General features: G+C 38.4%; 1 protein-coding gene across 3 annotated transcripts; it reads left to right on the forward strand.

Moving 5' to 3' along the window:
* The first annotated feature begins 13,346 nt into the window (after window positions 1–13,346).
* Window positions 13,347–38,097, forward strand: ist1 (IST1 factor associated with ESCRT-III). 3 transcript variants are annotated; one of them, XM_052028297.1, is made up of 10 exons: window positions 13,347–13,453; window positions 16,834–16,947; window positions 17,216–17,396; window positions 25,745–25,832; window positions 27,743–27,826; window positions 28,785–28,895; window positions 29,792–29,965; window positions 33,098–33,211; window positions 35,671–35,722; window positions 35,834–38,097. In XM_052028297.1, the coding sequence occupies exons 2-10, from the start codon at window positions 16,860–16,862 to the stop codon at window positions 36,055–36,057; spliced, it is 1,116 nt and encodes a 371-aa protein (XP_051884257.1). In that variant the 5' UTR covers window positions 13,347–13,453; window positions 16,834–16,859; the 3' UTR covers window positions 36,058–38,097. The 3 variants fall into 3 exon arrangements, with proteins under 3 accessions (XP_051884257.1, XP_051884258.1, XP_051884259.1); XM_052028298.1 differs by lacking the exon at window positions 25,745–25,832 and adding an exon at window positions 25,896–25,983; XM_052028299.1 differs by lacking the exon at window positions 13,347–13,453 and adding an exon at window positions 13,591–13,751.
* The last annotated feature ends 33,992 nt before the right edge of the window (window positions 38,098–72,089 follow it).

Consider the following 72,089-nt stretch of genomic DNA (forward strand, 5'->3'; position numbering starts at 1 on the left):
CTCTTCCCACTAACTTTCTCCTTCTTTGTTTAAAATCTGTTGTTCCTACTCTTTTCCAGTGTTGATAAAAAGTCAATGACATGTAACATCTCCCTGTTATATTGCCAAAGGTGTTGCCAGAGTTTACTGAGCATTTCCAGAATGTTCAGTTTAAAGCCTTGCAGACAGAACTTTTCTTTTGAAAAAATCTCTATGAATCTATGAAACATAGTTTGGAGCTATAGATTCTGAAGGTTTTTTGTTTCATACTCCAGAAACTTTGTCATTACCATTAAGTCTCCATATTTAAGGAAGGATCTATTTGGTTTGGAGGCAATGCAGAGAAGAATTCACAAGGTTGACCCCAGAGTTGTTGTGCGAAGAAAGGTTGAGCAGATTGGGCCAATGCTCATGGGTCCACAGAGGAAAGAGAGGTGATTGCATTTAAATATGAGGTAAATATAAAATATAAGTTTCAGAGGAGGATTGACAGGCTGGATCCTAAGAGGATGCTTTCCCTAGTGGGAGTATCTAGAACTAGGGGGCATAGTTTCAGAATAAGGGACTGCCCACTTTAGACAGGGGGAACAAGGAATTTCTTCTTGTATGAATCTTTTGATTTCTCTGTCCCAGAGAGCTGAGGAGGCAGAGTCATTGAATACATTCAAGGCTGAGATTGACAGGCATTTAAACTACAAGGGAGTGAAGGGTTTGGGTGAGATTGGGAGAGTGGAGTTGAGATCAAGGTTGGATGACCATGATCTTATTGAGTGGTGAACTGGGCGTGAGGTCCAGGCATAAGTAACAAAAGTTACTTATGTTCTTGTATCTTTTTTTTCCTCTCAGTCACTCAAGTGCAGCTAATCTTTAAGAAATAACTAAGAGTGTATAGATTAGGTATTGCAAAAAGCAACATGTCTTGTAATATGATGTACCACCATGGCTTTTGTCAGTAAGACATGAGAGTAGAAGCAAAATCTCAGCAAGCTAAAGCTGAAGTGTCATCATACAGCAAACAGTTTTTTAAAATTTTGATCATGGGGATTGGAGAAAACTGTCTGCTACTAACAAACACACCATAATAATCCAATTTAAAACAAATTAGACAATCAGTTTAAGGTCACCATGAATTAGGTAGCCAATTTACACAGGATGTTGTAAGGATTTCTGCGATGTTGGAACCATTTCTCGGCAGGTGGGATTGCTACAAGTTGGATGGGTTACACCTCAATAGGGAAGGGTGGAGGTGGTGCTGGTGCTTGTGGAGAAGGTCTAAACTAGCTTGGCGGAAGAATGGAAACCTGAGAGGAGAGTCAGGAGAAGGAGAATTAAAGCTGAAACAGGAAGTTTAAAATGTAGTAGGCAAAATAAATAGGCAGGTAGTACATATGGACATATTGTGTTAAAAGGCCAAATTTAAAAGTACTTTATCTAAATGCATGCCGCATGTGCAACAAGACTGATGAAGTAGCGTCACATTTGTCATAAATGTGCTTGATCTTACTGCCATTACAGAAATGTGGCAACAGGGCAACTGAAGCCAGGACCTAAATATTCCTGGGTATTAGAAAGGATGGGCAAAGAGGGAAGGAGGTGGTGTAACATTGTTAATAAGTGGTGACATCAGTACAGTAGTTAGAAATGATCTTACCATGGCAGATCATGGTATAGAATTCTAATATTTGGGTGGAGCTAAGAAGCAGCAGCTGGGGACAGAAAACATGAGTAGGAGTTATTTGTAGACCTCTGAACAGTAGGCGTGATGCAGGGCACAGTGATAACAAGGAGATAAGAGGTTTATGTAACAGCTGGGCAGTAATCTTCGGGGACGTTAACTACATATACACAATTTAAACAAAGGGAACAACAAAGGTATGAGGAGTAGGTTGGTGTGGTAGATTGGGAAATTCCATTTATGGTTATAATGGTGGACAAAGAATGGTTATTATTTAAAGAAATGATTCATGATTGGCAATGAATATATATTCCTTTAAGGCTCAAAAAAGCAACAGAAAAAATGATCCCATCTAGAATGCAGGTGAAATTAAAAATAGTATTAAATCTAAGGAAAAGGCTTATAAAATTGCCTGAAGAGCAATAAGCCTGAAGATTCAGAGCAATTTATAATTCAGCAGAAGATGACCAAGAAATTAATAAAGAAAGAAAATAGACTACGAGAGTAAGCTGGCGAGAAACATAAGGATAGACTTTGAGATCTTCTTTAGCTATGCAAAAAGGAAAAGACTAGTAAGGACTAAAGATGGTAGAATCTATAATGGGGAATAAGGAAATGGTAGAGGAATTAAACAAATACTTTGTATCTAGCTTCATGGAAGAAGGCAAAAATCCTTACTGAAGTGTCCAGTGCACATGAGAAAATAAAAGAAATTCTCAATAGTTGAAAAAAAATACCAAGGAGATCGATGAGCCTGAAAACTGATATATCCCAAGGACACAACAATTTACATCCCAGAGTTTGGTAGAGATGGCAGTGGAGATACTGAATGCTCTGGTTATTGTCTTCCAAAATTCTAAAGATTCTGGAATGGTTCTTGCAGATTAGAAGGCAGCAAACATATGCCCACTTTTTCAAAAGAAGAGAAGCAACATGTTAGCCTACATTGGTAGTTGGGAAAATGCTAGAATCTTTCATAAAGGATGTGATATCAAGACACTTTGAAACTAATAATGATTGAGCAGAGTCACCATGGCTGCATGAAAGGGAAAACCAAAACCGATGAAGTTTGGTGAAAATATATCTAGTAGACTACATGAGAAGGAACAAGGTGATAGAATGTATTTAAATTTTTAGAAGGCCTTCAATGAGGTCTCATTGCAAGAGGTTCATACTCAGAGTCATGGTCACAGTATATTTCTTCATCCAGCAGTTGGTGAATCTTTGGAATTCTGTATCCCGGTGGCTGTGGGAACTCAGTGATCAATTACATTCAAAACAGATATAAATAGGTTTCTGGATATTAAAGGAAGAGAAGGGATGTGGGGATAGGGCAAGAAAATTGTGCTGAGATAGAGAATCAGCCATGGCAAAGCAGCCTCGAGGTGCTGAATGGCCCAACCCTGCTTTCATTTCAAATGTTCTCATACAGTATTATGATCTGATAGCAGGGAAAACAGAAGACTTTTGAAAAAGCATTGTATTGTACCAAGAATCATAAATATCTGAGTAAATCTAGCCAAAGTGTGCAATTTGAATGTAAAACAGGAGATAATGCCAAATACTTGGTTTTAAGTTTCTTAGTGTGCTTAAATTTAACCTCTAGAGAAATGTCATTTATGTGTAAGATTTCCAGCTTCTGTGTGCAGCCTAGTGAAGGTATGTTTCACTGCTCCTTCTTAGTCTACGTAAAATATTAGCAATCATATTTGTGAATCTGATTGCCAATATTTTACGTAGACTAAGAATCATAAACTGGTTCAAACACTGAATGTTGAAATGACATTATAACTCAAATTACATATGTATTTTACTCTTTCAATTTTATGAAATCAGACTGTGGTTGAGAGAGATGATGGTATTTATGTCTCTCAAGGTCCTAAGGAATGCAGTGAATAACTTATTGGGTCTTCTGCTTTTTGCAACCTCAGGGGAATGTTCAAATAAGAGCTGCTTTTTCTTGTCATTTAAACAGTTCTGAAACATTTCCTGTTTTTGAAGTATTCATATATTTCAGGAGTCTTGGTTCCTCAAGAGATCATGGGCTTCTCGTCATTTTCACAGTGTTTCCTTATATGGCTGAGGGTCAGCTATGATTGATAAATTTCCTGTGAAATGGGGATATTTTGCTATGTTAAAGGCACCATGTAAACCCAAGTTGTGGTAGTTAATAATGATGTATAATTAAAGGAATAGTTCTATAAAACTTCTAATCAATTGTAAACAGTGCACCAAATGATATTGTATTACTTAAGTTGATAACCTAATGTAGTCCACAAGATGTGTTGGAGATATAACCTTTCATTCAAAACGTTAAAACAAAATTCTGTTTGGCTATTTAAGTGCATGTTAAATATCACAGAGAACTGTGGGGAGATTTTCAGTATTCAGGCCAACATTCCATCCTGAATACCAAAACTCCATCCCCCTACTCCGTGGTTGGCAAACATACTTCCATATATGTTTAGCCCAAGTGACCAAACATCAATTTCTCCTCTATAGGTATCTGACAAAACCAAACATCACATTGCTTAAAATTTAATTCTGTAATCCTTCTGAACGTGGATAGATTCAGTGACAATGGTCTGCTATTCTGTTTTTCTCTGATTTCAGCTGGTACACAACATCCCGCAAATTTGGCAAAGACCTATCCATGAGGAAGCTTCCATAAGAGAAGGTTCAAAGAAAAGCGTCCAAGATGCAGAACACTGAAAAACCCAAAGGAAAGAATGAATTTAAGGAGCTGGACCCTCAGTCTGGCCCCCATCTCAGACACAGATCTGGATTTCTTTTTTAGGACTTTGGGAAGCAAATAGATGGTACAAACTAATTTACACCATTGAAGTAACATTGTTAACTGTGCAATCTGTTTATATCAATGTGGCTCCCTTGTAGTACACAAATATTCCAGCAGTAATGCTGTAGTGTACAGGGTGTAACTGAACGTTGAAGGGATGGTTTAATTTATGCTGTGGCTGATGAATCATGTGTTCTTGAGATTGATCTTGCTTATTTCACACAATTAGGCTGAATTTGCTTTTCCTTCATAACTTATTTGCATTATTTCAAATACTGATACGTTGTTTCTTATAATATATAGAAATATATATTAAAACATTTTTACTACATAATGTAAAATGTATTTTCACATCACTCTAATTTTTTATGTTCTTTATGGAGCTGACCGGTTTCCGTTTCGGTACAAAACAAAATACTGTAAGTCCTTTTGCTGAAGGGAAAAATTGTCCTATGTGTCAAGCACTAAAAAGAAAAAAAGATGAATTTATATAGTGCCTTTTGTAACCTTGGGTTGTTCCAAATACTTTTGAAGGACGGTCGTTGCTGTGATATAGGAAATGTGCAAACCAACAAATTCCCATGGATCCCACAAACAGATGGGTTTTAATATCCATATATTCTGGACCACCAGTGTGGTTGGTGTAGCACCAACTTAACAAAAGTTTACTGTTTAGTTTCCATTTGAGCAAATGTCATAAATAATATAAGCACACCATGGACTTCTGCAGCACCAATAATTAATGGATGTGTTGAATTTTTAATACTGGAATGTTAAATGTTTAATAATGTTACAAAATGACAACACAGAAGTAAATTACTTGCTATAACGGTTGCCTTCTGGGAAAAGAGATTTTCTGCTTTCTTCAACAGTATTAGCATTTGCACTGTGTAACTGATGTACTATCCCAGCATACCAGTAATTTAATCAAAGAGCAAACAAGATTATAGAATAATGTTTAACAAAAGCACAAAAATTTCTGCAATGCCAGTTTCAATTGAGAATTACACATACAGTAATACAAGTGGTGCTTGAAGCTGGAAGAATATTTTTAATGCCAGATAAGGAAAAAATGTAGCAGTATGATTTTAGAGCACTCCTATAGATGTGAACAGGATATAGCAGCCCAAAAAAGTAAGAGTGCAGTTCTTACCATCCCATCTTTCCAAGGGCAGCCATCTTCCTGAGGGTATCCATGTGGTTGGCCTGGTTCCCAATTGCTAACCTGTTTCAGACAGAAAACTTGTTCAAAAATACAACTCAGGATATTACATACAAAAATCCTTTATGGCCCAATGAGTTGTAACTTTTCATTTGTTAGTACCTAATTGGAGTGTTGCGAGAGCATCAGTGGAGCTCATCATATTTAAGCAAATGAAGGGCTGCTCTTAATATGACTGAGACCTCTCTCCTGGGATTTGATTGGTCTGTGTAAGAGTTGCTACTGTTAAGCATTAAAATCCATCTACAGCTAAAATCCAGGGGCTTCATGGTACCATGATTCACTGTGTGGTGCACGTCATTTGCAGCACTTCATTCACTGGAGTTTGGATGGGGTAATATTGTGGATCAAACTATTTTTTTTATTAAAGCCATCCTGGTTTGAATATCATTCCATATGAGATTTTCCTAACATTGAATTTTTGTGATAATGTTCCCGCTATAACTTGTTTCCAATAAGTTTCCTGCTCAATGTATGATCTCCAATGTTAGTCCTTCGTATGATACACCATTAAAAATAAGTGTAGACATTAAGTTACAGGACTGATTCAGCTTTAATAATTTATTACATCCTCTTAACCATAATGTTACCATTGCAAGTTCATAGCCATTAAATATTACATAATTTATAAATAAGATAGAATCAATATTGAGAAGGTATTATTACCCCTAAATCCATTCTCAACAATATGTGCATTGGATAATGGGCATATTATTAATGGGAAGAATTACTTTTGTATCTGTTGAGGACTCAAGCAAGGTGTTTTCCACATGAACAAATAAATAAGAAAAAGTTTTCTCTCAGTTAAGAATGTTTGCACTTTAAATGTAGGAAAATTATGAATTTACAATTAAGATTTAAAATTAAGAAATAGAAGCAAGAGAAGGCCATAGGGCCCTTCAAATCTCCTCTGCCATTCAATAAGATAACAGCTGATCTGATCTTGGGCTCAACCACATTTTGCTCCCTGTTCCCCATGACCCTGTGAATCAAAATTCTCTGTCTCAACGTTAAATATATTCAATGACTCAGCCACCACAGCTCCCTGGTGTAGAAAATTCCAAAGATTCATAATTCTCTGAAGAAATTCATTCGTCTTTCCATCTTAGATCATTGATCCTTTATTTTTCAACAATGCTTCTTTGTTTTAGATTCTGCCATGGGGACAACATCCTCTCCATCTCTCCCCAGAACTTTATGTTTTCTACTCTTTTTATTAAAGTGGATAGCAGTTAGCGTAATGCTATTACAGTGCCAGCGATCTGGGTTCAATTCCAGCCATTGTCTGTAAGGAGTTTGTACGTTCTCCCCATGTGCCTGCGTGGGTTTCCTCCGGGTGTTCCGGTTTCCTCCCACATTCCAAAAACATACGGATTAGAAAGTCGTGGGCATGCTATGTTGGCTCTGGAAACATGGCGACACTTGCGGGCTGCCCCCAGAACACTCTACGCAAAAGATGCATTTCACTGTGTGTTTTGATGTACATGTGAATAATAAAGAAATCTTATCTCATTTCCCCACATTATACCCCATCTGCCAAATTTTTGCCCACTCACTTAATCTGTCTATATTCTTTTGCAGACTCCTTATTGTCCTCCTCACAACCTGCTTTCCCATTTCTCTTTGTATTATCAGCAAATAAAGATACAATACACAATCTCCTTGGCTTTCATTATATACTGGATAGATGAGGCCCTAGTACTGTGGCATCCCACCAATTACAGTTTCCCAACCTGAAAGTGATCCATTTAACATTAGTCTGTTTCCTGTTATTCTGCCAATCATCCATCCATGCTAACATACTACCCCAAATGTCATGAGCCTTAGGGGTCTAATGTCTGCTAAAATTAGTTACTATGAACTAGGCATTGGTTGGATGCACCTTTCAGTTTTCACCCACAGTGAAGGTGCACCCAACTTTGCATTTTTACTACTCTTTGAACTGTTCAGAAGGAAAATTGATTCTCCATCATTCCAGAACTGCTTGCATATTACACTGGCAGCCTAGATTACATCCCAGATTGGCATTTGAATCCATGATCCTTGAGGAATGTTTTGACCAATTTGTACTAACCAAGTTAGTGCAGTTATTATCAAACAAACAAACAAACAAACTCTAATTGGATGAAAAACACGATGATGCTGGAGGAACTCAGCAGGCCAGGCAGCAACTGTGGGAAAAAGCAGGCGGTCAACAATTCGGGTCAGGGCTGAAGAAAGGAAAAAGGAAAGCCCAATATATAGGAGGGAAAAGCAGAGCAGTGGTAGGTGGACAAAAGAGGGGAGGTGGCGTGGGCACAAGGTGGTGATAGGTAGATGCGGGTAAGAGATAGTGATAGGCAGGTGCGGGGGAGAAGGGGAGAGCAGATCCACCAGGGGATGTCAAAGGTAAGAAGAGAAAAAAAAAGATAGAAAAAAAGAGGGTAGGAATGGGAAGAAGGGAAGAAGCATGATGGGGGGGGGGCGGTTGTGGGGAAGAGAGGGGGTGGTCATTCAACCTTGCAAGGTCCTCCTCACAAACATCTGGGCACTGTATCTAAATTGAGTGACGTATTCCCAGACTGGTTCAGAAGAGCTCGACATTGTCCAACTCACAGAAGTCTCATCAGGTCAAACACAGACAAGGAGACTTCCTCCTAATTACACATAGAGTCCTCCCTCAGCTGATCAATTAATCCTTCAACATGTTAAACAACATTTGCAGGAAGCACTGATACCAACAAAGGCATAATGTATTTGTGATGAGGGACCTCAATGTCCATCACCAGGAATGGCTTGGTAACACCATGACAGATCAAACTGGCCATTTCCTGAAGGATCTAGCTGTCAGACTGAGTTTGTACAGGTAGTGAGTGAACCAACAGACACCTACTTAGTCTCAACCTCACGAATCAACCCATGGCAAATGTGTTTGTCCATGATAGCATCGGCAGAAGTGAACACACTGAAGGCACACTCTGTTGTACTGTGTGGCACTACAGACATGCTAAATGGGACAGATTGAGAACAGATTTGTCAATTCAAAACTGTGCATGAGGTTCTGTGGATCATGATTGGCAGCAGAAAAGTACACTCTCACAATCTGTAACCTCATGCCCCTGCATAGCCCTTATCCTGTCCTTACAATCAAGCCAGGGAATCAATCCTTCTTCAACAGTAATGCAGAAAGGCATGCCAGGATCTGCAGCAGGCATACTTAAAACAATGAACTGCCAGCCTAGTGAAGTTGCAATACAGGTCTATTGAGTGATAAATAGTAAAAGCACCATGCATAGGCAGAGCTAAGTGATCTCAAAATTATTGATCAAAACTCTGCAGTCCTATTACAACTAGGTGTGAATGGTAGTGGACAATTAAACAGATAACGGAAGGAGAAGAGTACAAGAGCATTTCCATCCTCAATGATAGTGGGGATCAGCAATGTAAATGCTGGAGACTGAAGTATTCACAACCATGTTCATCCAGAAGTGTTAAAGACATTATCCAATTTAACTTCTTCCTGAGATCCCCATCAGCACATCCAATTTAATTTACTCCATGTGATATCAAAACATGGCTGACAGCACTGGATACAGCAAAGGACCAGACAACATCATAACTGTACTACTGAAGAATTGGACTCCAGAACAAACTAAGTCTATAGCAAAGTTGATTCCAGTACAATTAACAAACTGGATCTATCCACAATGTGGAAAATTTCCCAGGTATGTCCTGTTCACAAAAAAGCAAGACACATCCAGTGCAGTGAATCAGTCTACTCTCAATCATCTGCCAAATGATGGAAGCTATCATTTAAAGTCCCATCAACTGGCACTTCCTTAGCAATAACCTATTCACTGACACTTATTTTGGGTTTTGCTAAACCACTTGGTTCCAGAACTCATCACCATCTTGTTCCAAACAAGAGCTGACATGAGAATGACTGACCTTGACATAAGCACAACATTTGACTGAGTATGGCATCTAATGCCCTGGTAAAACTTGTCAATGGACATTAAAGGAAAAACACTCCAGTGGTTGGAGTCATCCTTTACACAAAGATAAATAAGGGTTAAGCCAGTTCTAGAACATTACTGCAGGAGCTGCCCAAGGCAGTGTTTTAGGCCTAACCATCTTCAGCTGCTTCATTAATGATGTTCATTCCATCATAAGGTCAAAAGTGCAGATATTTGCTGATGAATGCACAATTTTCAATTCCGTTTGTATTGCCTCAGCAAATGAAGCAGCCCCTACCTGCATACAACAAGAACTTAACAACATTCAGTCATGGGCTGATAAGTGCCAAATAATATTTGTTCCAGAAAGGTTGCAGGTAATGACCATGACATTACCATCACTGGGTCTCCCAAAATCAATATCCTCAACTGGATCAATCACATGGTTGCAAGAGCAGGTTAGAGACTGGGAATCCTGCTATCAGTGACCTACCTCCGGAACCCCAAGACCTTTAGATAATCTACATGGCACAAGTTGGGACCTGATTGAATACTCCCCCACTTGCCTAGTTGAGTACAGCAGCAATAACTTGCAAGAAGTTCAACATTATGTACAGCGAAGCAACCTGCTTGATTGTCATCCCATGAACCACCTAAACATCCATTCTCTATATGACTGGAGCACAGAGGCTGCAGTGTGTACCATCTACAAAATGCATTGCAATTACTCACCCAGGCTACATGAACAGCACCTCCAAAACTTGCCACCTCTACCACCAAGGACAGAAGGTGCATGGGAACACCATCACTTTCAGGTCCTCTCCAAGTTTAACTTGACTTAGAAATCTATTGTCCACCTGCTTCCTAACCTCCAATAATGTCAACTGAATTGATAAAGATCACACTGAAATGTAATTTGTGATATTTCTGGAATATATTCTCTACAGTTTAGCTGCCAGTGTTGTGAAATTTAAACTGAATTAGATTAAATTTTAATTAGATTTGACAATATAGTCATGTCCTTCTCAATTTAGTTTTTTAAAATTGCAGTCATGAACTAACAAATTTATTTTATACTAAAATATTAATGGTACCTCAAACTTCATTTACACAAAATAGTCTATAATAAAGTAATCTTTATAAATAAGGAAAAAACATTAAGGCATTAATAAGTTTACATTTGTTTAACATTATAAAACAATGAAAATGTTTTGCTGAAGAAACTCATTAGCACTACATGAAATATCTAAATTACATAATAAATGAAGGGAATTTTAGGGTTTAGTATCTGGGAATTTTTGCATTGAAGGCTGTTATGATCTGGAATGCATTGTGGAAAAGGCTTGACATGAATATTAATAATGATTTTCAAAAGGAAATTAGATATGTACTTGAAAAATATTTAAAATGCTATATAATGGGGAAGGAGGGATAGGAACTAACCAGATAGTTTCTTGAAAAATAATACAGGATTCAGGGACCAATTGGGCTCTTTCCCTGTTGTATGACTCATGATTCTGAATTCTGACAGTCATATCTATATCACTACAACTAAGCATGCCACATGTTTTTCATGATAAAATTGTTGTGTGCAACTTCTTAGAAAGGTAGTTAATTAATATAATGTGTTTATCAGCCAATTCATAATTGTAAAAGTATGGTTAACAGTGAAATGGAATAAAACACGTTTCCCTCTTTCCCTGTTCAAATGAAGGGTCTTTGGTTTCTCTTTCCACAGATGCTGCCTGATCTGTTGAGTATTGAATTGTGTACATACAAAGGCAAGATACAGCTGATACTGGAAATCTTAAATAAATATGGAAAGTGCTGGAATAACTCAATATATCAGGCAACATCTGGAGAGCTGAGACACAAGAGACTGCAGATGCTGGAATTTGGAGCACCAAACAACCTGCAGGAGGAACTCAGCGGGTCAAGCAGCATCTGTGGGAGGAAATGAGTACTGATGCAGGGTTTTGACCCAAAATGTTGACAATTCTTTTTTTACCAACAGGTGCTGCTCAGTCTGCTGGGTTCCACCAGCAGATTGTTTGTTGATCTGGGAAGAGTTAATGTTTAAGGATGATGATATTTCATCAAAACTTGGATAAAGTTGGATTAGTAACAACTTTTGAGCTGCTACAGTTGCAAGAAAAATTGTGGGGAGAAGAAAGAACAAAATGAAAGGTTCTAGGGGGCTCTTAAACATATAACTGGCACCGCAAAATCATTCCCAGCAGCTGTGTCCGAAAGAATGATTTGAAATTTGGACTCAATCTTGTAATTGGGCAAGGCATAATTCAATAATTATGGTATGCTTTTATACTTCATTCAATAAGTCAAGGGCAAAGATTAAATTGAGAAATCAAAAATGCTAAATGATTGGAATCTCAGGGTAACACATTGAATCATAGAAAATTGTAGCATAAAATGAGCCATTTGGCCTGTCGTGTTTGTGCAGGCTCTTTGAAAGAGCAATCAAATAAGCACCAGCTCCAGTTTTTCTGCCCATAAATTTGCAGATTGTCTTCTTCAAGTACATGTTCAACTGTTCTTGGGATGTCATTGTAAGGTGAACATTAATTTGGGTGAATACTTTGGGGGGGGGGGTAAGAAATCTTGGAAAAAGTAACACCATCAGGATACGAGGTCTAACCCATTGATTTCCACATTTCACACCAGTATGTTGGCTTTGTGGTTCAACCACCTCAGCTGGGGTGGGATTTCAATTCCAGTAAACTTACTGCTCAATTAGAGCAATATTGACATGAATTTTGTATGTGTTTCTTGAGAACTTACCCATGAAAGGAAGGTGAGAGGATTGTAGCAATTGAGGGTGTTGAAGCCTTTAATATGGAACTATGCCAATGCAGTCTGTACTTATACTACTGATTTACTTGTTTCAGTGATATGATTTGCTAACTGTATCTGTGCCGAGAGAGTACATTCAAAATCTTTCTGTTCTCATTCACGCAGTGGTTTAGTTGGTTGATCTGGTCTTTAGAGCTCTGATCTTAGATCAGCTTGAGTGTTATGTATGCTGTGTTATTTTGGACCAAGAAGACAAGCAACAGGATTGTCAGCAGCTCCACAAGAAGGGACAATCACTGGCACAATGGGTGTTCAAAGGATGTTTAAAAGGCATTTCGACAGGTGCATGGATAGGAAGAGTTTAGAGGATATGGGCCAAACGCGGGTGAATGGGACTAGCTTAGATGGGAATCTTGGTCGGCATGGACTAGTTGGGCCGAAGGGCCTGTTTCCGTGCTGTATTACTCTGCAATAAACTTTCTAAATATTTTAGACCTGGCAGTGTTTGTCAACTTCAAGGACTTCACTTTAGCAATATTCAGCTGCTGTACAATCACAAGATGTTTAAGTGCGAGTGCACAAGCATTCTGGGCACCTGTTGCAGTGCACAAGTTCCCCATCCCTTGCAGCAGACTTATGGATATGTACCCGGAGGCAAAGCCTACCAGGTGTTACTGGTGCCTCTGGAAAACCACACTGTAGCTTCGAGGTAGGAAGGTAAAGAGTGGATGCAGAAGTGCGGGTATTATTTGGTCTGCTGCATCACATTTCAGGCAATTTCTCCCACCAGACCCATTCAATGCTCTCATGCGACAACGTTTGCTCTATCCTAGGTTTACAAAAAAACGTAATCTCCACAAACCCCAGCTGATCTTTAACTGCTGGTTCCCTAGCAACACCAGCCCTCCGCGATTTTATACGGTCACGGGATCCCATACGCAATTTCCGTTGAGTTCACTCGTGTCAGCTGATAGGTGACGTCAGCGGGAGTTTGGCCAGCGGCAGTGGGGACGTTGAGCCGCCGGGACGGACAGGTGAGGGAGGGAGTCGGGGGCAGGGAGGGGGGGAGGGAGTGCGGGCAGGGGTCTCACTGCCCACGAACGAGTCTCCCCTGACCGGAGGAGAAGGGCACCGAGCCTCGGTAGCGCAGTCTCAACGATTTTACTGACTGCGGTTTGTTTATGTTCCTGTACTCACTTCCGTGTTTCGATACTTCCATGGCTTCTGAGGCCTAGAACCCGAAACTCGAGGAGGCCTGTCGCTTTTGTGTAAAGTTTGAACATCACACCTTCGGTATTTCTCCCTCCCAGGATGAGTGGTAATCTTACGAGAGTAAGCAGTCCAACTCTGAAACTTGGTTTGGTGATTGTCCGGATCGAGCTTGAGAAACTTCCCACCCTTTCGTTAGAGAAAAGGATTGTGGTTGAAATAGGAGTTTTAAGTTGAGGTTACTTCGCAAAATCATGTACTAAATTTACGTGGGTAAATTTTTAACAGTTGTCAGCTTCATGTAAGGTGGCTCGTCTGGGTCTTTCGTCAAGGTTTCTGCTCCCATTTCCAGAGACAGCGCTAAATAAAGTTTGGCACTGTCCATAGAACAATACAGCACAATACAGGCCCTTCGGCCCACCATGTTGTGCCGCCCTTCAATCCACACCTAAGACTATCTAACCCCTTCCTCCCACATAGCCCTCTATCTTAAATTCCTCCATATGCTTATCTAACAATCTCTTGAACTTGTCCAATGTACCAGCCTCCACCACCACCCCAGGCAGCACATTCCATGCACCAACCACTCTCTGGGTGAAAAACCTCCCTCTGACATCTCCCTTGAACTTCTCACCCATCACCTTAAAGCCATGTCCTCTTGTTTTGAGCATTGGTGCCCTGGGAAAGAGGTGCTGGCTGTCCACTCTATCTATTCCTCTCAATATCTTGTATACCTCTATCGTGTCTCCCTTCATCATCCTCCTCTCCAATGAGAACAGCCCTAGCTCCTTTAGTCTCTCCTCATAGTCCATACTCTCTAATCCAGGCAGCATCCTGGTAAATCTCCTCTGCACCCTTTCCAGTGCCTCCACATCCTTCCTATAATGAGGTGACCAGAACTGGATGCAGTACTCTAAGTGTGGCCCAACCAGAGTTTTGTAAAGCTGCATCGTCACTTCGCGGCTCTTAAACTCGATCTCCCGACTTATGAAAGCTAACATCCCATAAGCTTTCTTAACTAGTCTTTCAGATGAGATGCAAAGTTAAGTGCATTGTAGATGGGGGTAAAGCCCATGTTGTGAGGAACAGTACTTCATTGGCTATCCAGGTGTGTTTTCAGCTCTTGGTACTCACTATTGAATTCAGCATTATGATATGTCCTGTCTTCCCAATTATATTTTTGTTATAACATGCCAGTTGTAATGCAAAGTCACCAATCTGTAATGTTAGCAAGCTTTCACCTTCTCTTAGATGATACCACCAGCATCTTTGTTATCTGCATTCTTTTGGTTCCCATTCTATCACTGACATTCCTTTATTCTCTTCACCCCCACCCCCACCCTTCCTCCCTCCCCCACCACTTGTCCTCAACTTAAAACTTTCCCAGTTCTAATGGAAAGTCTTGGACTTGAAACATTAACATCTATGGATGTTTCCAGTTAGCTGATCTGCTGGCTATTCCAGCATTCTGTTTTGTATTTCAAGTTTCCAGCATCTGCATTTTTAAAAATTTTTAGGTTACCAGAAAGATGCTGTGCTCAAACTTTTCTTTTGTAATAGTTAAATTCATATTGTGATTATGAAGTGGGCCAGCTGAGAGAAACAGCTATTTCTTCTGGTATAGAGTTTAGTGGTCAGGAGTCATCTACTTAAATTTGTCAATGAGGAGAGAATTTAAAAAAAATCTCTTCACCAGCAAAGTTGCTGAGGAAAAAGTAACAAGGACATGCAGTTTTCCTTTCTGATAATGCAGATTATTATTTGAAGAATGTATTCTGCAGGCACCTAACATTACGTATGTCCGCTGTGCCACATGGAACAGTTCACACTGGGCATTCATGTGGTGCTGTGGGCCTCCATAAGCAGAAATTGCCTTGTGTATCTGATAGTTCTTTGTGGTTTATTTGATAGACTGATACCTCATTATATTCTTCACAGGGTTTGTATGGCAAGCACTGTTACCACTATTTATATGGACAGAATTAATTGATAAGTAGTTTGACAAAATTGAGTAGCATAGGCTTTGCTGTTGTTTCCTTTACCACTTGCCATGGGCTCAGTCTGGTAGAACTGTCCTTCAGAGATTGGCCACTGGTATGTCATATACCTTACTTCACTCTGTAATTCCAAGGAATTTAAATTATGTTGTACTAATTTATTGGTTGATGATGTTAGAGACTGAATTACTGGATTACATCTAGCTGAAAATTTCCATGACCTTGGTTGACTTCAGACAATGAGATTATTAAAAACATTGTACCCCACTACTGGTCCATTGTGCTGCTCAGACAGGATTTTAGCTGTAATTATTATTGGCAACAATAGTAGTTAAAATAATGCAGTCAGTAGCACAGAAGGCAATGAAATTGTTGAATGAATGACCAGAGTTAATATTTGAAATAATGGAGTTGTTAGCGTTTAACAATAGGTGAGACAGTTGGTTGAAATAAAGATGGATAGAAAGATGAGGGGAAAAATGGATACACATATGATTAAAAGTACAGGTCTTTCCCAGCTTACAAATGCCCAATTTATGTATAGCCATATAAATAAGCGGAGACCAGCAGGATAGATTTGCCGACTGTGGAACTGCAGGCATCCTCTCTGTGTGGGAATTCAGTTCTGCATTTCTGACTTGTGAACAATTCACAGGAACTGAACCCTACCATCACCTGGGGAGTACTGACACCTGAATGGAAGATGCATGGTTCTCTCTCCGCCCCCCCACACATTTTGTATTTTTCTCTTGTATTGGAATTTTCTCTTGTATTGGAATTTTTGTGCTTTCAAGGTGCTTTAGAATGTGTATAAGGAAGGTGGCATATATCTTTCTTATCCAAAAATGGGTAGGATTGGTGGGAGGGTGGAGAATTTGCTGGTGTTGTGAATGTTGTTAAAGATAGATGTAGAAAATACACAAGATTGACAAGAGAACAGTGATATTCACCATGAGGTACAAAGGTAAAAATGGGTGAGCACTGTTGGGACTGGATAAAAATTAGGAATATACAATGCCTGTAGGATAGTGTTTGATTAGTTTGTCCAACAAGGAAATAGAATGAAACAACACAAGTGTTGTAACTACTTTACATTTAGTATAAATTGTTATCATAGAAATAACTCACATTGAAACTGGATGGATATAAAAACCTAGACAACTTTTTGTGACTTGGCTGTTTAAAGTTTACTCTTATCTTTTTGCTAGGTTGATTCAGTTTTAAGGATCCAGTCATGCTGCGATCAGGATTTAGACCTGAACGTTTGCGGGTGAACTTGCGACTTGTTATCAATAGGCTTAAGCTGCTGGAAAAAAAGAAAAGTAGGTGTTTTTAATTAAAAATTAATTCACAAAATTTGTCATAATTTAATAAACTTTATCTTTGTGATCCTAATACAGTTAATTGAATGTTTTATATACTTGGTGGAGCTGGAGTATCAAGACCTTTGACTTGCTGCATAATGATCCAGCTCTTTAACACTGTATTGTGTGCCTCAGTTACATAATATATAAAATATTAAATGTTGTGCAAAATATTGCATTCTTTAAGAACATTGCTCAATTTGATATTGTTTAATTACTCTCGCAGCTGAATTAGCTCAAAAAGCCAGGAAGGAAATTGCAGATTATCTTGCAGCTGGAAAGGATGAACGGGCTCGAATCCGTGTTGAGCATATCATTCGAGAGGACTACTTGGTGGAAGCCATGGAAATTCTGGAGCTGTACTGTGATTTGTTGCTTGCACGATTTGGCATGATCCAATCAATGAAGTATGTAAACATGACACTTATTATTGTCTTAGACTTGTATACACGTCATGTGTTTGTTCTGTTGTTCTTAATTGTCATAAATATCTAACCAGCAAAATCTTAATCTGTTCTATAAATGAGAAATTTAAGTTTACAAAGCCAGCAGAGAGAATTTTCTCTTGGGAAACAGAAAAATGATGGCAGCTTTAAATTTGTAACCAAGATATTTTGTTGGTAAGACAAAATAACAAGCTTCTGCCCATCTGTGTCCCCTGGTTATCACATCAACCATTGTAGTGAACACTTTCTCTTTGATCATGGTTTTGTCCACCTCCATTAAACCCCCCTCAGCTGCCTTTGTCCAAATCCCAGCTGCTTCAGTTTAACCTTTTTAGTTGAAATCCATAATTTATGGATCCTTTATAGTAAATCTTTTCTGCACCCTCTTTGAGCTACTATTCTTTCTAAAGTATGGTGACCTGAATAACATTGAAATTTTCAGTGTTCACTGTCAGACTGAGAAATGGACAATAACTTCTGAAGTTTGCACAGCCATAGTTAAACTCTTTGAAAACAGAAATCTGGGAGTTGCTGTCAGTGATATCCTGCAAGCTGCTTCATGCACTATCAAAGTCCTTGCAGAAGGAAATCAAATTAAATTCGCTGACTTCAATTTTTTAAAAATTTTATTAAGAGCGTGGTAACAGGCCCTTCCAGCCCAACAAGTCCGCACTGCCCATTTTAAATCCAAATTGACCTACCTGTACGTCTTTTAGAATGTGGGAGGAAACCGGAGCACCCGGAGGAAACCCACGCAGACACGGGAGAACATACAAACTCCTTACAGACAGTGACGGGAATCGAACCCCGATCGCTGGGGCTGTAATAGCGTCGCGCTAACCACTACGCTTTCATGCATCATGCTTGCTCTAGTAAAGCCTGAATAAGTTGCACTTTATTGAATGTGGTGTAACTGAGTTTTTAGAGAATAAAAAAATAACTGCACAATATAAACGGAAACTTGTTGCCAGACCTGCTGAGTTTTCCCAACATCTGTGGAAAGAGAAACAGTTAACATGTCAGGTCTGGATCCTTCATCAGAATTCTTTTATTTGAAATATCATGAAATTGAAATAATTAAGGTTATTGAAATCATTTGATTTTGTATATTTCACGTTTCTGCTTAATGTCACGAACCAGCAACAAAAGAAACACACTGAGCATGATTCAGTGTTAAAAACTATTTTATTAATTACTACTTATGATAATACGTAAAATAAAAGTAAAAATGTTAGTATGTTAGAATTCAAAAATGTTAAACCTCGAACGTTAACCCCAAAACTAAACTCTTCGTGTGTGTGTGTGTGGCAAAGTCCAAAACTCCCAGGTCCGGAATGGTTCTTAAAGTTCAGTTCCGCAAGCCATAAGGTGAAACATGAGCAAGGGCTTCTTCAACAACCACCGTTGTCTGAAGATAAGACGTAGACGTAGAGAAACATAGAGAGAGTAAATACGAAATCCAAATGTTCCAGGATGGAACCCAAACGACACTTCAGTGTTTACTCGGTAGTGACTTCCTCACCCCGAAAAGCATCCGAACTGTGGTCGTCCACACATAAATACCTGTTTCCTTCTACAGGTCCGCAACAAAGTGAACTCCACCGGATTACTTCCAACTTCCGTACATGGATTTCTATGGCAAACAGTTATTGTTTCTCATCCATCGATAGAGAAAACAAGCAGGCTGGTGTCTCTCTCCCTTCTCTCTCTCTCCTTCTTCTTCTGAGTTCTTCAACAACGTCATTACGTCCTTTATCTTCTATTGACGTAAGCACGCCCCACACACACATACACACACACTCTCTATCTTAAAGGGACTTTCACTGAGTCCGTAACACCTCCCACCTAAAAAAAAATTTTCCCAAGAAAATTTTAACCGCGCATACAGTTAGTAATTTTAATAATTATCATGCTACACAACTACAGACTATCAGATTAATACAGATACATGTTTCCCATTTAACATCAGGAAAGACAATCAGCAATCACATTATCTTTGCCTTTAATGTGAGTTATCATGAGATCAAACTCTTGCAAAATTAAACTCCAGTTTAACAGCCTTCTGTTCTTATTTTTGACTCGGCTCAGAAACACCAATGGGTTATGATCTGTATATACAGTCAATGGTTTCTGAGCAGTGCAAACATATACACTGAAATGTTGCAAGGCTAAAACAAGCGACAGTAATTCTTTCTCTATGGTGGAATAATTCTTTTGATGCTCATTAAATTTCTTTGAAAAGTAAGCTACAGGATGGTCAATATCATCAAGGTCACCCTTCTGCAACAACACAACTCCTGCAGCTTCATCACTGGCATCTACTGCTAATGAAAATGGCTTTTCAAAGTCAGGTGTTTTGAGCACAGGATGGTAGCATAAAATGGCTTTCAGCTTCTCAAATGCTTCTTGACAAGAATCTGTCCAAACAAACTTTACTCCCTTCTTCAGAAGATTAGTTAGGGGAAGAGCATTATCAGCAAAATTTTTACAAAATTTTCGATAATATCCAACCATTCCCAAAAATCTTCTAACAGTCCTCGTACCTGTGGGAATAGGGAACTCAGATATTGCTTGAACTTTTGCCTGAACAGGAGCTTGCTTGCCTTGACCTACAACATAACCAAGATACGTCACAGTGGCATGGCCAAATTCACTTTTAGCCAAGTTAACTGTAAGGTTAGCCTTGGAAAGTCTTTCAAACAACCTTTCTAACGCAGATATGTGATCTTCCCAAGTATCATTCCCAGTCACTAAGTCGTCATTGTAGGCATCTGTATGTTTTAACCCATGAATCACTAAATTAATCATTCTTTGAAATGTTGCCGGAGCATTTTTCATTCCAAATGGCAAAACATTGTATTCATACAATCCAGAAGGGGTTACAAAGGCTGAAATCTCCCTTCCTCTATCTGTTAATGGAACACACCAGTACCATTTTAATAGGTCAATCTTTGTAAGAAATTTTGCCTTTCCCACTCTATCTATGCAATCATCCACCCTAGGAATAGGGTAAGCATCTGACTTTGTTACAGCATTCACTTTCCTGTAATCTGTGCAAAATCTAACAGTTCCATCAGGTTTAGGTACAATAACACAGGGCGAACTCCAATTTGAAGTAGAATGTCTAATAATATCATTTTCCAACATGTATTTTAGTTCCTGATCAACAAGTTTACTTTTTTCCACATTCATTCGATATGGGTGTTGTTTGATTGGTTTTGCATCCCCAACATCAACATCATGGGTAATTATCGATGTTCTGTTTGGAACATCTGGGAACAGATTTTTAAATTTTAAAATTAATTCTCTCATCTGTTGTTTTTGTGAAACTTGTAAATGGTCCAACTTCGTTTCAAGGTTCTCCAGGATATTTTGGTTTTTTAGTTTCGATGGAACAATATTTGGTCTAAATTGGCCTTCCTCAACATCAACATCAGGCATTCTAGAAACAACCTTTACATCATCCACCAAGGCCACAACTGAATCCCTCTCATAATAAGGTTTTAGCATGTTTACATGACAGAGTTGTGTTTTCTTGCGTCTATCTGGTGTTTTGATTATATATGTTAAATCAGTCACTCGAGATTCAATAACATAGGGTCCAGAAAAACGAGATTGCAAGGGATTATTTTGGCTAGGGAAAAATACCAACACCTTTTGCCCCACTGCGAATGTCCTAGGCCGAGCACGTCTATCAAAATATGTCTTCATTCTTATCTGGCTGGTTTTCAAATTCTCTCTCGCTAGCTGGCAGACTCTCCAACCGAGTTTTAAATTTTTGGACATAGTCCAACAGACTCAAGTGCACTTCCTCATTAACCCATTGCTCTTTCAACAACTCCAAAGGTCCTCTCACCCTATGTCCAAATACAAGCTCAAACGGACTAAATCCTATTGACTCCTGGATTGATTCTCTAACGGCAAACAAAAGTAAATGGATACCTTCGTCCCAATCCTTTGTGTTTTCAAAGCAATAAGTCTTCAGCATATTTTTGAGAGTAGAATGAAATCTCTCCAGAGCTCCTTGAGATTCTGGGTGATATGCAGATGATACAATCTGCTTTGTTCCCAGCTCATAGACTATTTGTTGAAAAAAATTTGACATAAAATTACTACCTTGATCAGATTGGATTTCTTTTGGCAAACCAAACAAGGTAAAAAATTTTAAAAGAGCCTTTGACACCGTCTTGGCCTTAATATTTGAAAGGGGTATTGCCTCTGGAAATCTAGAAGTGGCACACATAATGGTTAACAAATACTGATTTCCAGTCTTAGACTTTGGTAAGGGGCCAACACAGTCCACAATCACCTTCGAAAAGGGCTCACCAAAAGCAGGAATTGGTTTCAATGGAGCCACAGGGGGTTTTTGATTTGGTTTACCTACCATCTGACATGTGTGACAGGTTCGACAAAACATCACCACATCTTTTCTCAAACCAGGCCAATAGAATTGTTTCAAGATCTTCCCTACAGTTTTATTCACCCCAAAATGACCACCCAAAGGCATACTGTGGGCCAGGTTTAAAATTTCATCCCTATAAACCTTTGGAACAACAACCTGATGAATAACTTCCCATTCCTCAGTAACAGGAACATGAGGAGGTCTCCATTTCCTCATTAACACTCCATTTTTGACATAATATCCACTTGGCACTTTTTCAATCTCCTCACATGAGAGTGCTTTTTCTTTCAATTCTGTCAACTCAGGGTCCTTTGTCTGTTCCACCATAAAATCCTTCCTCGACAAAGACAAATCTTTAAATTCAGGCTCACTACAAGGATGTTGATCCTCCAGTGAAGACAGAAAAGTCTCAGATAAGGCATCATAATTTTCTTCCTGTTTAGGACTGTCACAAGGAACCACATCAGACTGCACCGGACTGTCTGTTTTGGCTAATTCTCTAGCTCTAGCTCGAGTCACCGCACATGATGGGTAAACATCTGGATCATTCTCAGACTCATCAATCCTTGGTTTGGTCGTTAACCGTACCACAGGAACAATTTCTCCATCTGCAAGGTCATTTCCCAATAACAAAGAAACTCCTTCCACTGGCAACCTAGGTCTTATCCCTACCTCGACTGGTCCTTCTACGAACTTTGACTTTAAAATCACCCTGTGTAAAGGGACAGATATGGTGTCATCTGTAATGCCTCGTATTAGATTTACCTCACCAGTGTCACTTTCTTCATCAAAATTTAAAACGCTGTCCAGCAAGAGAGATTGACTAGCCCCAGTATCTCTAAGAATTTTCACTGGCACCTGGGGTGACTCATTATTCAGTGAAACAAAACCCTCTGATACATAAGAACGGAATTCCTTTCTCACCTCCTCCAACTTTTCCGCTTTTACCTCTTGCAAGGACTGATCTTTAACAACGTCTCCTAAACCTTTTTGATTTTTAATTGCCTGAAAGCAAGCATTGGGCACAGCTTCCTTCCTTTTCTTCAAAAGGGCACAATTGGATATCACATGGCCAGGTTTCCTACAGTAATAACAAGTACGCTCAACAGGTTTCTCCAGCCCTGGCTTCTTTTCATCCTTTCCTTTTTGATTACCTCCCAATTTAATCTCCGGTTTACCTGGATTGTCCTTGTAACTCTTTTGAAAGGTTTTAGGTTGTCTCCATTTTGATTTATGGGTTAAAGCATAATCATCTGCCAACCTAGCAGTTTCTTGTAAAGTTTCCACTGCCTTTTCATTTAAATATGTTGTTAATTCAGCTGGAACACATCTTTTAAAGTCCTCCACTAATATCAATTCTTTCAATTTATCAAAATCCCCATCTACATTTTTAGCCATGTACCATCGTTCAAAACATATTCTCTTTCCATTGGCAAATTCCATATAAGTCTGATCTGCAGATTTCCTCAAGTCTCTAAATTTTTGTCTATAAGCTTCAGGTACCAATTCATAGGCCTTCAATATAGCTTGTTTTACCTTGGTATAATCAGCTGCATCCTCAGCAGACAAAGCAGAATAAGCTTTTTGAGCTTTACCTTTAATCACACTCTGTACCATAAGAGCCCATCCTTTCTTTGGCCAGTTTGAACTCTCAGCAACCTTTTCAAAATGTTGGAACTACTGATCAACCTGATCTTCCTCAAACGGAGGGACTAATCGAACCTCCCTGCTGGCTGAAAAACCATCATCAGAATCAGATTCCAAACTCTTTCGCTTCATTTGTAACTCATGCTGCCTCTGTTTTTCCTTCTCCTCACTATCCAGCTCCATCCTCTTCAATTCCATCTGCTTCATTGCTAGATCAGCCTCTATCTTCATCTGAGTTATCTTTTGTTCAGTCTCTAATTTCTTTTGTTCGGTCTCTAATCTCTTTTCCTCTTGTTCAGCCTCTATCTTTAACTGGGTTTGCTCTCGTTCAGCCTCTATCTTTGCCAGCTGCACCTGTGCCTCAGAAATTGCTATTTCACTGCCAGGAAACTGTTTTAACACTTCCTTCTCAAACACCTTCTTTTCCACATAATGGCCAGCTATCAGTCTCTGAATATCTGCCTTTCTCATAGACTGCTTTACTTCTGTAGGGTTTAACCTTGTAGCAATCTTTATCAGATCATCCTTTTTCGCCACCTCCAATCCCTTTTGGGTTGGTGACTCCAAAAATGCCTTAATATCCATTGCTGCTGGTTTCCACACACACAAGCCAATTAAAAAGAATTTATCAGACCTCCCTCAAAAATCTTTGGATTGGATCCCGGACGAATCTCGTTAACCTTGGGAACTATCCCGGACGAGCCCCCAATTTTGTCACGAACCAGCAACAAAAGAAACACACTGAGCATGATTCAGTGTTAAAAACTATTTTATTAATTACTACTTATGATAATACATAAAATAAAAGTAAAATTAGAATTCAAAAAATGTTAAACCTCGAAGGTTAACCCCAAAACTAAACTCTTCGTGTGTGTTTGTGTGGCAAAGTCCAAAACTCCCAGGTCCGGAATGGTTCTTAAAGTTCAGTTCCACAAGCCATAAGGTGAAACATGAGCAAGGGCTTCTTCAACAACCACCGTTGTCTGAAGATAAGATGTAGACGTAGAGAAACATAGAGAGAGTAAATACGAAATCCAAATGTTCCATGATGGAACCCAAACGACACTTCAGTGTTTACTCGGTAGTGACTTCCTCACCCCGAAAAGCATCCGAACCGTGGTCGTCCACACATAAATACCTGTTTCCTTCTACAGGTCCGCAACAAAGTGAACTCCACCGGATTACTTCCAACTTCCATACATGGATTGGCAAACACAGTTATTGTTTCTCATCCATCGATAGAGAAAACAAGCAGGCTGGTGTCTCTCTCCCTTCTCTCTCTCTCCTTCTTCTTCTGAGTTCTTCAACAACGTCATTACGTCCTTTATCTTCTATTGACGTAAGCACGTCCCACACACACATACACACACACTCTCTATCTTAAAGGGACTTTCACTGAGTCCATAACATTAAGCATGCTCTAATTATATTTTTGCCCTTTGATTAAGCTTTTCCAAAAAATAGTTTCCCACTTCCTATTCTGTTGTCCATGAGAATTTTCCAAATATTCATATTCGGCATGCCTGATATCATTACTGTTGCTGCATTTTCTGTAACTTAGGCTAGAGTGAAATTAGAAGCTAGAAGAAGAGAAATCTGTGCCACAGAAATGTTTTTGATTTCAATGGCAAGCATTTTGCTGCTGACTGCAAAATCCATGCCATCCTGTTCATAATCACCTTAAATAGACTCAAGACAGTGCTCATCAATTATCTTTTGATCTAACTATTGACTATTCTTTGGATAGGGGTGTACAGGGGGGAAGGAGAAATTAAATTGGATGAGCTTTCTATGGCAAACTCGGTAACCTAATATTTTAGTTAGATTATTACTAACAATTAAGTAATCAGTCTGCACTAGTAATGGCACCTGAAAGGTCAATTGTCAAATACATGGGATTCTTGTTCTGATATTCCCATATTCTTGCAACCTGATGTCCCAGTGTATAACATTGCAGGTTGTTTAAGAATTTCCATTATAACTCCCTATGGTTATTCCACGTATACCAGTTCATATGTAGTGTGAAAGTAGGTCCTAAGCATTCCCTTTGCTCACTGGATTTGAGAAGAGTGTGTGTTTCATTGGACTGACAGATAAGTGTAGGTTTCTCAGTAGTTGGATTGACTTTACTTATGTTCTGGCATGTAGATGAAAAAAGCTGTTGAAGCACTAACTAGCTGAACTGGAGGGCCCATTGCAAATGTTGCATGATATTTTCTTTTATTTGTAATCTACATTTTCTTCTTATGTGTGTGTTTAGAGAACTTGACACAGGTCTCAGTGAGTCAATATCCACTCTGATTTGGGCTGCCCCACGGCTACAGACTGAAGTAGTTGAACTCAGAGCTGTAAGTATTACTTCGCCTTGTGGATTACAGATTCACAATCTCCATCTACCCCCTTTCATTCAGGGAACTGGACGCAGGTCTGGCAGAGGCAGTCTCAACACTAATCTGGGCTGCCCCAAGGTTGCCATCAGAAGTAATAGAGTTGAAAATAGTAAGTAGCAGTGAATGGAGATAGTGCAGCTATAGTTTAGTCCTGTGTATTTGCGTGTACTCTACATGCCTGAGTTTGAAGTGAAATATTTGTATTGCTAGATTTGTGAGTCTTAATTTCTTTAGTTTTACTATTGTTTTGCTTTTTAAATTTGTAGGTTTAAGGCTTGATTGATGTCAGCTTGTCTAGATTAATGTATTAGCAAATACAACTCAGTTGCATGCAGCTTTTACTTCTCATTTTTAAGCTTGTGTAGAAAGCATTAAGCTCTGTACATTCCGTTATATTTTCCACGTTACATTATTCTTTGAGTGCTCAGATTCTAATCCATGCTAACCTTTTCGATGGTTTATTACACAGTTTAAGAACTAATTTGATTTCAGGTTTGTCTGGAAGTGAAGTGCAAGAGAGGTCTACAAGAATAGCTTAAATAATTTTGTCTTCCATTGTGACTCATTGTTTAGTGGGAACATAGGTGAGGGTTTAGTTAGAATTCTGGTGCTGATCCTGGTGAGTGAGGCATGGTGTTAAGTAATAGAGTCAGAGAGATACAGCATGGAAACAGGCTCTTCAGCCCACTAATTCTGTGCAAACCATCAACAACCCGTTTACATTAATCCTACAATGCCATCATTTCCCCCCAGATTCTACCACTCATATTAGGGACATATCTACCTTCATATTAGGGACAATTTACAGTGGCCAATTAACCTACCAACCTGCATGTCTTTATGATGTGGGAGGAAATCAGGAGCACCCAAAGGAAACCCATGCAGTCACGGGGAAAATGCAAACTCCATACAGAGCACCTGAGGTCAGGATTGAACCTGGGTCTCTGGTGCTGTGACGTAGCTGCTCTACTAGTGGCACCACTGTGCCAACCAATGCAGAATAGGTACATGCAGAGTAAACTGAGTAGCTACTGTCTTTATGGCAGTGGAATACGAATTAATGGATGAATAATATCTCTTAACATATCTCATTCACTTCTAAGTTCAATGTATTAATTGTCTGAACTTCAGGGTTTTGTTTTCTGACTGGAAGTAGACAGATGTTTCTTAAAGGTTGCCACAAGATTCATGTCAAGTTAAATTCTAGATTTGAAGAGTAGAGTTCAGGCTTAGAGAACAGGCTGTGTCTTTTGTTTTCAAATAGTACACCAGGGTTTCTACTTGTGTTGATAATTTACTATATTAATTGTCAGCCCAAAATCACTACCCAAAAATTTGAGATACAGAATTTATGTGGGGTGAAAAACCTAAATAAATAAATATTTATTTTTCTCAACTCACAATTTTTGGTGCATGTGCAGATGATGTGGCTTTGTATTGTGGAAAATTTTGATACGTAATGTTTTCTAGGAAATCAAACCCCCCCCACCCCTCCCGTCGCCTGCATTGATGCTCAATGGTTAAGGTCCTTTTTCCATAGAGGAAGTGGTAGTGTGATCATTATATTTCAATGAAGAAACTTAGGAGTAATAAAGGAATTTACACTTATGTACTATTTGAATTCATACTTTGTACTCTTTAATTTATCTTCACTGTGGGAACGTCAGTTGATCTACCAGTGTGAATTAATAATGTTTTCTTCAAAGTTATGATATAAAATCATATTTTACAAAAGTATTCGTGGTTCAAAATGAAAACAACTGCTGTTCCATTTGCTTCTTGATCTGTGGTGTCCAGGACATTTCATTTTCCTGCTTTTCTGGAGCTAGGGTTCACAGTAATATTTCATAATCTTTTTTTTCTTGTAGGTTTCAGATCAGCTCTGTGCCAAATACAGCAAGGAGTATGGAAAACTTTGCAGAACAAACCAAATAGGGACTGTGAACGAGAGGGTAAATGCAGTCTAATTTCCTTTTAAAATATTTCATTATTGTAAAAAGGGTGTCTAAAAAGCATTAACCTCTCAAAATTAATGGTATCTGAATGTTATGGGAAGAAAAGAGAGACTATTTGTATAGTGCCTTTCATGACCTTGAAACCTTCCGGTGCTTGGCACCCAGTGAACTAATTTGGAATTGATTGGTTGTTGACGCAATATAGGAAAACCAATTTACTTTCAGCAACAACCTAAAAACAGTAATGCCCTAATGACCATATAATCAGTTTTTAATGACCAGGATGTTATCCCTGAATTCTCCCACTGTTCAGTGTTGGGCACTGAGACCTTTAAAGTCCGCTCGAAGGAGCACCTGAATATACCACCCCATGTAACAGAAGGGAACTCCAACAAAGCAGCTCTTGCTTAGCATTGTACTAGAATGCTAAGTCCTCTCTAGAATGTATTCAGTCACCTTTGTTGACAATCTCAAAAATGAGATGCAATTAAATTAAGCCAGTATGAATTCATAGTCGTGCAGAATGGAAACAGGCTCTTCGGCCCCACTAGTCCATGCTGACCAAGATTCTCATCTAAGCAAGTCCCATTTGCTCGCATTTGGCTCCTATCCCTCTAAAGCTTTCCTATCCATGCACCCGTCCAAATACCTTTTAAATGTTGTTAATGTACCTGCCTCAACTACTTCCTCTGGTAGTTAATTCCACATACTGACCACCCTCTTGGTGGAAAAAGTTGCCCCTCAGGTTTCTATTAAATCTCTCCCCTCACCTTAAACCTGTGGCCTCTAGTTCTTGATTCCCCAACCAATCTGTTTATAGTTAAATTATTTGATGAATAATAACCAATTTCTGTCTGGAGTTATTTGTTCCTCATTTGCTGTGATTGTTGTTTGGAATTTCTATGCCTTGATTCTGTTTGCATGGCTTACTGATATCAACTCCATTCCCTTTCAGCTCATGCTCAAGTTAAGTGTTGAAGCACCACCTAAAATTCTAGTGGAGAGATACTTAATTGAGATAGCAAAGAACTACAATGTTCCGTATGAGCCTGATTCTGTTGTCATGGTATGTATATCTAAAGTTCATCTGGCAAATGCTGTGTCTTGTAAAACATACAGGCTGTCCCCCAGATAGTGAATGGGTTCCATTTTTACAGACATCCTTTTGTCTGTAAGTTGGAAAATACAAAAATAACTTGATATGGTAACCATATCTCCTCAGTATTGTAATGAATAGTAAAAAAAAGTGCATGACTGATAAGAAAGAACAATTAGTAAGAGTGGAGAGAGAGAAAAGTAGTTCTGCCATCTGTAGGAATGAATGTATGTACGTATGTTGGACTTCTGAATTTAATAATGTTACAGGAGCTTTTTCATATGAAGGGGTGTCCATAAATTGGGCATTCTTAACCTGAGGATGGCCTGTAATCAGAAATGAAACTTCAACTTGGATTCATCCAGTTGATTAACAATCACAAGGGTAAATCATCTGTGTCGTTTAGTTTATTTTTGAATCAGGGTGAACCTTTCAATTGTTTATTCTCTGTTACCATAATATTTTGTGTGGCACACAGTGCCTTCACCAGCAGATTATCACCATGGCAATCCTGACCTAATCCTATCAGAGAGATTACCCTTTACATTGACCATTCCTCCCCTACATTCTCTTTTCTGTTTTCCGGTTCTGAAGAAGAGTCTTTGACCTGAAACATTAACTCTTATTTCTCTTTCCATAGATGCTGCCTAACAGGTTGAGTGTTTCCAGCATTTTGTTTTCATTTTTAATCCACTTGACTGATATCATTCAGTTATTCCTGATATTAAGTGCACCAGTATAACAAATTATAGTATGTACATGTTTCTTCTGGGGCACATACTCTTAAAATTGGTAGGGTTTTAGAGTGCTACATTGAATGAAATTGTATTACTGATTCATCAATTAAAGAGCTTTTTCATTTCAAGGGTGAAGCTCCAGTAGGGGTGGAAGCAGATTTGATTGATGTTGATAATGGAGATAAGAAAGGTGGACCTGGTGAAGGTGGTGGTGGAGGATTTACAGCACCCACTGCAGGCTTTATGCCAATGGTAATGCCTACACCATCTGTACCATTCTCATACCCTCAGAGAAAAGGACCTGTAAGTATTTTATTTTTACCAGTGAATATGTCGGATTGTAATTCCTCCTTTTAAATTTCTGCAATAGTGCATACAGTGCATTAATATATCAGCTATAATGAAACCAACTTCAGAGATATGATCAGACAGAAGATGGATAATGAAACGGGAGACTTTAAAGATGGAGGGGGGAGAAATGGGCATTTAAGGAGGAATTTTCTAGATAGATAGCATGACCATCAATTGTGAAGAAAGAGGGAGAGATATTCATAAAAGATGAGGCAATGAAAACTTTAAACAAATGAATGACGATTATTAACAGTGTGGGTCAGAAAAACAAATCTTATTGTGGGCTAGGATATTCAGCAGCAGAGTTTTGGATGAGATGAAGTAAAGGATAATACACTGCCCAGGGAAGCATTGGTTTTGATTTTGATCATTCAAGTATGGAGCATAAATTGAATCCTATTGTGTCTTTGTGATTCTAAACCAATTTAAGTTGTGTTCTCATGATAAAGTCATCACATGTTTGGAATGGATTATAAAGAACCCAAAGGTTAGTTGAATATTAACAATAACTATATTGGATTACAATTTGTAAAGATTTTCTTCAAATGCATCTGGTAGTCTGAATATTCTGGAGCTTTAGTTTTGAAGTGTAAGCTTCAGAATTAATGAATCATTACTGCCTCATAAATGATGCCCTTTCCACAGTCGGGAGCTTTTTGTTCTTTCACTTAGGCTGAGCCAGGTTTTGTAGTTGTAAATCTTGGCATATAGTTTTGATTTGACTCTTAGCATGAAATTAAGTGCTTTATCTTTGTATCTACTAAGTATAGTAAAATATTTCATTGATCAGTGTTTCTCAGTTGGTAACTAATGAAGGCCAATCATCTGACATATTAGAATTTTAATTTCTATTGAATTAATGCGTCAGTTACTTAAGCTGACAACTTGATAAATGTGATCAGATTGAAATTCCTGAATTTCCAACTTGCTTACCTTGTATCCTGGACATTGTACAGGGACAAATATGCCATTAATTCCCAGTCCCTCTGACATTGAGAATGAATTAGATGAGCAAGAAATTAATTGAAATAGGTCTAATCTCTCCAATTAAATCTGTGTGTGCCACAGTTCTTGTAAAAAAAAAATTGCAAGGTAATCAAGGTATATACAGTAATGATTTTAAATGAGCATTATCCAATTCTACTGAAAGTATCTGAAATGTGTATTATAGAATATTTATCAAGTGTATCTTGCATTTCCCATGCTTTTTTAAATTCTGAGTTAGAGCTATAGGATTGAAGATGCACATAACAAGTTTTGTGGATGGTGTGGAAAAATGATGCTCTTGCCAAGGTAGTTTTGAAGTATAGTTAGTGTTGAATTATTAAAGCCATGTTATTTCATTCATTTTTGGGATTGAGGTGTGGCTGGCAAGTTCAATGGTTATCATTCCTTCCATATTTGGCTTGGTGGTGAGCTGCCTCCATCAACCTCTGCAGTTCTTTTGGTGAAGATACTCCAACAGTGCTGTTACAGAGGAGGTTTCAGGATTTAGACCCAGAATTGACAGTGAAGGACCAGTGACATATTTCGAATTGAGGATGGTGTTTGACTTGGAGAGGAACCTGCATGGATGGTTTTTCCTATGCACCACCTGCTCCGTCATCTTTGTACTGCCATTACTTACAGTACACACTGCAGCCACTGTATGGTGGTGATGGAGGGAATGAATGTTTAGTGTGATTGATGCAGTGCCTTTCAAGTGGGCTGCTTTGTCCTGGATCGTGTCAAGCTTTCTGGGAGTTGGTTCTGCACTCATCCAGGCAAATGAAGAGTATTCCATCGCACTCCTGATGTTCCATGCAGATGGTGGAAGTGCCTTAGATTGTGAGGAATTTTTCTTCTTGGAATACTCAGCCTCTGATCTGCTCCAGTAGCCATGTTATTGTGATTAGTCCAGTTAAGTTTCTGGTCAATAGTGATTATATGTTTTAAGACTTGCACTTGTTGAAGCAGATTATTACCTGGCACTTTTGTTGGGCCAGTGGTACTTGCAACTTATCAATCAATGCCTGCAAGCGTGGGCTGCTTCATTTGCTGAGGAGCTGCATGTGGAATTGAACATTCTGCAATCTCAGTCTGATCTAATGGTGGAAGGAGAGTAATTTGTTAGTCTTGGACACAGCCCCGACGTGATGTCCTGGGCTGGGATGGTTGACCTCCAACCACCATGATTGTATTTTTTGTGTAAAGTACGACTCCAACCACTGGAGTGCTTTCCCATTGACTTTAGTTTAACCTTAGTGCCACAATGTTGCTTTGATGTCAAATGCAGTCACTCACGTCTTGCCTTTGGAATTCAGCTTTGGTCTGTAGTTGGATCAAAGCTATGATTAAATCTGGAGTGGAATAGTCCTGGTGAAATCTAAATCGGGCATCTCTGAATATGTTGTTGGTGAATAAGTGATGTTTGACTGCACCATTACTGACAGCTTCCATGACTTTACTGATTGAACACAGACTAACTGGTTAGTAATTAGCTAGCTTGGATGTACCTTGCTTTTTGTGAACAGGACATATCTGGGCAATTTTCCACTTTGATGGGTAGATACCATTGTTGTAACTATTCTGGAACAGCTTGGTTAAATGTGCAGCTACTTCTAAAATATACTGCTGGTTTTGTCTGTTCCTTGGCCTCTGATCTATCCAGTGCATTTAGCCATTTAATGAAGTAAACCAAATTTGCTGGATACTGGCTTGATAAGGATGGGAAGCCTGGGAGAAAGTGGAGACAGATCATCTATTCAGCACTTCTGGCTGAACATAGTTGTCAATGCCTCAGCTCTTTCTTCAGCACACTCGTGCTAGGCTCTGCTGTAGTTGAAAAGGGGGGTTTTCTTGGCATCTCTTCTTCCTCTCGTCTGTATACTTGCCCACCATTATTAATGACTAGTTGTTACAGAACTGCAGCGCTTTGATCTGCTCCATTGGCTGTGAGATTGCTTAGTTCTGTCCACTGTTTTTTGGAATTCTATTTGAACTGGTGCAGACATAAAAAGTTGGTCTTATGGAAGCCAACAGCAGTAGGTTGTGTTGGCAGTGGGTGCTTAGCATTTGGTTGAATCCTCATTTTGTTTCTTCTAGGATAATTTTAATGGTTTTCCAGTCGACACGTATCAGCCATTCAACAGCTTCCAACCACCAAACATTGGAGGTAATCCACCTCCAATACCAACACAGCCACCAACATATGAATCTGTAAGTTGCTGAGGTTCTTTTCCAAGAGCAGACCCAAGTCTGGACAATGGGGAGAGTGGATATTCAGGAAAGATGTTGTTTTAATTGTACTTGTGCTTTCAACCATACATTAACACTTCTAATACCATTGACCCTCATACATGGTGTTTAACTATTAATCTTGCATAATGTTATGGAGTCATTGCCCCTTCTATTGTGCTTAAGAGAAATTTAAAATGCTGATTGGCATGGCTTCATGTGGATACGTAATTTCTGATATTTTAATGGCAAATGCCCTCTCTAGTACTTCAAATTAGAGTATTCGCATATACCCATAAAAGAATCATTTCACTAATCAGATTGCTTTGTTTTCTGCAGGCGTCATTAAGCAAAATGGTGGATTTTTTTTCATGTACAAATCAAAAGTAATATTTGTAGATTTATTTCATGGATATGTATAATGTTTAGTAAAGTCTGGATTTTAAGTGCATTCAGAATGCTTAACATAATAGCAATTTATTGACTTTTTTTTGTTTTAAGAAAATTATTAGCAGTGCTTTTGTTTTCTTGGCATCTAGATTCTGTGTAAACTTGTATTTATGATGCAGATTACGGAAGTTATTTTTAGTAGTGAAACTTAATCTTGTTCAATCTGCCATTTATGGCTACATTTATATTTTTACAGCTCTTAACATCAACATTCAAAGTACTATTCCTTAACACTTAAGTAGATAGATGGTCACATGAGTGTCAGCTTTCTGCAGAAGGATGCTCTGGGAAACCAGTAGATAAACCCATAATGTTGGCAGGAGGCTAGAAACTGAACGTAAAACAGCTAAATGAAAGGGAGTTAGAGGAGGCTTGGAGTGCAGGCACTGTCATGCACTGTGGAGATGCAAGACACTGCAGATGCTGAAGGAGCAAAAAAAGGCGTGGAAAATCTCGGTGGGTGAAGTGGCATGTTTTTTGTTTTTGCTGCCATGCACCAACTAGGTGAGTTGTCTATTTTGGTGCATGGCAATTTCATATGTATGTAAATGCAGTTAAAGAAGAATGTTGGCTGGATGTTTAATGAACATTCACAACTGAAAATGTTGCCTGGCATTTGCCAATTTTGTTGAATTAATATTTTTGACAACTTGCTCTGATTCATGGCTCTTAATATGTAAACAGTTCCTAGGGTGTTTAAATAGAGGAAAAGCCTGTTAAAGTGGGTTAGGGAAGTGAGTGAAAGTTTGGTTGAAATCTATTGTTTTGAGGCTTTGGCAGGTCGGAAGGAGGATTTCACAAGGAAATTTGATGTAGTTAAAGGGTCGATTACTTAAGATGGAATTGGGAGATGGATGGGGAATAAACAATATTGAAAGATCAGAGTACTGGAAAGCATTGGACAAGAAGCAAGCCCAGAGATATTTATAGAAAGAGCAAATACATTTGTTTTGTTAACTTTGAGGAGAATACTAATGCAAAGTGTTTTGCAAGGATTATGGATGTTGCTTGAACAGAGTATGGTGCCTGGATTTTGGTAGCAGCAGCAAGCCATCTTTGCTTGCTGCTGTCCTGTGAACTTGGACCATATTTGCATTGAGTGGATCTACCAATGTGAAATGCTTGGAAAAAGCTGCCTCAATCGTAATGGCACTGTATTTGCACAATTACTCTTGGCTTAACAGGTTACAAAATAATGTTTTTGTCTGTTTCTAACATTTGGAGACATTCAAAAACATTCCAAACCATAATTAATCAATCTGTTCATAGACTCAAATCCCTCTGCCTAATAGAATTTATTGGTGTCTCATCTTTTTTTAAAAACAAAAAGAAATGGTTCTCTGCTTTTCCATTTCTTGTATTGAAGAATTGATCACGTCAGCGAACACTGGCTTCTGTCTTGGTGTTTCAGTGATTATATGGTAGATGGGAACATGTTGAGCTGTGCATGAGCTGGGTCTCAGAAGATGTGTGCTTGGAGAATGAAGGCTTTGGGATGCTATTTGCAGGTTAATTGTTGGAACTTTAATCATCTACAGCTATGCAGTTTGAGGCCAGTAACTTGTTCCTTTATCTGGATGGCCTTTGCTATCTGTTTAGAGCCATTTGTGTAGGCTTTTTGGCGAGTAGGAAGAGCCATAATGAATCAGACTGAATGGTTAGTTTAAAATGAAATGCTATGGCCCATTTACCTCAGATAATAGATTGGGAAGTATATAACAGATGATTTGGATTTGTACTTCTATCACAAAGTCTGACATAACTCTCTTGGTTTAGAATATCACCAACCACTTAATATAAGCACTGGAGCAAGAGCCTTTAGCAAATCATGCCATCTTGAAATTGATTTCTCATTCCAGAGATTTTGATGCAGACCACAACTGCTTGCTAGGCATGTACTTCCCTGTTATCACCTCACCGCATGCATTTTGGCAGTGATATTAATGTTAAAATTGACGACAAAATTACTGATAATTGATTTTGTTTCATAGATTGATGATGTTACCAGTACTGACACTCATTTGCCTTCTTCCAAGCTTCCTGGTAAGCAATAGATATATTTGGTTTAATAGTTCTTGTAATGGAAGTGTTTCTGTGATTGTCAGCAGAGGTGAAGCTACATTCCTATTATTAATTTCTGTCATTATTGTATAGGTCCTTCAGCACCAACTGCTGCACCTCGAAAGATGCTTGGACCTGCCCCTCCTGCTGCTCCTGGCCCAAGCGACTTTATTTATGATAACTCAACACTACCAGAGTTGCCCTCTGTGCCTGACACCTTACCTGCAGCATCTGTGGGTGGCACTTCTACAGCTTCAGAGGATATTGATTTTGATGATCTCTCTCGTAGATTTGAGGACTTGAAGAAAAAAACTTAACTTTCTTAATGATCTTTTAATTTTCAGATTCATTCTAAATTCACCAGTGTATATCTGCTAGAACCTGAAAGCTTTATAATGGAACCAGATGCTGTGTATGCTGGAATGTTAACACTCAAACATTTTTGGCTTTCTTTCAGTTGATGCTATACTGTACTTTCAGATATTCTATCAGGTTGCTGTTTATACTTAGGGGGGACTTACTGAACTAAATGGGTGCAATGGTTTGTTTTGGCTATGGCTTCATATTTCAGTCTATACTTGGTTGAAATCTACTCTCACTCTCACATTGAGCAGGACTGTTGGGGGCACTTGGAGACAGAACTGTACATTGCATTGACAGCTGCCAATTGAGATTGCCTTTAATGTCAAACTTGCATAAGAGAAAGCAAAATGCTTATCCTGACAAAGTAACACTTGGAAATATTCTTTTCATGTAGCTATTTATGCAGTATCTTGTACTCAAAAGAGTGGTTTCTATTTATTGGTGGGTAACCCTTGTACAATTTAGTCTAATTTAAACTTAATCTGTCATAAAGTTTCTATCACTGTCATGTTATCTCTGCCTTTTTAAAAATTAACTTAGAGAATTTTTAGCACTTTAATTATTATACTTAATATCTATGAAATAACTCTAATAGATAGCAATTGCATTTTCTGAACATAGTTTCCTTAATCAACAAAAAAATTCTAAGATATTTTCTGATTTAGGTTGCATAGATTATACTTCTGGCCATTTTAAAATTGACCTAGGTGGTCTGAGAAAACTTTTATTGCAGTAGTATGTGCTAATTTTGGATTGAGTACTGAAATCTAATGATTTGCTCACCTGTCCTATCAACAGTTATTCAAATCCCATTCTCTTTTCGTGAACCTCCTATATAGTACAAATATGCAAAACCATCAAATCATTGTTTTTACTTACCAATTAATTCCTTAATTAATACATATATTACTTTATCACTTAATGCTCTGAGAATGGACTGTTTCAGTTGTGGCCATCCCATGCTAATAGTCTGGAAAACCTACTGTGCTGCTTATCCCTCTGCCCCATCTGGGGGTGTCTAAGAATGAAATATTCAGACAGTTTTACAACAGGTTTCTCAATCTTAGTGGAGTAAACTTTGAAGTAACTCATTGTTAGGAACTTGCATCTATGGCAGTGGTGTCACTGTTACTTGGAGTTCACAGTCTTTTTTTTGTTGTTGGGAAATGTGTTATACAGCAAGATTACTGAAGACAAAATGGAGAAAATGCATTACCTTGCAGAAACTGGCTGTTGGCTCCCAGACTCTCTTGCTTACTCCTGTATTTCTCAATAATTCCACTAATCATAAGACTTGCAATTTGGTAAATGTCATTGGACATGACCTCAAAACCAGATAAATGGCATAGTCTGAGAGAGAAATGGCATGGTGTCTGTGTATTAAAGTGATAAATATTCAAGGTTGGCATGCAAATTAAAGTGTCCTGAGCTTCCTACTTCCTGCACAGTCATGCATATTCTGTTCTTTAAGTCATCAAAGTATTACTAATGCAACAAACTCATCCTTTACATTAGTTTGAAATGATTGTTTAACTTGTATATTTTCTCTTCCAACTGGAATGGTTTCTCATAACTGCCAATAGAATTGGATGAAGCAGCAATATTAATGAACTCTGATTTTCCAGAGTTAATTTAAGCATGCATGCATCACTGATTGATGTCATAATGTGTACAAGGCCTGGATGCTGTAAAATAGCCTTCAAACAGTGAGTAGCTAACCAGTAGTCAGGTGGCAGGCTCACTTATTTACCATCTACTGTTGAGTGGAAGTACTGAATAGATAAAAATAAATCATTGTAACAGCTCCTTTAATAAGTGCTCATTATTTTCTCTTCGTAATGTGTTAATTTGTTTTTCTGTATCCTGATTATTCATGATAAATGATGCTTTGAAGGCCTTATTAGTCTCTAACTTTACAAAAATGTGTAGATGGTGTACATTATTCTGTTTATTATGTTTAAACATTACTAAATAAAACAAATATAAAAAGCTGATGTTGGTTGTAATTGTTAAGTTGGTTGTATTTAAGACTGCACATTTTCCAGTTCCAAGTGAACACTTGTAGAATTACAACTCAAGCTATATTTAAATTGGACAGTGGCATTACCTACATGTGCTTTGGATAACACCTATCATCTGCCCTCTGGTTTCAGATCTAAGGGTGTGTTAAAATTTCTTGTGTCAGATTTCATTGGCAGTGATGGTGGAAGGGGGGTCATTAGCATGGACAATCAGTTTAAGAACTATACAATCTTGGGACAGATTGTCTGACTTGACATCTATCTGCAACTGTCCACTCAGATGATTGAGGCTACAGTATGCACTTGGCAACATTCAGAGACAGTTGAACACCTGTGTTCAGTCAGCTGACTCTGCAGCAAGTGGTGCTACTAACTGATTATTGGTAGCCAGTGAGGTCATGTGGCTGCCCCAGCATACTGATAATACCAACTTGCTCACTCCCCATAAACCTGTTTTTCAGCTTTTAATGGGATTGCAAGGTTTCCTTTGTCTAATTTTATAATTAGAAACATTTCATGACAGATTTGAGTTCAATTTGCATAAAAAGACAACTTCCTCTGGATAACCAAATACATTGCAGTATGCCAAAATAGAATTCCTTGTGGGGTTATAGTTCTTGTAAAAAAAATCACAGGAAGGATTGTGTTGGTGGCATTTTCTGAGGATGATGCAGGAAGTCCATGGCCTAATCAACCAAATCTATTTGTAAGAGTTTGAATAATCGTATGTCTTAGTAAGCTTTTCTAGCTGGAATCGGTTGTGGAGCAATATTCTGCTTATTCTGTTGTCTTACTGTCTTCTTAAAACTCACTTTTAGATCATTTTAAATCACAGATACCATAATGAATTAGACATTATCCAATAAGGCAAACGAATCAGTTTAGCCTGTTGGAACAAAAAAAAACATTGTTAAATTGTAATCAATTATTTTCAATTTGGTTAATCCTTTCTTACTGATGTCATTCTTCAATGCTCTGCCACCTGAAACTGTTATTTAATAAGAGAAGGTAAAAATATATTGACTTCTAATTTTAAAAGAATTTGCCTTATCAAAATGAAAACATGGGCAAAGGGCAACTCTACTGAAGTATTTGAATCCTTTCAAGATTTCATTAATATTCATTATTTTCTCATTATAATGTCTAAGCCACTTGATTCTTTTGTGCATAATAATCTTTATTTAGGCTTTATTGCATTTTATTCTACTGTACTTGTTTGAAAATTTCAACAATTTAAATTCATGTTCTGTGCTCATCTGCTTTGTCAGAAGGAATTAATCGCACAATAGTTTGATATACATAGAAAAAAAATTAATAACTTAATGATTGCTTTGCTTTCAACTAAACCAGTAACAAATTTGGGGAGGAGCCTTTCATCGCACCATTGCAGGATTTAAATGGATTTCTGATGATTTGTACCAGTTGATCCCTTAACAATTTAGTTTTGTAAATTTTCCATGAAACAATTAATTAGAAAATATTCAATTTTATTGGGATGCTGTATTATTAAATCCATCAGTGAATATGGAGTTTTAATAAATTTAGTGACACTCTGCCTTATGGTTGGTTTGTTAATTCTAGTAATTTAACGTGTAAGGAGATCTTTATATCTGATCCATCATTGCATTGGGCAAAAGTGCTCAATTCGCTTAACAGCCTGTAAGTATTAATATCAGCAAAACCTGTGGTGAGATATGTAGTGATAAATCTGTTTTCATTGAATGTATCTGAAGGTTATCAGAATCCACATTTCAAATTTTTGGGAAGGAAATTGATGATAAATTCAGTTCTTGGTGATTTGCCAAGAGATGTAAGTGAGAGGGGAAGGCAGAGAAACCAAACCAAAATATGACTGATGCTGTAAAAAAACGCAGCAGGTCTAGTGAAACTTTGTAAAATTTCATACAACATTATCACTGAATCTATCATCCCAGGGCACCTTCACCTGTTATTGATTCATGGAACAAACAAACACAATGTGCAAGTACAGATGCATTCAAAAGCTAAATGGGCAGATTTCTAATTAAACAACAGATAAAAGTATGTGGCCTTGGCTTCTAGGGTAGGATGTGGGAGTAAATTGTGTGGCTGAATAACATACATGATATAAATAATGGGATGGCTAAAACAACTATATTCCTACCAAATTATGCTCCCACCCAGTAATGCAACAACAATTGAATTAATCTAATCTCTTATTTTGTAACAAAGTTTTATAGCATGTTGTGCCAGTGCTAGTGATGCATTCTAAGAAGAAGGCAAATGTCACAGTAGTAAAGTTTTGCTTTGTTCAGTAATGCAAAGTTATAGTTAATGCCACCCTCATAGTTTTGTCCCACCATGCTAGAATTTTCAGAATTCTATTACCAATAGACATGAAGTAAAAGCACACAGAAGTGAGGGAGACCATTTATTATAATCAGAACATTACAGCACTGTACAGGCCCTTTGGCCCATGATGTGCTGACATTTTATCCTGCTCTAAGATCTAGCTAACCCTTCCCTCCTACATAGCCCTCCATTTTCCTATCATTCATGTGGCTATCTAAGAGTCTCTCAAATGTTGATATGATTCAGGATATTGGCCGTTCTCTTCCCTAATTTCCCTAGCTTCCACAATCTTCACGGTAAACACAGATGATCATTTAAGACCTCACCCATCTCCTGTAGCTCCACACACACACGACCATATTGATCCTTAAGGGGACCTGTTCTCTCCCTGTTTATGCTTTAGCTCATTCCTCAGGTTTTTCCCTTACACTGCTTTTACACCGTCTTATGTCTTTACACTGTACTGCTGCTGCAAAACAACAAATTTCACGTCATATAATCAGTGATAATAAATCTGATTCTGATTACCACATCTGCCAAAGCTCTTGTCCTCACTCTGCCCTCCTGATTTCCCTCTTAAGTCTACTCCTACATCTCTCATTAACTGTACTTCTAATCCCAAGGGATTCATTTGATCCCATTTGACACATGCCTCCATCTTCCTGACCAGATCCTCAATATTCCTCATCAGTCAGGATTCCCTCATCTTGCCGACCTTACTCTTCACTCTAACAGGGACATGTTGGCCCAGAACTAGCCCCAGCACAATTTTAAAAGCCTCCCACTTGCCAGATATCCCTTTACCTGCAAACAGCTGACCCCAATCAAACGGTGCAAATTCCTGTCTAATGCCATCAATACCCGCCTTGCTCCAATGTAGGATTTAACTTGTGGACCAGTCTTATCTTTCCCACAGCTATTTTAAAACAAATACGATTACGGTCACGGCTCCCAAAGTGTTCCCCACCAATTCTGCCCCTCTCCTTTCCTTTGGTTTGCATTCAAAATTCCAATCAGTACCTGAAAAAATCTTTGCAGAGCTCTGACCCTCTGAGAGCTGTGAGAAAATGGAGCACTAACCACATCGATAAAGAACAGCGGTCACAAACTTTGATCACCTGGACTCTAAATGTCCCTTATGTATCTGCCTCCACCACCTCTGCCGGCAGTGCATTCCATGCACCCACCACTCTGTGTAAACAAAAACTTACCTATAACATCCCCCCTATACCTTCCTCCAATCACCTTAAAATTATGCCCCCTCATTTTAGCCATTTTGCCCTGGGAAAAAGCTTCTGAATGTCCACTCGATTTATGCCTCTTGTACACCTCTATCAAGTCACCTCTCATCCTCCTTCGCTCCAAAGAGAAAAGCCCTAGCTTGCTCAACCTATCCTCATAAGACATATTCTCAAATCCAGGCAGCATCCTGGTGAATCTCCTCTGCACCCTCTCTAAAGCTTCCACATCCTACAATGAGGTGACCAGAATGGAATACAATACTCCAAGTGTGGTCTAACCACAGTTTTATAGAGCTGCAACATTACCTCGTGGCTCTTGAACTTAATACCCTGCCTAATGAAGGCCAACACACCATACACCTTCTTAACAACCCTATCAACCTGCATGGCAACCTTGAGAGATCTATGGACATGGACCCCAAGATCCCTCTGTTCCTCCACACTGCTAAGAGTCTTGCCATTAACTTTGTATTTTGCCTTCAAATTCGATCTTCCAAAGTATATCGCTTCACACTTTTCCTGGTTGAACTCCATCTGCCACTTCTCAGCCCAGTTCTGCATCCTATCAATGTCCTGTTGTAACCTACAGCAACCTTCTACACTATCCACAACACCACCAACCTGCATGTCATCAGCCATCACCCTTCTGCATCCTCATCCAAGTCATTTATAAAAATCACAAAGAGTAGGGGTCCCAGAACATATCCCTGCGGAACACCACTGGTCACTGACCTCCAGTCAGAATGCTCACCATCTGCAACCACCATCTGTCTTCTATGGGCAAGCCAATTCTGAATCCACGCAGCCAAGTTTCCCTGGATCCCATGCCTCCTGACTTTCCGAATGAGCCTTCCATGAGGAACTTTATCAAACGCCTTACTAAAATCCACGTACACCACATCCACTGCTCTACCTTCATCAATGTGCTTTGTCACATCCTCAAAGAATTCAATCAGGCTTGTGAGGCACGACCTGCCCCCTCACAAAGCCATGCTGACTGTCCCTAATCAGCCTATGCTTCTCCAAATGCCTATAAGTCCTTTCTCTAAGAATCTTCTCCAGTAATTTGCCCACCACCGAAGTAAGACTCACTGGCCTGTAATTCCCAAGGTTGTCCCTACTCCCTTTCTTGAACAAAGGAACAACGTTCTTTGATTTGCCAAAAGGATGTGTTCCTGGAAATATTTCTGTCAATGAAATTTTGTAAATCAAAAAGGCTGGACAAAATGCATTTTAGCCATTTCGGGTCAGTGTATTTCTGTGCATGGAGTGGCATGCTACTTCTCATAATGAAAAATAGCTTTATAAATTGAAGACAAATAATCCAACAAGTCAATGGCACTACAGCAAAAATTTGTAAATTGCATGTTTGTAAATGGAGAAATTTCTGTAATTGATTATACTTCAAATCTCACAGTTGCTGTAGTGTGTCAGCTTATTGTTGCCTTGAATTCTTCCAGAGTTTTTCGTGCTACAATCCTTTCAAACATTTATGTGAAGAGTGCTTCTTAATGTCAGTACTAAATTGGCATTTTACTCACTTGGACTAAAGCATCCTTATTGTTTGATTGTATTTAAAGATCATTGGCTGAAAATGATAACTGTTCCTCTGTCCACAGATGCAGACTAACTAAACTATTGTTTAAAGCATTTTCTGATTGTATTTCTTAATATACATTAGATTCCGACTAATGAATCCAGAAATGGAATGAATTGCAGAATAAGTGTAAATGACCATCAATACCTGGCTGTAAATATGGTGAAAAGAGGAAGTTGATAATATCTCTATGGTAAGTATGTCAGGTGAAATGAACCACAAACCAAATATAGTTAGCATTGACTAGTGATTCTCCTACATATTTCCCACAACAAGAGTAGCTCATCCCAATACACTGGATTTAAATTTCAGAAACCTTATCTATCATTATGTAGTTAGGGAGAGCGACATGCATGAATTACTATATTTTGCTCACTAAAGGGGTGGAGACGCACACCTATATAACTAAAAGTTCTGAGCTTGCTTTAGATGCTCTGATTTTGCTGAAGTTTGAAATATGGGATTTCAAATTGTTTTGATCATTGCTTTTTGTGCTTATTATCAGGTTGATGCTGTACCCTGTCTCCGACATCAGAAGCAGTTTCAAACTTCATGCTACGAATTTCTGCAAATGCAGCTGAACTTCTCAAGTGCCCAGGGATGGTGCAGAGGTGCTGGTGGGCATCTTGCTTTTATTAAAAGTGAAGAGATTCACCAATTTCTGAGAAGCCACATTGCAGATATCAACAAGAGGTGGATTGGCCTGGCTTATGCTGCATTTGACTTAATCCCTGAATCAAACACTGAAGGTAAGAGATGGATCTGAATTCTGCATTAAAACCGAAGGACGGTATACATCAGATGTATAGTAACAAAATTAAGGAAAGAAACAGAAATACGTATAAGAATGATAAAGAATTTAACAAAAATGTTGAAATCTATTGTGCAGATTCTTAATTATTTGGTTATCGTCAGGATGTTGAAGGCAAACTCACTATATGCCCTTCACGTGTGATGTGATAGCCCTGCTGGTCTAAGGAATGGTTGTAAATTTAACAACTATATCAGAAAAAAGCGGATGAAAAAGAAAACAAACAAGCTGAGCCAATGTCACAAGTGGATGACTGATAAATCAAGTTACCTGAAGTTGAAAAATTCAATATTTTGATTTGAACTTGGGAGCAGGGCAATACTGATAAGTGTTGGGCAGGTGCAGAGGTGGCAGGTGTGTAGAGAAATTGAATGTTAAAGTCTATTTCAACTATACATTTTAAAAAGACAATGCAAACAAAACATTTGATGGATACTGAATATAGGAGCAAAATACAAGGAAACATGATGATGATGAAGTGCATTCTCTTAAAGGTTGGCACCTGCTTTAGTGATGTGCTGCTATAAGTGATAGTGAAGCTGTAAGTATATCTGAGGTAAAACTATTCCCTACAGCTAGTGGGAAGAAACCTGCCAGTAGCACAAAAAAGAGCTTGGCTAAAGGTTGCTACCCTCTTGGATTCAATACTGAAATTGATTTTATGACCTTAGCTGATCAGCAAAAATAAGTACAGTAACACATTCACAGCATCCTGATGTGTGTTTTACCCCAGCCTACACACTCTTACATTTATTGCATCACTTCAGTTCACCTATTTCCCTCTATCTATGCATGCCCTCATATCCTCATTTGTTCACCCACCACTGACATTCAGCCTCATCATTACATAATATGATGAGGATTGTGGAGACTAGATCACTGGAGGTACTTAAAGGGGAACTTGATAAAAGTTTGAAAGATCAGGGAATTGAGGGCTGTGGGGAACTGACCTGGAAGAGGAATTGAGGCCTGGGGTAGATTAGCCATGGTCGCAGGGCAGCCTTGAGGGGGCAGGTGGCCTATACCTACTCCTATTTTCTTGTGTTCTTCCTCATAGTCACAATTAACAAATGTTCTCCATCCATCTGTTCAGCACACCATCACTCTCACTCATTGATCCCTTTTATTTCATCTTGCAGGAGCAGAGAGCACAAAACACTAGGGAGAGATGGTGAGTGTATCTACATATTAGTGACCTGGAGGAGGGGACAGAGTGTCAGGTGTCTAAGTTTGCTGATGACATGAAAGTAGGTGGGAGGGCATGATGCAGTGAGAATTTTTGAACACTGCAGCAGACTTAGATAGGTTGAGTGAGTGGGCAAAGACTTGGCAAATCGGTTTTAATATTGAGAAGTGTTAGGTCATGCACTTCATGTCCCGGCAAAACAGTCCATAGTTAGGCTCTTGTGGACTTGTAAGAGCATTGACCAAGAAAGAGCAGCAGGAATCAAAACCTATATCTACCTCTGTTGCTGGGTTACACCATGTCAGAATGGTAGCAGAGGAAGAGGTAGAGTGCATATTTGTAATTTCATGGAGATATGCACACGGTTGTTTTAAACCAATTAAGGTCTTATGTTTAAGTTTGAACCATAAAAATAATTTTGATGCCACTCTCATGTCTTGCAATTTTTGTTATCGTCTAGTAATTGGCTTTTTTACATGTTGACTTGTAAGGTGTGAACATGGGTGCTGTGAAAACAACACTTGTCCATTTGCAAGGCTGTCATGTTGAGGAAAAGTCAGAGGGGAAGTTAGTTTTGCATTAATTTGTCTGATTATTGGACTCTTGAAGCATATATGAACTTCACAATACTGAGAACATCCAGCCTCCTGTCCAGCACTGTGTGCTGCTCCTGTGGTGGTACCTGCGTCAGCTTAGTCCTTTTACTCACTGACAGAAGGAGCTATGAGTTACTCATCTTGTGCATCTGTCACTGCTGTGCGATGTTGTGCAGTGTCGCACATCACTACCATATAGAAACTGTGAATGGTGCACTTCCACATGTGATGCATCTTCAGCATTGCTCGAAGATACTTTTGGTTGTCGTATGGCCTTCATTATATCACTCCTGAAACCCATTGGTTGTGTTCTTCATGTCTTATCAGCCATGTTTTAAAGGATTCATTGTTTCTGAGCAACCATTTGGTAAGTGTGTTTTGAGGCACAAATAGAGTAAAGGGATTGGAATACTGAAGAATGAGAGCTTCATTGGAGTTGTCCTGGAATCTCAGCCACATGAATATGAAGATACTTTTGGATTTATACTTGAGCTGCATACTGATGGAGTGGAAGCCCTTGTGGTTGGCAAAGGCTGGGTGAGCTGAGGGTAACTTAATTGCCACATGCGATGCATCTGTGGGAAACCAGCCATGCCAAGCATCATTTACTCTGATTGGTATCTTTGCAGAAAGAGCTTACATAATTCAGGCCTTTGCACACAAGGAATCAGTCACCCGTCTCCTGCATTTGTGTGTAACAACCTGTAGGAGCTTGTTGAGCCAAGGGAGACCCCAAGAGAAAGGGTTGAGTGTGATGATGTCCTTTACTCAGGTAAAAGGTCCATTAGCCTTGCTGAAAAGTGAATAGACACCAAAACAAGAACAAAAGCTATGCTGCTCACCTCATCCTGCATTTGGCAAAAACTTCATTGAATTAGCATCAATTTTCTTCTAAATCTATGGTTCAAATGCTCAAATTTGGTAACAGTGAAATGAATTAATTTAATGGAATCTGCCAATCAATAAATTACCTTAATTGTTATTTCATGATAGTTTTAAACACCTGTTGCTGACATAACAAACTGTTATTAAAAATTTATTTCAAAGACACGCTGCCAACATTCAGAAACAGCCATTAGCATCTGGTTCTTTCTGTTGTATCTTACATCATTATCTATACCACATTTTAATATACAAAAGTGATGGTGGATAAGTTTAATCATTTAGGAAGACTATCTATTTTCTTCATACCTACAAATATAACCCTTACAGAAATCAACCAAAATAGCACCTACCAAAGAACAAAACAGTGACACAAAATTAGCCCCCAAAGCACTATGCTTTTGATTAAATACTGTGAAGGTATGGTTATCATATCATGATTTTTGTGTATTTTCTGACTGATGGACAAGATCAACTTATGGACACCTGCAAAAACGGAACCTGTTTGTCTCCCAGGGATGGCCTGTATGTGGTACTTTTCACAGCCTCATGATATCTCAAAGTCGGCTTGGAGAAGAACATTCAATTATTTATTTGACTGGCTAAATTATATAGATTACTACAAAGTAGTATAGTCTGTAAAAATTCTTTAATTTATTCCTGTTTTCAGCTCTTGCTTGGTTGGATGGATCTGCATTAAGTTACAATAACTGGGAATTTGCTCAGCCATCCACTTCTCCAGCGGATTGTACCTACATTCACAATCACTCTGGCTATCTAAAGTGGGCCATGATAAACTGCAACAACCTGCTTCCCTTCATTTGTGAATTTGGTATGATCATTTTATTATTCCAGACTAGTTGAAAATAAATGGGGGAGGGACATTCACTGTCAGAATTTTATCCATTCAACAAATGTCTTGTAAATGACCATAGCAGAACTCTTGGGTCAGTTTCCTCATTAAGTCCCTATGTGATTGTAATTCAAGTAATGCCTGATTCATTTTGTGAAAAGAAAGACTTGGATTTACAGGCCATCCCTGGGTTACGAATGTGGCCACTCGTACATACGAATGAGTTCCCATAATATTACTTAATTCGAAAGTCCGACATACATACATAGGTTCATTCCTATGAATGGCAGAACTAGTTTCCTCTCTCTCTCCACTTTTAGTAATCATTCTTTCGTACCAGTCTTATGTGCTTTTGAGGCCATTCATTACAATACTGTGGAGGTGTGGTTACCATATCAAGTGACTTTTGTGTATTTTCCTTCTTATGGAAAAATCAACCTATACACACTTGTAAAAATGGAACCCTTTCATTACTCAAGGACAGCCCGTGTATGGTACTTTTCACAGTCTCATGAAATTGCGAAGCTTTTTAGAACAATTATGTACTTTTGAAATTTAGTTACTGTTGTAATATAGGAAAGGCAGCAGTCAATTTGCATGTAGCAAGATCCCACAAACAGCAACTTGTAAGGGCTGGGAAATCTGTGGTGAGTATGGAATGCTTGTGTCTGAATCTGCAATCTTTTCAATAAAGATTGTTGGCTAGTGTGCAAAATAGTGGTAGTGCATTGTTGTATTTGAGATTACGTTTACCAGACATGCTTGGGGAAGGGAAGAGAAGGGAAAGGAAGAGAAGCTTCACTGCAACTGGTCCTGGATATACACGATTAGAGACTGCTTGGTCTAGACTGTAGGTCTACAATGACAATGCGCCCAACTCCTAAACCCATAAACTTGTTAAAATGAGAATTCAACAATAGATAAATAGTTTTTGTGGATAACAAAGATTTTCCATGCTATTTGATCAATTTTAACTAATTATTAAAGTTGCTTAGGTGCATACATATTTGAGACAAATGATGATACAAAGGCTACATGTAAAACACCGGTCAGTGGTTTTGATCTAGCAAAGAACTATCACAAATATAATAATCTAAATAGCAATGTTTTGTACTTAAATATGCTGACTAGGTGCCAATTCAGTATCTCTTCTTTACAAATGTAACATAAATCAGTTAATGTAACTGCATTTTGTCATGTAAGTATCTTCACAAATATAAGAATCAAAGTATAATAAGTTAATTTTATTCCTTATTGGATCCAGTTACTATCAACAATAGTAATTAGCCCAAATTATTATTAGTGTATACAAAGCACTTTTGCTTTGGTGATTGATGTTTAATATGATGTCATACTTTGTAAAGACTCACAGGTGTCACCTGTCAATAGCTATTCAATTTTCCACATAATCATCCCACTGGAATGACAACTTAATCCATACTTGGGAAAATTCTCATGCACAGTTTACACAGGAGATGGCAAAATGTATTACATTGATCGCCAAGACCAGTGAGTAACCATCACCTATTTAAAATTTGATTTTCTTTATTTTAATAGAATAATAATTGTGAATTATGTATTGTTGAAAGAAAGAAAGAAAATAACTTTGTTTCTATGAAAGATGCAGCTTGCTTTTATTATTAGATGGAGTGAGAGACTATCTGTTTTTTATAATTTATTTATTTCATTTCTCTCGTGGCAACTCCAATGCTGTTGGATTTGATGGAAAAGAAAATTTTGAAGCTTGAAAAAGAGCAAAGTGAGAAGTATGAGGAAAAGGGAAAAAGCCTGGAAGGACAACCAAGAGTGATGAGAGAGACGACAGCAAGGGAGGAGTGATACAATTTGAGAGGCAGGGATGACAGTGAGGAACAAAGATGTGAGAAAATTATGAAACCAAAGTTAACAAGTGGGAGAATAACAAATACAGAATGAAAGAGGAGAATGTATGAGATTTGTGTGATCCAGACTCTGATGATCTTTTTGTCTGTTCGGATAAGATCACCTTTAATGACTGAAAATGAACAAATGAAACTTGTGTACTTACTGCTGCATAAATTTAATCTCTTGAGTTATTACTATATAGGGGACAATAAAGCTGTGATCAGCACATTCATATTAAGCTGTTCACACAAATGTGCTTTTAAATGCTTATCCTTTCAATGAACTGAATGACTAAGTGAATTTGATGAAATTGATCTTGGTCTCATTTATTTTCTCTTTTGTTCCTTTATATGTTTTATTAAGACCATTCACAGCAGCACATTTATACAAGGCTGCAGGTGTTTATACCATCTCCATTGAATGTCAGACCAGCAAAGGGCACTGGGCTGTTGACAAGAGTGACATTATACATGAGCCATATAATCAAACGGATGGTTTGCAGTGTTTCAGCCCCAGTCAACTGGACACAATTCTTAATTGCGCTGTTCGATATGGAGACACGTTGTGGATTCAGACAAAACGTGACGCTGGTATAGTTCATTTATGCCTGCATTACAATCTAAAATGATTAGATCTGTTAGATTAGAACTCTGATTTAAAATTTTACATTTGGATTTTAGTTAGCAACAAAACAATAAAAACAATATTTTGTTGTTACTATTAACATCATGGACCATAAACTAAAATTATTTTAGAAATATGAAAAGCAAAAGACTGCAGATGGCAGAAAACAGAAATAAAATCAAAAATGGATGAAATACTCAGCAGGTCAGGTGGCATCAGCAGAGAGAAAACATAATTAATGTTTCAGGTTTGTGACCTTTCATCAGAAATAGGAAAAGTAAGAAATCCAACAAGTTGCAGAGAGTGGAGAGAAGAAAGGGAATGTCTATGACAGAGTGGAATCCAGGAGAGACTGAGTGACATGTGCTGAGGGTGCTGGCTAAGAGAGGATGGTGAAGCCGTGTTAATCATTGTAGGAGAGGAGAAGGAGATGAGTAAAATAAATAAGGCGAGAGAAAGAAGCAAAAAATGCCGCAACTGTAAGATAGAAGGCATTGCAGATGCTGGAAAGCCAAAATAAGAACAGGAAATACTCAAAGGGTCATGCAGCAACTGTGGAGAGAGAAAAACAGAGTTAACGTTACAGGTTGATGACTGATCATGATATAAAATGGAAAAGCTAATTATTGGAAATTGTTAAATTCAGTGTTGGGTCCTGAGTGCTATAATGTGCCAAGTCGATAGATGAGGTTCAGTTACAATAAGAGACCAAAGGCAAAGAGGGTCAGAGTGAGAGTGGGATTGGGAATTAAAGTGACAAGCAATTGAAAGCTCGGTGTCACCTTTGCAGACTAAATAAATAATTTCTCTAAAGAGTGTTCACTCAATCTGCATTTGGTTTCCCCAGTGTGGAGGAGGCCACATCATGAGCACCAAATGCAGTACACTAAATTGGAAGGAGTGCAAGTAAGTCACTGCTTCATCTGGAAGGACCATGTGTATCCCTGGATGGTCAGAAGGTAAAAGGTAAAAAGATGTGTTGCAATTCCTGCAGTTGCATGGGAACCATTGGAAATGCAATTGCAAGAGATGAAACCTTCGCATGAAATTGCAAGTAATGCACCTACTTTTCCCTTTTACCTCTTCCTTCCACATTATCCAAAGACACAAACATTTAGATATGTAATCTTCTTATAGAAATGTTGGAATACAGTGAGGTGAGTGAGTTGTCTGTGCTGTATGGAAATAGACCAAAAAATGGATGAAAGTCTTTAAAATAGAAATCATTACAATATATTAAAAAAATCATAGTTTAAACAATGGTAAGTAATTACTTCAGCTAAGTTTATTTATCAACTTTATCATTTTGTCTCTCCCAGATTTTTTTTGGAGTTTGCAGAAACCAAGGAATTTGGTGGTAAAACTTTTGATTTGGTGCCAGAAAATCTGGTGAAGTAATGTGGCAAGATATTCTACCAAATTTGATCATGATGCAGAATACAAAAGTGGTTAGAATTTCCTCCTGTGAAAGTGCATAGCAAAATGTCAATGTGCTATATCAGAAGTATCTTCTTAACATTGACGGCATTGCAAATTATTCTCCTTAAAATATTATATATAGATGTTTCTTCACAAACTCTTCTAATATTTCTCCATTTGTTTTGGTGCTGAATGCATCTCCTCACTCTCCTGTAAATAGCCTGACAGTGTATATTGCCACTTAATTGTTTATTGAGGTGGATCATGTTGCTTTTTAATAATAAGTTAAACAATGAAGTCACAGTCTTTACACTTGAGTCACTATAGCTGTCATTTACACCTTTTGTTTAACTGGGCCGTTGTTATAAGCAATATCCTAGAAGATCAAAAGAAGTTGCTTCTAACCAAGCATGAATATAAACATCAAAAACAAACTGCTCAAGGTGCTTTACATCTGAAATGAAAACATAAAATGCTAGAAATGCTCTGCAGATCAGGCAGCAACTTTGGAGAGAGAACAGAGTTAATATTTCATCATGTGAAATCACATAAATACAGCAAGAGTCCATACGCTAGGTGGACTTATGTATTTCCTAAAATTGATAATCCACACATATTACGCAACACCAGTGTAATACAACATATATAATGCAACAACGTGAGTTATCCCTACTGATTTACTTCATTCATTGTGCGCATTTTATCTGTTAATCAAAGTCAAAGTTGAGTTTATTGTCATATGCACAAGTAGATGTATGCACAGGTGCAATGAAAAACTTACTTGCAACAGCATCACAAGCACATAGCATCATAAAAGCAGCATTCACAAGAAAAACAAAAATTAAACATAAACAATACACAATTTTTACAAGAAAGAACACCATTAGAACAAGAAAGAACAAGGTCCATTTAGTGCTAAGTGATGAAAGTGGTCATAGTGTTGCTAAACTGTAGTGATTAGGGTTTTGCTATTGGTTCAAGAACTGCATGGTTGAAGAGAAGTAGCTGTTCTTGAACCTGGTGGAGTGGGACTTCAGGCTTCTGTACCTCTTGCTGGTACGTGAACTACATGTTAGTTTCAAATAAAATGTCTGCAATAAAGGCAGCTGCATATATAAGTGAAGATTTGTATTCACTGAGAATCCAATTTTTGGGGTCCTGCAGTGTGAATACATTTTCCAAAGGCATTCATAATATTCACAATATGCATGATCTTGATCTTCTCGATTATAGTTTGATCTATTTTGTTTCTTTACACATAAAAAATTATTTCAAGTATAATTTAAAACTGGTTGTACTGGAACACTTGCAAAATAAAGTCATCACAAAATATCACAGCAGATCATGAATGAAATTTTAATGAATAAAATTAAATTACTAAAGGCATCTTGATACAGAAGGTTAGAAGAGGGAAATTGGATTATTTTTGAATTTTAAATAGATTGAACTGTTTCATGCACTTTGTTGGAATAACGTGCAACAGATAAATATTAAAAACAATAGGTGCATCCATTTATGTATTTTTTGTACATTGTTTATAATTAAATTTAAATATTTTTTCTTGTAGATTTTGATATGCTCTATACTGTATCAGTTGGAAATACCATTCTTCAGGCATCCACTCTACTACAAGGAGTTATCCCTATAGACCAAACTTCTCAATCGCTTATTGGGCCAGGCCAACATAATGTGACTGTAACCGCAACAAATGGTTCTGCAGAGATATCTCAGAATTTGACAATTTATCTTCTTGTTGAGGTCAGCGGCCTGGAAGCAGTGTTAGGACCACCAGTCCTGGAACCAGGCAATAATGTCACCATACATGTGTCTGTATCTGAGGATGCTCCAATAAACTTACAATTTGACTTCATTGATTCTTATAATATTTCAACTTATGCAGTGGAGAGTTCCAATGGAAAGCTTCTGGCTTATAAATTTCCAATGAACCAGGAAGGTAAAAGTTCCACCAGTGACTTATTTAATGTTTTTTCTCCAGAAATCTGCTAAGTATAACTGAAGATTAAATGAAGTGCATGAGTAAGAGAACAGTAATCTGTTGTCCCTGTGTAACACCAGAGAATTTATCTGTGTTTTAATTATTTACCTACCCAGTTATATAAATGTAAATGGTAAAGCCCAATGAGTATTATGCTATACCTGTTAACACCTCTTTTTATAAAGCCAGGAGAAGAACCTTTACCCTTCCCTTTGTTACCTCTGGAGCTGACTATGCCTATAAATTCCCAGCTGGACTCCCTAGTTCAAACCTTCACAAACTTGAGTTCATCCAATACTTTGCTGCCCATTCAGTCACTTGCATCCATCATTCCTGTCTTGCTGACCTACAGTATATTGGCTCCTGTTTAAGCAATGTCTTGATTTTACAATTCTCATTGTTGCTTTAAATCCAATCATGGCCTTGAACCTTTTAATGTCTGTAATGTCCTTCAGCCCTACAATCTGAAATGTCTGGGGTTGTCCATTTCTAGTTTCTAGAGAATCCTTGATTATATAATTGGTCCATTATCAGCCATGCCTTCAGCTGCCAAAACAAGTCCTGGAATTCTATCCATAATTCTCTCTATTTTCCCTTCTGCTTTCTTTACTAAAGATGCCCCTTAAGACCATTGACCAAAATTTTGGTTATCTGCGCGGAAGTATCCCTTTATATGTTTGGTATCAAATTTTGTTTGAAATGGCTTGAGAAGTTTTATGATGTTGTTAAAGGAATGGCATAAATACAAGTTATTGTTCTTGCCTTTCCTTAAATTTGAAGCTGATTGAAGTTTGGCTTTGTATCCAATGGAAAAAAAACAGAACACTGGAAGTGCTGGAGGCTACATTTTGCCTCCACAGGTGCTGTTTGACCCACTGTTTTTCCAGTGTTCTGTTTTTTGTTCCAGATTCCAACATCTGCAGCCTTTTTTGTCTTTTTTTGTATCCAATGAGTTTAATTCATCAATAAATTATTCACAGATCTATGCCTATGTACAGGTTCTGCCCATGTCATAAGATGGAATGGATAAGAAAAATGGTGAGATCCCTCCCCTCACCTTAGTCCAACTCTCTCCCCCTATTATCTCTCGATATTATGCCTTAATAAGGAGTTTAAAATGAGTAAGGAAGAAGGAAAAGAAATTAAATAACAATGTTTAATTTTGAAGACAGTGAAGCATTCTGACTTCTAAGTTGCCAATTCAGTATTTTCCCTCTGATTACAGGCACATTTCTTGTGACAGTCACTGCTTCGAATTTCATATCCATTGAGCAACATGTTGTTGGACATGTCATTGTCACAAGTAATCCTTCCAAAAGGAGCATTGGAATAACAAAAAGTAAGGAGAATGACAACTTTCTGAATACATTACTATTGAAAATTAAGATCTCATTTTTCAGATTTGAATGTTAAGCAAGTGGGAAAATTACATGCCATCTTCAGCAAAATCCAGTTCACCACCTGCCAGCCTGACTTTACCCAGTTCGGATGAGTGGAGGGCTGGATGAGCTGCTTTCCCTCCCACTTGGAGGTCACCAGGCCATTGGCTGTTTGCTGGGGACACAGCCTTCCAGGCCCACCACTCAGAGCCTTCGATATAGGTGAGGAGAACCTTGTCTATTAGAACTGTCAAGGTTTTGGAACTAACTTTAAATGATATTCAGAGATTTTAAACTACAATGCTGGCCTTAAATAATTAAAAAAATAAATATAAATATTTTCAAAAAATTATTGAGAACACATTAAAGTACCAAAGAATAATTAAGTAAAATGAGTAAAAAATAGAACTGAACTATCTTTTCCCATACAATCTGCAGAGCCAGGAATCACATTTCAAACCTGTAGGTCTGTGTGCATCAGAGACTTGTTTATCTGGGAGCATGTGCCCATTGGAAATGCCCTCTGGAACCATTGGCCATTGCCAGTGTGATTGAGCTTGTAATGCTTGCAGATACTCATAGGTTGAGGCTGCTTCGAAATAGAAAGTTTGATTCTCATTGTGAGATATTCTTCAAGGAATAATGAGTGACACAAGTCTCTGATTAAGGATCATTGACCTGAAACAATAATTCAGCTTCTCTCTCCCTACATGCTGCCTGACCTGCTGAGAATTTCCAGCATTTTCTTCTTATATTTCAGATTTTCGTTTCTTTGTTTTGGTTTGCTTCCACCATTAGAAAGTAAATATAATTGTTGCAAATAAAAGCAGAAAAAAATTGAAGTGTACACAATACATCTGATTGCATATGTGCAGAGCTACAGTATATTAATATTTTGGATGTGTAATCCTTAGATTAAAAATCTCAAACGGTCACCTGTGTTTTCTTTTTACTGATTGACATACAATGTACATCCCTTGTTAACATTTTCTTTTAATCCATAAAGTCATTCTTGGTCAAGTATATCCTTTGAACAGTAAATATTTGTGCATATTAGGAATATGCTGAATATTAGGTTTTATCAGTGGGATTACTTATACTTGTGAACATTCAGAACAGTGTCATTTGGTGTGTAACTATAACTGCATGCATTTGTATGAACTACACAAAGTCAAGTAAAAGACAGGATTTTTAATATCCTGCCAAAATCAACATCTTTGCACAAATCACAATCAGAAATTCAAAGGTAGTACTGGTTGCTCAAAATTCAGATCTGAAGAATGAGATGTACATTTCAACAATGCCCTTTAAAAACATGAAGTTTTTAAAATGGTTGTTTAATTAAAAGGATTTGCATCTTTTATAGATTCACAAAATGTAAGGAGTGGTGCCAGAAGAAAAAGAGCTTTACCCGAAGTAAGTGATTATTGCTGACCACATACTTAGTTCCAAAATCAAGTGTATCTATGGGAGCACTGAACATAACTACTAATGTGCCCAGCTATGGTTTGTGGTTGTTTACTTTATGATTGTTGATATTCTACAGCTAATTACACATCTGCACAAACAGGAATTCATTAACAGTATTTCCGTTACTTTAGAGAATGGATGTGACAAGTCATCTGCTATGATGTGTTCCATTTTCCATGAGAGTCTTTGAATTATTGGCGCAAAAGCCATGGGTACCAGTCTAAGAAAAGCTTCGCTCAGGGTTCCAAGGATTGAAACTCCGTTTCAAGAGAGACACTTTGAATTTATTAGGTATTTTTCAACAGAGGTTGAGGGCCAGTGCCAAGGATTTGTGTCATTGACTGCAATAAACACTGTTGATGGATGACGGCATCTTGTTTACCAGCAACATACCAGATTGCTCTTTGGGTTTGTCCAACCAGAGCAAAAGTCCTCCTTGGTCTTGATCCTAATGCAACGTTACTGTTCCTGTCACTGTATAGCACCCAAGAGGAGTACAAGCAAAGATTATAAACAAACGGTTCATTATTTGTTGTCAAGAGAACACCATAATTAGGCACATAGACAAAATAGTTTCCTGTTAAGAGTAAGGTTGTGCCTACTGATGCTGCCTACTGAGTCTGTAAATTGTCTTCAGCTAATTAATCTCCTTACACAGGGGCCAATGGAGAGCTCAAGAGTTAGATGCTGGATATTCTGAATGGAAGAGTCAGTGGGACGTTGGAGTGCCATGTGTAGTAGCATGGATCCCCGCTAGCCCCTTCCAAATGAGGTTGGGTCAGCAAACTCAGGGAGAGTCAGTGCTGGAGGACAGCAAGAGAATGATCCCAATTAACTTTCAGTGCCAAGATCCATGGACTTTCAGAGTAGGGATTGTTATTGTGGTCATCTTGTGTTGAAGCTAAGGGATGCTCTGCTGTGGCCGAACTTCTTCTCCCCATGATGTTGAGCTGTTCTTCTGCCAGGAGTTATCATCCCACACAGTGTCCCCTGTCCCTTGACTTAAGAATTTCCAAATATGGACTTTTCTCCATGCCTGCTTACCCTCTCTAGATCTTTCCAATGTAAATTGCCAGCGTGACAGCAACCTCAATGTTCCACTCTATACATGCAGCACTGTTCACTGCAGACCAATACCAGCATTGTCATTCCACTTGTGTTCCTTCCTTTGATGAAAGGTCTTCAGTCTGAAATGTTAAATGTTTCACTTTCCACAAATGCTGCTTAACCTACCGAGTCCTTCTAGCATTTTACGTTCTTATTTCTGATACCTAGCAACTGCAGTATTTTGATTTTGTATTACAGCTTTGCTCCAATAAGTCTGTCCACAGTAATTTACCCTCTGTATCTTTATATAATGCTGCTATTTCTATTTCTTTTGCTGCCTTTGTCTGTTTTCCTACATCAGCCTGTCCTGGGCTTCCTTCCTACTCTAATGAGATTCTTTACAAGGTAATGCATGAGAAATCATTAAAAAGATAGAGAAGTTTGATAGGACAGATTCTTCCCCTACTTTAGGGATAGAAAACCTATAAGGCATCCATATGAGATAGTCACTATAACCTCAATATAGAATGCAGGAATGGTTAGAATTTGATACTTGCTCCTTCAGGGAGTAATTGAGATGAATAGGAAATTAAGTAGGTTCACAAGGGAGAAGGGAATAAAAGGATATGTTTACACGTGAAATATAATCACCAGCATAAACCAGTTGGGCTGGAAGTCTTGTTTCTGTGATCTAGTTCTCTAATTTTATAATCATAGAAAGATACGGGACTGTATCTAAGGTGGGTTTGAACTAGATTGGCAGAGGGGTGGGATCGGAAGCATCAGGAAGGCAAATGAAAGGCTGGAAAGTGATGCAGAAGTCAGTGACCACAAGTTGAATAGCCTTGACAGGCAGGAGAATGGCCAAGAGTGAGGAAAGCCTATTGGATTAAATTGCATTTATTTCAAAACAAAAGGTCCGACAGGTAAGGCGGATGAACTTAGGGCTTTGATAGCTACATGGGACTGGGATATTATAGCCGTTATGGAAACCTGGCTTAGGGAGGGACAGGACTGGCAGCTTAATGTTCCAAGTTACAGGTGCCTTAGATGGGATTGAGGTGGAGGAAACAGAGGAGGGGTGTTGCATTTTGATTAAGGGAAATGTCACAGCAGTAGTCAGAGATGAAATTACTGAAGGATCATCCAGTGCAGCTTTATGGGTGGATCTGAGAAATAAGAAGGAGATGATCACATTGTTGGGATTGTACTATAGGCCCCCCAGTAGTCAACAGGAATTAGAAGACCATATATGGAGGGAGATTGTGCAGAGTTGAAAGAATAATAGGATTGTCATTAGTAGGGGATTTTAACTTTCTTAACATAGACTGGGACAACCATACTATTAAGGGCTTAGATGGGGTGGAGTTTGTTAAGTGCATTAGGAAACTTTCCTTGGGCAATATATAAAGGGTCCTACTAGGGAGAGGACAAAGCTTGACCTACTCTTGGGTGATAGGGCAGGGCAAGTGACTGAGGTGACAGTGGGGGAACACTTTGTGACCAGTGACCATAGTTCTATTAGTTTTAAAATAATTATAGAAAGGGACAGGATTGGTCCACGGTAACTAAAGAGAGAATAGAGCCTCTCAAAGACCAATGAGGACACCTTTGTGTGGAGCCGCAGGAGATGGACGAGGTTCTTAATGAATATTTCTCCTCTGTTTTTACCGTGGAGAAAGACATGGACTTCAGAACTAGGAAAGGTAAATGGGGAAGTCTTGGGGATAGTCCACATTACAGTAGAGGAGGTGCTGGGTGTCTTAAAAGATATGAAGGTCAACAAATCTCCAGAGCCTGACCAGATATATCCAAGAACACCATGGGAGGCAAGAGAAGAAATTGTGGGGGCTACGGCTGAGATATTTGCATCATCATTAGCCACAGGTGAGGTGCCGGTAGACTGGAAGGTAGCGAACGTTGTGCCTTTAAGAAGGGTAGCAAAGAAAAACCTGGGAACTATAGACCAGTAAGTCCAACATCTGTGGTAGGTAAGTTACTGGAGAGGATTCTGAGGGATAAGATATACATACATCTGGAAAGACAGGGTTGATTAGGGCATGGCTTCAGCTTGCGAGATCAGCATGGCTTTGTGCATGGGAGATCATGTCTTACGAACTTGACTGAGTTTTTTTGATGAGGTGACCAAGAAAGTTGATGAGGGCAGGGTGGTAGATATGGTTTATATGGACTTCAGTAAGGCCTCTGATAAGGTTCCACATGGTATGCTGCTCTGGAAGGTTAGATCACATGGAATCCAGGGAGAGCTGGCTAATTGGATACACAATTGGCTTGCTGGTTGAAAGCAGAGGATGATGGTGGAAGGTTGCTTCTTGGACTGGAGGCCTGTGACTAGTGGTGTGCTTCAGGTTGGTGATGGGCCCATTGTTGTTTGTCACCTATATCAATGATTTGGATAAGAATGTACAAGACATGGTTAGTAAGTTTGCAGATGACACTAAAGTAGGTGGTATAGTGGACAATGAAGAAGGTATTGAAAATTATACAGGGATCTTGATCAGCTGAGTAAGTGGGCTGAGGAATGGCAAATGGAGTTTAATTTGGATAAGTGCAAGGTGTTGCACTTCGTAAAGTCAAATCCAGGTGGGACTTTCACAGTGAACAGCAGGGCACTGGGGAGTGTTATAGAATAGAGGGACCTTGGAGTACAAGTACATGGTTCACTGAAAGTGGAGTCACAGGTAGACAGGGTGGTGAAGAAGGCTTTAGGTACACTGGCCTTCATCAGTTAGGGAATTGAGTATAAAAGTTGGGAGGTCATTGTGTGGTTGTATAGGACGCTGGTGAGGCCGCACTTGGAGTATTGTGTTCAGTTTTGGTTGCCCTGCTATAGGAAAGATGTTATTAAAGCGGAAAGAGTGCAGAACAAAAATTACAAGGATGCTGCCAGGACATGAGGGACTGAGTTGTAGGGACAGGTTGGACAGGCTAGGACTTTATTCCTCAGAGCGTAGGAGACTGGGAGGTGATCTTATAGAGGTGTATATAATCATGAGGGCCATAGATAGGGTGAATGCACTCAGTCTTTTTCCCGGAGTTGGGGTATCAAGAACTAGAGGGCATAGGTTTAAGGTGAGAGGGTAAAGATTTAAGAGGAACTTGAGGGGCAACTTTTTTACACAAAGGGTGGTATCTGTGTGGAATCAGCTGCCAGAGGAAGTGGTTGTGGCAGGTACAACTTTTAAAAGACAGTTTAACAACTTTTAAAAGACAGTTGGACAGATACATGGATTGCAAAGGTTTAGAAAGTTATGGACCAAAAGGTAGCAACTGGGACCCAGCTTGGATGGGCATCTTGGTCAGCATGGACCAGTTGGGCCGAAGGGTCTGTTTCGGTGCTGTATGACTCTATGACTTAAACAGGTTCTTCAATCCACTGGGTCTATTCTGGTCATCAAACACCAGTAATGCATGGTAGAGTAACCTTACTCTAATCCATTTTATTCTATTTGAGGTTTGTGAATCTTTGTGTCAGCTGTTCTTTCTTTTTGTTACTTTTAACTTGCAGTGTTGATTTAGGAGTGTCAGAACAGGCGATTCCCGTGTTACGATTATTCGGGTAACGGAAATTCGCGCTTATAGAATTCACAAAACAGTGCTCAAAAACTTGAGATATGGAATGAAATTCACTCTCAAGGAATTTACGTGGGTAAAAAGTAAATAAATAAACGCAACTTTTAAAAATCTCGCTTTTCTTGACGCATGCGCAGATGACACACATTCGCGTTACGGAAATTCGCAACGCGGATCGTTCTCTTGGAACGCAAACCCTCCTCCCTCGTGTCACCCCATAATGTAGGGATCGTCTGTGATGGGAATATTGTAGAAACTTCATGCAAAAATATCTGTAGAAATATGGGGAACTATAGAGGAATCCTGTACGGGTCAGGATCTTTATGCCTTCGTTAGTATTTGCGTTGGTACAGCTGCAGTGAGGTGCAAAATGCTTCACTTCAGCAGATACTGGTATTGGTGGCGGCCGTTCTTCCCAACACGCCCTATCTCGGGAGTAGAACAATAGCATTAATAAACCTGAAAGAACTGTGAAGTGGGTGTAGAATCACCTGACTGCTGCTGATAACCTATACGCCCAGTTAACTCTTCCTTGAATCTGGTAAGTTTAGGAATAAATTTTTAAAGAAGTGTAGACTAGCTATTAAATACAATATATTGCATCAAAATGCAAATTACTCGTATAAAATTTTACTTTTTTTAAAGCTTACACCAAAGTTAAACTGATTATAAGACCATTAAAGTTATTTATTTTATTTTGCAGTATTTAAGAATTTGCACAGCAAGGTGCCCAACAGCAGAGTCAGATCTAACAGAGAGATTATTGAAAAGTCTTCCAAACTCTGAGAATTTTTTCACTGATGTTCCTGCAAATGAGCTAATGCAGGTAAAGGGGGTAGAATAAGATAACTTTTTGCTGTGTTTGAGAACAAGCTTCTACAATGACAAAAGAATGAATGGCAAATACAAACAAAGAGAAATATCTACTCCATTGATGCTGAGGGAAATATCATTAATATTGGATTTTGCAACAACATGAACGTATTCATTTAGAATGGACTTGCAACATTTCAGTGCATTGTGACCACAGAGGAAAAGAGACAAGGGGTCAGTGAAAGTGGGAGAAGTAATGGGGTTCTCCACATACTCAAAAATTCTGTATGTTTGTGAGGAAGGAGGTGATCTTTGTTAATATATCTGCAATATGCAATTATATCCATAAAGTGCAGTTCACAAATTATCAAGTTAATAAATTTCATTTGTTCTCATAGTCCCAATACAGCACCACAACCAATGGTTGCAATTCTCCCCACTGACAGTCATTTCAAGGGATCTAGAAAGTAATGGTACATTTAGCCACATAATCATTTATGCTAAAACAGCAGACCTGTACTTGATAAAGTACAGTCTGGCAGAAACACATTCCTTTGAGTAAAAAATTTCTCAAAGGCTGATCCCTGAGAAAATGCAATTACCCTGACATAAACCATCAATGTACATCTGATAATGAAATCTAATTTTAATACTCTCCTATTCATAAACTGAGACTGGTAGTGTGCACTATAAACTCTGATAAAATGTAAAGACAGCTTTCATTAGTAATCATATGAATATCAATTTTACTATTTCAATCGAAACAATATTAGTCAAAGCAGAATCACAATTATTTCAAAAGATCACTAAGTGCAGACCTACTCAAGGTAATTGATCTTGAAAGTAATGTAAGGTAGTGTCATTAATCAAAATATTGGAAAATCCATTAAAATATTTGAGGAGAACTGGAAGCAATTAATGATTTAAACTAATTCAAAACATATCCACTTAGATATTCACTATATTTTAAATATACATGATATTTACTTTGAAGTAACGATTTGGCTTTTCATACATTGGGAGAGTTATTATCTCATGCTTGAGTAACCCTGATTCCTTAAGATATTCCAAACTGCAATATAAAATCAAACTGGAGCCAGTGTTTACATATGTTTGGGGAGGGTGACAGTTTTCACCATGAAATCTTGCTTTAATCTCCATTGCTTTCATAATATCTATTCTGACATTAACGGTTTTCTCCTCTGCTTTTATCAGTTTAGAGCACTAATCAGAACTTTTACCTTCTCAAAAATTTTTTAAAAATTTTATTTCTGTAAGGTAATTGAGAACGTCGTACAGAACTTTTCTGTGATAGCAATGAAGTCATCCTCCCCAAAGGGAATAACAAAAGCAAGCATGTATCTTAATTTTATTACTTCCCATCCTGACAAATTGACAGTTATGTCACAGAGTTTGTTTTACTATTAACTCTGATTTTAAAGATTGCATCATTAATGAGGAATGATATTTAGTTGTAGCTGCAAATCATGTATTTCTTTTAACATTTTTACAGGCTAACTTTTTCTAACTTTTTCCCTGATCTGCATATCTCTGACAAGGCTAGCATTTATTACTCATTCCTAATTGGCCATGTACAGTTGATTGTAGAGACACCATAATGCTGTGGGTCTGGTGTCAAATGCAGGCTAGATCAGGTAAGGGCAGCAGATTTCCTTTCCTGAAAGATACTAGTGAACTGGATAAGTTCTTGTTCTAGTCATTGGTTCATGGTCACCATTTTTTTTACTCTCAAAGGTTCCTAATAACTTGAGTAATTGAATTTAAATTACCCAGCTGCTGTGGTGGGATTCAGGTTCATTAGCCCAGGCCTGTAGATTACTCATCAGCATAAGACTCTGGAATACTAGTTTTATATTCTTTAGACTGTTGGCTCTTTGAAAGGGAAATAGTTTTGTCTCTAACTTTCAGGATCCTGCTCAGTGACAAGCTTCCTTTCTTAATTAAAGTGGAGTTTACATTTGTGACAAGTATAAAAAGCATAATGCCTGATGTGTGTTTATTATACGGGTATGATGTGCTCCTGATGGCGGAGCTCAATTTAATCGTAGAGATACATGGTACAGAAGAGCCTATTGTGTCACTGCTGAATGAAAAATTGCTGTTAAGACTAATCCTATTTCCCAGCTTTCTGTTTGCCCCCCTTTTAGGATATAGCACATCCAGGGCTTATCTTCACCTACTTTTTAAATATGTCTGAGTCTCCACCAATGCCTTACAGGATTACCTTCTAAAATTAGATAATGATGTGCATAAGAAACTCTGAACACAGATATTTCTGTGCCCCAGGCATTCTTTAAGGCCATGAGTATGGTTGGTGTATCATATGGCCAACTACCAGCAGTTATGAGGCCCACAAAGGGATACGGACTGGGATAATAATCTGAAACTTCCAGGCTTTTATTTAGAATTGTAAATTGTTACTCAGGAGACAAATAAAGTTATGGTTCCAACAATCACATGGCAAAAGGTATTTTCAAAGGATTTACCAACTTCACTACAACGTGGGCATCCTGATGTGTCCCCAGTGGAACGGGCACCAACCAGTGGTAGAAGTCATCCTGAACTTGATGACTTTTGAGTATTCAGCAGCAAAGATTAGGAGCAGTTGCTCTCAGCACTAGTGCTAAGTTTCTCATCCTTCGGAATTTCTGTTCTGTTGCTGAGATGTGTAGGAGAGGATGGCAGTGTTATGCTAGGATATTCTGTTGAACATTAGTTATTGAATGGGTCTGGAAACAACAGCTATGATTGCTAGAAGTTGCATGTTGGATGTTACCTGTATTTTGGAGAGTCATCTACTCCTTTTCTCCATTCAGGACACTGCCAGTAACTCACTTCTGACCCTGAGTGACAAGTTGACCTATCTTCCTGTTGTGAAGCCAAGTGACATAATGTGGAAGTTGTCTGCAGCAAAGACAGGTCTTTACGGGATTAGCAATCTGATAAATGCTACAATGACAACAAATGACTTGGATGTGGAGAAAGAAAAGGTAAAAATCCTTGTATGCTTGGAATTGAATGGCACAAAATAAAACAAATTTGCTGAAAAGCAGCCTAGGCCCCTTCCTTCCAGAGGTATCGATTACATTTAGGAACATCAATCACGTTTCATGTAAAACTTAGAGACACGAGACTGCTGTCCTGATACAGGGTCTCAACCCGAATCATCGACTATCCCTTTGCCTCCACAGATGCTGCCTGACCCATTGAGCTCCTCCAGTAGATTGTTTTTGTTTCACGTAAAATTTCATCTTCAAGAGAGAATGCACACAACTTTATTTCTCGTATTACGCTAATCAGACTATTCCATAGATTGCCAACTAGTGGGAAGGCTATTGAGGGTGAAACTTGCAGCAAACTTACATGTGTGCAAAACCCATGGAATGGCGATAATTAGGGACTTCAACTATGATACCACGAGGGGCAAAAACTCACCTAGACTAGATCTCTTCTCACTCCAGTTGAAAAAAACCACCTGAATATTGTTTTTCCACCAATAAAATTCATGCCAATATCAACCATGCAGAATTATTATTTAATTCATTCTGTTTTAAGAGTGCCTCGTAGCTCTCAAAATTCTCATATAGACTGCTGAGCAATCCCATTTGTGGCATGATAGTGGTGAAAAGGGCCAGAAGAGTAAAAACCTGGGCAGAAAAATAGTGTGAAAGATCCACTTGCGTTGGGACATCTGCTCATCAATTTTGTGCCAAGTAGAACTGGTGCAGCATTCAGAATCCTTTCAATTTACTGGAGTTTTACAGTTGTAGGAATGTTACAGTTTTTTGTTTGCAGTATATTTTTGATTATTTGTTTTTATGGGTTTCTACATTATATGTTTACATTTTTGATGATTTTCAACCTTTTAATTGCATATTTCATTCTTAATAGTTTAAAGGAGAGCCAAGTAGCTAGATGCAAGACCTTCCTGGGAGGTGGCAATCCAGAAGTTGAGTCAATGCATATTAATGAGATCAAGAAAAGATCTAATGAAAGGGAGCTAGGCACGTGATAAAGCTGCGCAGTGATGAATGGGATTGTGATTCCCAGAGGTGCATGGTACTTTTACAGGGCAATATCAACAAAGCATACACTTTCCATTAAATAAAGAGAATTTTAAGGACATGATTCGAAGCCAGGGATTTACATTGCTGACCTGTTCAGTAAACTGCCAGCAAGGTTGGGCATGTGTTTATTTCATTGTGGGCCAGAAAGTAAAACAAATATTGCATAATGTTGGCAGCACAATACCAGGAAAGAAGGAGTCCATCCTGCAAAGTAAACTTGAAAAGAAAAGTAACAAGCTGGCCAGAGAATTATACCAGGGTATAAGCCCTGAGGTGAAGGACAGCCTATCATAAGCAGTTAGAGTTCAGAATATCTCGTGGATAACGATTTAGCATTTTCAGACCATTGGGAATGTTAGCAATCCTTGACAGCAAGCAATTCACATGAAGAATGAGAGATGGTGAGAGTGTGAAAGAGGTTGGTGTTCAGAGTCCTGCACACAAATCGCTGAAAGATTACACAAGCAATTGTGAAGACAAATGGTATGTTGGACTTCATTGCAGGAGATTTTGAATACAAGAATAAAGAGGTCCTATTGTAATTATATCAGGTTTTGGTGATTCTGCACCTGAAATTGTCCATGGAGATCTGACTTCCTTACCTAAGGAAGGATATACATGCAATTGAGGAAGTGCAGCTGAACTTTTCCAGGTTGATTCTTGAGACGATAAGTTTGTCCTGTGAGGAAAGATTAAGCAGACTGGGCCTATACAATCATGAGTTTAGAAGAATGAGAAGTGAAACCAAATATCTGCAGGTCCTCTCAGGGAGAAGTTTCTCTTGGATCTCTAAAACTAGGAGTTACGTCTCAAAGTAAGGGGTTCGCCATTCAGGATTGATACGAGGAGAAATTTCTTCACGCAGAGGATAGTAAATATTTGGAATTCTCTACTCGAATGGGCTGCGGAGCCTCAGTATTTCAGTATGCTCAAGGCTAACTTATAGATTTTTGGATATTAAAGGAGTCAAGAGATATCAAGCTAGTGCTGTAATGTAGTGCTGAGTGAAAGGGTCAGCTATGATCTTGCTAAATGGCAAAGCATGCATGTAGGGCCGAGTGGCCTTTTCCTGCTTTTTCTTATGTTCTAAAGAGTCTGTAACATGATTGGACGGCAGGAGAGAGCTGGTTCACTGAAGATTCGACACAATTGCCCTGCTATTACAAGATCCGTAGATAATTGAAGTCACAGGGTGCTGCAGTGAAGTAATTTCTATTATGTCTGGCGCAGATTCTTTTGCTGTAAAAGATGAGATTGCACAAGTTTTGGGGAAGACTTCAATGTCTACAGGCTTTTGATGCTGAATGACCTGAATCAAGGCAGATTAAGGTGGATGTTTGAGGACTGTTCGGTGATATGGTGGTGAGTCAAAGGTTCTGAAGATCCTGTGAGTGCCATCATAGTAGCCATGGCAAAACTGGTGTCAGCCTGTGCAGCTAGAATGGGACACGAGAAGCTGGAAACAGTTATTGTAAAATTGAAAACATTAAATACAATGCAGTGGGGGATAATTAGTGGAAAAGACTTTATGACTTCATGAAGGACAGCAAGAAAGAGGAATAATACAATGTCTTCAGGAAGTCGTAATGGAAGCTAGGATGCAAGACAGTGAAAACAGAGACACAAAGAGTCTTAGAAATAAGCAAAGTAGTAGTTCATGGTATTTAAGTATATACCAAATACAATGGATAATTGCAGCCTCTGGAGCAGATGATCAGTATTATTAGCCTATGTTAAGTTGAATGTTAACAGTTGATGTTTAGAAATTATGTTACACAATACATTTACAGTTATGGACACTGTTATGTTAAAGTAACAATTATAGTAGAGGATAGATAATCTTTAAAGCTTGCCTGGAGAATTAAGCCACTGGAATTGCAAGTGCCAGGTGTAGGCACTTCAGAGATGTTAAATATGTACAATTTCATACCATTAAATAGTTAACTGATGGTATCATTTTAGATATGTAAATATTTTGCATATTTGTTTTTTAAGAGGAAGCAATATAATCTATGAGGTTAGTGCCGTTTAAAGAACCAAGTGTACCACACACCATGACGTTGGACACATTGTTGTGTCACCTACTGTTAGTTGGGAGTTGACTGGCTTCAATAAAAGTTTTATTGGTACTCTTAACCCTGTTACTTGCTTTAGAAAGTAGCAGCACCAAAGATCCAACAGACACTATAAGCTGTATTGAAACAAATGGCTCTAGGTTATCATTCTTAAATATATCAAGGAATAGATTTTAGTGGAAAGACAAGAACAGTAAATGTATTTTGATGAAAATTGGGAGTTCGTCTATCTTCTAGTCAATATTTAACCTCAAACAAATCAGCTCATTTTGGGAATATGTTTTGTGTAAAAATGGCTGCCCTACTTCCTATGTTACAACAGTGACTATACATCAAATGTATGAATGTTCTGTTCCATCAGCTGATGAACTCGATTGAGACTGTGGCTTTCCAAAACTGAATAGTTGGCTTTAATATGATTTCAAGATATTTGAGCAAAGCTCAAAATATTTGTAATTAATAAAATAAATCTATTATTACCTTACATTTTATATTTAGATGGCAAATATATCTGAGATTCTCCTCACATCAATGGATAAAATACATTCTTCTCTTGAGAGTCTAATACATGAAGAGGACCCGACACTGGTTTTCCATACAAATTCCTTCAGCATGATCTTAAACAGGTAAGGTCAACTCAGAGAAAATAATGTTATGTATCTATAAAAGCTATTTTATGAGCTAATGTGTCAGTGATTACTGAAATTTAAGAGAATCGAAAGGGACAGTTTGAACTTGAGTAGTAAAAAATTCTGTTGTAAATGGAATGGGTTTTTAAATATTTATGTATACTTAGACCAGTGAACGTATCAAAACGTTCACATGAATGATATCTTACTAAACAATGCAGCCTTCCTTCCAGGATTATCATTCTTTAGTCGGAGCACAGATATACCAATACAGCACAAGTAATGTAATTCTCTTCTTTATTACTTCAGGTACAATTCAAGTGAGTTGAAAACAAGCAATCTTAATACTTTAGAAGAAAATCCATTTAGTTGCACTTTTCCAGATTCTGCAGCCTTCCAGGATGTTTCAGATGAATATATTCAAATGAGGGTAAGTCTCATGTTATAGCTTATGATGAATCAGATGTCCCACTGGAAATTTTATGTTTTGGAATTCCTTGGATTTAATTGTATTAACGTGCTATCTTATTAGGTTGGTTAGTGAATTAGTCCCAATATTACATTAGTGGTGATAAACAATTGGTATTGGAATTCGTTTATTATTGTCACTTGTACCGAAGTACAGTGGAAAAACTTGTCTTGCATACCGTTCGTATAGATCAATTCATTTACACAGCTACAGAGGAAGTGCAGTGCAGGTAGACAATAAGGTGCAAGGTCATAACGAGGTAGATTGTGAGGTCAACAGTCTATCTTATCGTATAAGGGAACCATTCAATAGTCTTATAACAGTGGGATAGAAGCTGTCCTTGAGCTTGGTGGTACATGCCCTCAGGCTCCTGTATCTTCTGCCTGATGGGATAGGGGAGATGAGGGAATATTCCGGGTGGGTGGGGTCTTTGATTAAGCTGGCTGCTTCCCCGAGGCAGCGAGAAGTATAGACAGAGTCCATGGAGGGGAGGCTGGTTTCTGTGATTTGCTGGGCTGTGTTCACAACTCTCTGCAATAACTATATAAATGTTTCTAATTTTTTCTCTGGATCTTCCTTTCTTAATGAATCACAGCTGGTAGTTATATAGACAGTGGACATTCTTATAATTTAATTCAAATGCTGTCAAAGTGTGTGGTAATGTGTGAAACTAGAAACTAAGGGGATAGAGTGTACTTATCTGTGGGCACTCTGAACCCAATGATGCCCTTATCTTAAAAACAACGTGGACATTTTTAAGGAGGTCACCACAATAGCTCCAAGCAGAAACCAAAAAGAAAACTTTGGAGTGGTCAGGGACATTCTTGCTCCTCCCCTTTTCAGGTACAAATCCGGGATACCTTTACTAATATGCTGCAAAGTGAAGTCCTCACAAATGCGACTCAACATCTGACCTTCCATCAATCATCACCCATTTATACAGTTTGTTTGTTCCATATGTTTTAACTAATGCTTTGCACATAGAGTTAATAATAGCTACAAACTTGGCTAGTTTCATTTCTGTCATTGGATTCCAACCCTTCTTATCACAAGCAGCAATAACCACAACAGTATCTCCTTCCATGGATGGAGCATTCGCAGTATACCCAGAGTGTCTGTTAATTACCCTGTGAATTACCCAAGAGAGGAGTGGAAACAGTGGCAGAGCTAGTTCCTCATGCCAGTGGAGGTGTTGGAGAAGGGTCAGTCTGTGCGCATTCAGCAAGAAATCCACTCATGCAGTGGTGCAGGTGGTTCTGCTTGTGTGTGTTTTAAAAAAAAGTACAAGCAACCATCAAACCAGCAAAAGGGTCATTCCTGAGACTATTAGCATTGAGGTCTTCCCCTTCATTATGGAATATAAATCCTCAAACACTTTCTCCAATGCTCTGGAGTAAAGCAAATAGTGATTAAGAGAATCATTGCAGCAGAGTGGTAATTGGGGATTCAATCTACTCAATCTTATTTCATCAGTTCTAATGTGAAAATTTACTTCCCCTTTAGAAGTTTAGCACCAATGCTGTAAAGCCCTGTATCTTGGGACTTGAATCAGACAAGTGTGAGGTGCTGCATTTTGTGAGGTCAAATGCAAGAGGAAAGTATACAGTAAATGGCAGGACTCTTAAGAGCCTTGATGTACAGAGGGATCTTGGGGTGCAAGTCCATAGCTCCTTGAAAGTGGCAACACAAGTGTGTAGGGTGGTAAAGAAGGCATGCAACACACTTGCCTTCATTGGTCAGGGCACTGAGTATAAAAATCGGGAAGTCATGTTGTTCTTGGATTGTTTCTTCTGGAGTGTCGCAGGCTGAGTGGTGACCTGCTAGAAGTATATAAAATTGAGAGGCATAGATAGGATAGATAGTCAGAGTCTTTTTCCTAGGGTGGAGATTTCAAATAATTGAGGGCATTGGTTTAAGGAGAGAGGGGGCAAGTTTAAAGGAAATTTGTGAGGCAAGATTTTTTACACAGCTGGTGGTAGGTGCCTGAGGAGGCAGTGGAAGCAGATATAAAAGTAATATTTAAGAGGCAGACACATGGAAAGGCAGGGAAGAGAGGGATGTGGATCATCTGCAGGATATTGGGATTAGTTTAGATTGGCATCATGGTCACTGTAGACATGGTCTACCAAAAGACCTGATCCTGTGCTGTACTGTTCTATGTTATATTGAAGATAATATGCTGTTCAGAACTCCCCAACTACAAAATGAAATGTTTATCCTCCTGATTATAGAACCTTGTATTATCATTTTCTACAATGTCATGGTGATCTTCTTAGCCACTGTCTGCCTATATCCAGTGCATACATATGTCTAGACTTGATACTGGTTGCTTCTGCTTGTGTTGGTCGTCACATGCCTCTGTTTTACTACTTCACCACTTCTACTTGCAGGATGATCACTCACTGCGGCATGTCCTTTCCTCCCTGCTTATACTGCAGAGTATAGCCAAGCTCCTCTTTTCTTTGTTCTTGAAGTATTTAACACTTCAGGCACATTGCTTCAAATAAATTGTCCATGCTTATCATTACCATGTTTACTTCTGTTCTTGCCATTACTATATTCCGAACTTCCCTGCTACTCTAAAATAAAATAATCAGAATAAAATCTGACTTGTTTGCAGTTCTAGAATCAGGCTTACTCTGTTTCAATACAGGCAAAACCTCTTACCTTGTCTTAACCCTTCAAAGGGTCACGGTCAATGCCTCTTTCAGATGGATTCCCACAGCTTTGATAAATTAGTGAAACACAGAGACTTCCCTATCATTCGCAGAGATTTTTGTTACTAGGATAGTTACCTACTCAATAACAGGATGTATAGAGATTTGCAGATTTGGAAAATCTTTAGTATAAGGAAACACATAAACAAGAATATCATGTATGATATGTATATGCAAAGTTGCAGGACAGTAAAATAAGTCACTGTGATACTAAATTAGAAATTATTGGAAATTCTCAGGAGGTGATAGCAAGAAGCACAAAGT

This window comes from Pristis pectinata, chromosome 13 (assembly GCF_009764475.1).
Source record: "Pristis pectinata isolate sPriPec2 chromosome 13, sPriPec2.1.pri, whole genome shotgun sequence".
NCBI classification, from domain to species: Eukaryota; Metazoa; Chordata; class Chondrichthyes; order Rhinopristiformes; family Pristidae; genus Pristis; species Pristis pectinata.

What these genes read in the sequence shown, in the direction of transcription:
- ist1 (XM_052028297.1), top strand. Translation starts at nt 16,860, where the DNA reads ATGCTGCGATCAGGATTTAGACCTGAACGTTTGCGGGTGAACTTGCGA. An exon ending in GCTGCTGGAAAAAAAGAAAA is followed by an intron (nt 16,948 to 17,215) that starts GTAGGTGTTTTT and finishes TTACTCTCGCAG; the next exon opens with CTGAATTAGCTCAAAAAGCC. An exon ending in AAGTAGTTGAACTCAGAGCT is followed by an intron (nt 25,833 to 27,742) that starts GTAAGTATTACT and finishes TTTTTCTTGTAG; the next exon opens with GTTTCAGATCAGCTCTGTGC.